Here is a 72,089-nt window from a genome sequence, read left to right as displayed (position 1 = left end):
TGGTTTATAAATTATTTTATTAGGGCTTATAAAACGACCTTGGACTTATAAAATGTCCGAAAGAAATAAAATAACAATAAAAAGAAACAAATAAAATGATTAATTCACAAATAGTCTTTTAATAATTTTATTGACAATAATAATATAGCAAATATAATTCATAAAAATCACATTTAAAATAAAAACATAAAATCAATAAAGATAAAATAAAATAGGAAACAGGAATCAAAATAATATTTAAACCTTTTATAAGAGCTTTCTAAGATTGATCATTTCTCAAGAGAACTCAAAACCCGATTCAAAATAAGGCGTCTTTGGTCAAAAATAATTTAAAGATATGGGAGTGGTTAAATGGCTCTCACCCTACACGCGATTAATCTTTCATATCTTCATCTTAAACACCTTATTAATAAAAATTTTGTACTTTACCCAATCTTTGAAGAATGATTCACTCACGGCAAAGAGTCAAAGTCCTTTCATGAAGAAACCTAAGTCCCACGAAGCCGAGAATCAACCTTCAGCAACACACTCCATACAGATCACATCGCAGGGTGACGAAGAAGAGCCTCGATCATCGCAAGGGACGATCTTTTATAAACTTGGGTGCGTGTCACTGGTTTCACCATGGTGAGTGTGTCCTTCCGCGCCTACGTGGGGATTTCCAGTCTCTTCACATATCAATGCGCAAAACACGTTGGGACTTGTTCTCAGTAAGTCTCCACACAGTTGAGTTACAAGCGCGCAACGTTGGGGCTTAATCTTTGCATCAACACACACAGGAAACAGTTGAAACAGGTTGCGCTCTGTGGCTTGCGTAGCTTAGCAACCAGTTCCAGTTTTTTTCAAACAGGAAATTCAATGTGGGGCTAAAAGCTTCTGTTCTACTTGTAATACATATGTCAATAGTCTTAGCTCTTATTCAACAATCATAATATTAAAATCAACACATCATATATGTATTAATGTTTTAAACATAACTAAGCAAGCATGAATAACATTTATATACATGACATGTTAATCCCAAATCCTCTCAGGGAACTTAACAGGTTATTTCTAGCTCTGGTTACACATCGTGCATGTCATTGTTGAGAGTTGGACAATACATACAGGTAGTCTTTTTACTCAATGCAGTTACAGCAATGTCATCAGCGATTAAGACAGTATCGCTCGTAGAATAAATGAAAGAAAAGACAGCGAACTTCATAGTTGGCATCAATGTGCTGTAGTCATTGATCCATAACTCAGGTTAACAATTATCGAATATAGATTGTGTGTGTATATTATTACTTAATTCAGGATACCCTTTATTTACACTTAATTTGTATTTAGCCACTTCCGTTACCTTATATGACATGTCCGGGCTGTGCTGAGTGCAGCTTGGTTGTACAGGTTTGGCGGCATCTGGTGGTTGCTTTAGGGAGCTACACACAGAGGCCATTTGGTTTGGTTTTCACTCATGTAGACACCAATTGGTCTCGAACTAAGAATTGAGTCTAGTCCATTAATTTGTTATCTCATTTTACATGATATGGCGTTTTATCTGACCCACTCAATCCACTCAATTCAACAAAGTCCACCCCAGGCGTGTCTTCACGGCTACTGGCCCATCAGGTGGTCCCACTCTGACCGGCTCTATAGGTGTAATGAGGTGCGTGTAGTCGGAGCCAATAAGCAGCATGGGACAGACTCTATTCAGCGCCAGGAGCGTCAAACCTGACAGATGTTTATACTTTTGCTGAAGTGAGGCAACTGGTTGGGAATGCTCTGCTAAACTCAATTGCTCGGCTGTGAATGCATTCTGGATACTGTACATCTTGTCAGGACTGTCGGCTGGAGAAATTGTGAAAGACACAGCCGCCCCATGGAGCTTGTCCATTCCTTGTCGGACTGTACTGAGAGTCAACTCCTCTTTAGTTCCTTTGAGACACAACTGTTTGGCAGCAGAATGGAGCAGTATTGTACACTGAGAGCCGTCATCTAAAACTGCATATGTCTCCAAGGACTTGTCTCCGTTCCTCAGGAAGACTTTACTGATCTTCAGCAGCACCTTGCGGTTGTAGACTGGGCGGTCCACATACAGGACTTTGTTAGTGGTGCTTACGAGGCAGCTTTCTGTTGGTGGTGGAGTGGGTGCTCGTTCCTCCTCCTTCTCTCTCTCATTTACCTCATGCAGCACCAGCAGATACTTCCTGCCACAGTCCTTACAGGGCTACTTTTAGCGTGCACTTTGCAGCTTGGTGATTGCGTCCACAACGCCAGCACTTATTATTAACTTTAATCCACGTCACCTTTTGTTCCCTACTCAAGTCTTTAAAGTTAGAACAACTGTTCAGGAAGTGCTTGTCATTATCGCAGTAGGGGCAGTAGGCTTTTCCGTTGGCAAACGTTTTCGTCTTGTCAGCTGAGTGTTCAGTGTTGGGTGATGCGGCAGCACTGCTGGATCCTGAGGCTTTCTCAGTACTCAGGAGAATGGTGGCGGACTTACTTGAAGACTTAGTGGTGCGCTTGTTGTCATACTTCTTGTTGTACGACTCTTCTCTCCTAGGGGGCGCCATGCTGTCTTCTTGAACTTCAAGCTCATATTCTAGCCAATCAGCAAAGTCCACAAGGGTTGGAATGGCTACTCTGAGTGGATGGATAAATCTCTTGAAGCTGGCATTGAGGTTGTGGGGGAGTTTGCTTAACAACCTCGATACATGAGAGCCACAGGTCAACTCTACCTGGCCTTGTTGCCCCAGCTGTTCTAACATGCCCACGCATGACCGCACGTTGAGAGCGAATAAACGAAAGCTCTTAACATCACCGCTACGCATGTTTGGACCATCCATCAACTCTGCGATTCGTCGCACAGCAAGCTTGTGGGGCTGTCCGTACATCTTGGTGAGAGCCAGCATCGTATCTGTGTAAGGTTGCCTGGAATTACAATAGGAGTCAGCCACAAGTGAGGCTTCTTCGCATTTGAGGTGATGGGTGAGGATCTGGTACTTGTATCGCTCGGTGGCCTCATCCGGCAACAAATTCTCTAAGGCAATCTTCATACGGGTGAACTCTCTGGGGTCTGGTGATGTAAAGCTGGGAATGGTGGGCTTCGGTCCTCGGTATGTGGTCTCTCTCTGTGGAATGTTGGCGGAAGGCGCTTGGGAGGGCACGTGGGAGAATGATGAATTTCTGCCAGCATATGTATCTTCATACTGTATATTACTAGCTTGGAATGGTGAAGCTGGATACCTTTGGCCGTACAAGTCTGCACGAGGTACACCCTGTTGGGGTGTAGCTGCATAAGAGAGACTATAGCCTTGTGTGGTGGTTGTGAAACGATGCTGTGAAGAATCTTATGGTAAGTTTCGGCGTAGGCTGCGCTTCTGATATTGTAACTGTGGAGGGGCTGAAGTGTTAGGCTGACTTCTGCTTGGGTGTTGGTAGCTTCCATCATAATCACCACTGCATGTGCCTGGAGGTGGAGGATGAGTGGTCTGTAAAGCAGTCATCAGGCTCTGAAACTGTTTGCGGAGTTCAGCATTCTCTTGGCGCATCTCTTTGAGAGCAGCGTTAAATTCCAGGAGCGGGTTGATCTCGTGCCCCCTGGTGGCTTGCATCGTAAATTGCCTGGACTCTTGTTCTTGCTCAACATCCCTCAAATTCACCATATCAAGGCCTTGACTAATTGGTGGTGATGGAGATCTACTAGGTGAACGCTCAATGGCTGCATGCTCCTCTTGTAAAGCAGGGACAACTGATTTTCTGAATTTACTGAGAGCCCCAGGTCCACTCATATCAAAATCAGACATATGGGAAGGCACAGATAACATTCGCTTGGGTTTGGTGCCACCTACTGTCAACTCTGAGTCCTGCATCTTCAAACAGCAACGTGCTTATCCGGCTCAAAGGACCATTAAAAGATAGTGCTTAGTTGTGGGCTGGTAGGATACTCAAATCGCTGTTGTGAGTCCGGTTAGAACTCCAATAAAGAGTCTTGGGTTTGTTTTGCTGATATTTAATCAGGTTAACTCCACAGTACAGTACTTGATGCTTCACGTGTGTGGTTCTACAAACAGATAATAATAGATCAATATCTAAGTATCACAACACAACATAGGGAGATGAGCACTATCTAACTAAATACAAAATAAATCCACAATGTTAACTCTCCATTAAATATGCTCATAAGGCATGCTAATGATTAGCAGAAAACGAATACTCATACAACAAATAAAAAGCGTTCTTTGGTGTTATGAACTTACTTGTCTCACGCACAACGTAGAAGCAGGATAAACTGTCAACTGAGGCTGACCTTAACTTAAACTTAACGGTAATAATTTGCCCAAGTCTTCGCTTGTTACTGTGTCTCGTATCTCCGTCTCACTACTGTGTCCCCTCTTACTTCCTATGATGCCAACCGGAGCTCTAAGCCCCGCCCCCTTAAAGGAGCCAGCATCAGGCTTTTAACAACCTTTTCTACATATCTATTTTATACTTTTGAGGCTATACACTTCACAAATCTCACTTTAAAATCATCCACTAATTCATCTTCTCTTTGTCCAGTTATTCTAATTCTACCATAATCAATTCTACTTTCATGTTTCTCTCTTACTTTTATCATTTCCCATGCTCAAAACAATCCAACAAAAAGGATTTTTTTTTCTTTTTTCTTTTCCTGTCACAAGCTCAACAACTTGTCATCAGTCACCTACTTCACTCACTCTCAAACAATTAGCTTTACCATCCAAAAACAAAAATACACAATTTTCACCTGAGGACCGGGTGATGACCCCTTCTGGGACCACTTTTTGGTCCACGCACCTCATATTTGATACAGACGAAAATTTCTCAATTTCACCGTTTTAACATAGTTATGTTAGACCCGATCTAACAACCCCTTATACACAATTTAAACCCTTTTAGCCGGCATCTTTAGACAATATGACACACAGACACATACACAAGAGCTCACAGAGACAAACACAGTGAGAAGCCACACACATACACTTTTACAGACAATACACTTATGCCTCGATATCATTAGGCTGTTAAAGCTCCAACTTTCCTTTTCATTTCATTCCTTATTTCATATAGTAAGTGGATTACCATTATTATTGTTATTATTTTTACTATTGTAAATTAAGCTGGCCAGAAAAAGTATAGATTGTAATCTACATATTTAAATGCTATATTTTAGATGGATCAAATTTTTCTATGAACATCCAATCCTTACTGGATAGTTCATCTTATAGCTCACCTTTACTATTTATTTTCCCCCATTTTATATGAATTTGGTGCAGTCCGCGAACCTAGAGTTTCCTAAGGACTGATATGTTTGAATAACAGGGTGACAAGAAATGTCTCACTGTGGTAATTCTCAAGCTTCTACCCAACAGGGCGGAGAATTCTTGCCTTTGCTTCCACAATGAGTTGTCACTTACAATCCTGTTTGTTTAAAATGAAGTAAGTATCAAGTGACACTACACTTCCATTCACTTCACACACTCACACAAGGCCTTTTCAGAATTTTTTTTCCAGCATTTCACGGAATTTAAGTACGTACACGACTCCGGTATCGTCTCTTTACACGGACGTTACTGGGCTCCGTTCCCTTTACTTGCCATTGACTAGTATTCACAAGGTTTTTCCTCCCACACAGTACCTTCGTGCAGGCTGCGACAGTACCTTCGCACAGATTTTACGTCGACATTCATTCACACTTTCCCCCGGAAAGTAAACTTTTTTCTCACCCAGATGTCTTCTCTCCATCGGAAAGCCGTCAGCCTGTAGATCCCAGCTAGCGGGCAGAATTTCCAGTCCTCAAAAAAGGATCTTAGGCTCACTCTAGGGAGCCTGTGCCATGGCCATGGTCTTTCTGAAGTCCACCACACCCGCTGGAATCCTTAGGCATCTTGGCATCCGGCTTTTCGAAGGACCAAATAAATGTCAGGTTTAAACACCATCTATGACATTTTTAAACTGCACAAATGAGGAGACAGACATTAAAATGAGAAAACAAGGCCTTTACTTGTACAAGGAGAGATGAGCGAGAGATGTGTGCTGGTCACCATCCTCTGGCCCACTCTGGCACACATTCACATTTCTTGTCTTTTCATAGAGTTCGCTAACAAATGGTCACAAAAGGAGGTGGAGACATAGCAGCGGTGTGGCATCACAAAATAAACACAGGAGACATCCTCGAACCATAAAACTTTTTTACGACCACTAAACAGTCCAAACAGATAGCAGAACACTGAGTAAAATGCTTTTACAATTAAATCTATGTAATAGAGAAAATATGGAATAATATATATAATAATCCTAACATATGTGTAAAACATCAACAGCGGTAGTGTAATCAGGAAGTGGGTGCAAGCAGCCTTGGCAGACAATTCTGTGGGGACCATCGGGACGGCCTTGAGCATGTGGACAGCTGACTAGAAGAGCCAAGGAAAAATATAAAGCAATGAAAACAGAGGAGGCCCAATTTCTGGCTAACCGCTTCTGTTAGCCCTTGTGAGTCTGGACCTCAGGCATCGTATGGAATTAAATGGATGCAATGTAAATGAGTCAAATGAATAACTAGCGAAAAGAAAAAAACAAAATAATAATAATAATAATAAAAATAAAAATGTACAGGGGCGGCACGGTGGATGACTGGTTAGAACGTCCGCCTCCCAGTTCTGAGGACTTGGGTTCAAGTCCAGGCTCCGGCCTTCCTGGGTGGAGTTTGCACGTTCTCCCTGTGCCCGCGTGGGTCTTCTCCGGGTACTCCGGTCTCCTCCCACATTCCAAAGACATGCATGGCAGGTTAATTGGGTGCTCCGAATTGTCCCTAGGTGTGCTTGTGAGTGTGGATGGTTGTTCGTCTCTGTGTGCCCTGCGATTGGCTGGCACCAGTTAAGGGTGTACCCCACCTACTGCCCAAAGCCAGCTGAGATGGGCTCCAGCACCCCCCGCGACCCTTGTGAGGAGGAAGCGGTCAAGAAAATGGATGGATGGATGTAAAATATACAGGTGGTGTAGATGTAATGCACGCCGAGGTGTCTGTTGCTGTCAGGTGGTGAATCCCTGAAAGGAGCTGAAACGTGATTCACGACATGATGTAGCCTCGGGCCCGTTAAGAACTCCTTGTCTACAACATAGGGTGGTGGTTTGGCACGCCACGCCTTCTTTGAGAGCGCTGGACATTCAAGAAATCGTTGTGTGGACCCAGGTGGCCCTCTCAGCAACCTTGACCGCTGTCTGTGTCATGAGGAGGACCTGGTAGGGACCTTGCTACCCGTCTAGACTGCCAATTCATTCTAAGGAAGTCCTTCACCAACACGTAGTCACCGGGTTGCCGCAGGTTGAGAGTGCATCTGCCACTTGGCATCTGACATTAGAAAAAGCAGAGGACAGATTAGTACAATATAACAGCGTAGCATCTTCACAAAATGTAGACGGTGGAGGTTTGTTCGGTGGTTCCAGACCAACATGAGGCGGGGTGGCGAATGTGGGATCTGACTTTTGGTGCTGTCTCTTGAACTATTTACCTATTCTAGGCCAAATGTTCAAGTGAAACCCTTTTTATGCTAAACAACTTTATGATTGCTACTTGTGTTTAAATAGCTTAAGGAAATTAAATGCCAGTGTGTATCCTGTCTTATCACAAAGGGAATCATGTATTTGTTATCCTATAATCATTTATTTTACTTAATTTTGTAACTCTAAGGCGCCAGCTGAAAACACAAGAAATCACATATGCTCAATCATTTACAACCAGTGTGAGGCGAGCCACAGCTGCCAGGCGTCGCTATGTCTGTAAAAAAACGTTAAAGGTGTCAAAAACCTGCAAGTTTACTGCTGTCAACTGTTGGGAAACTGCTCCTTCACGCTTAGGGCTATTTAACCTGTTGGGAAACTGCTCCTTCACACTTAGGGCTAATTAACGAAATGACATACTGAAGGTTTACAACTGCCAGCGGTTGGGAAGATGCTCAGAGCAAGGATCTCATTACTTTGATGTCTGCAAAAGGTTAGTTTTAGTTAATTCATTAGATCATACAATGTAAATGGTAGGTCACCTTATTTTTTTTTATGTATGAATAAGTCCTTTTGATACCAGTAAAAACCTATTAATAGTTCTGGTCTCAAGAATGGGGGGGAGACGCATAATCTGCTGACCACTTTATAACAATTGGATACCAGTAGAAGTCACAAAACTGAGCTCGCACTACCCCCTAGTGGTCGAAAGCAGATACTATTAGCATTCAGTAAACTGCATCTCATAATAAGTGGGTTTGGCCGAGACTTTACTTTACCAATGAGATCTAAGCGTGAAGTGGGCAGGCAAGTTTGATAGCCAATCAGGAAAAGAGGTTGTATCATAGATGATGCTTTATAAACTGTTGCATTTCCTGAGATTGTCAGATTTTTTTCCATTTGCGCAAATTGAATGGTCTCAGTGTGCTTTTGCCAATAAAGCCGCTTTTTTGTTCAGCTTGACTTTGGACTCCTGCCTATTTTTTTTGTTCTGGTCTGCTCTTTCCTCCAACTCTCAATGCCAAAGGTGGACCTGGTGCATCAGCCTGCCAACAGGTGTTGAACAGGTGACGCTGCGGCCAGCCTTCCGGCCTGGCCCGAGAGCCGACACGAAGAGCACTTCAAATGGACTGAGCTTGGAGTGGGTCCACTTCCTCATTCGAATGCACATCAACACAATAGGCAGAGCCTTTGTCCATGGAAGGCCTGTTTCCTCACAGCACTTTGCTAGTTTGTTTTTAAGTGTGCCATTTTCTCTCTCAACAGCGCCTCCGCTGGCTGGGTGATATGAACAGCGTTTTGTAACAATGCCAAGATAATCTACCACCTGCTTAATGGCCTCCTTTGAAAAATGAGTGCCACCATCACTAGAATTTTTTGTGGGAATTTTTCTCAACAAGGCTTTTGCCACTGCGTTAATAGTTTGTGCTGATGTAGGAAAGGCCTCAACACATTTGGACCACGTCAACCATCACCAAACAATGTTTTTCTTTTCCCCCGCGATGGTGTGAGCTCAATAAAGTCCATCATAAGATGTTCAAATGGCCGTGTAGGTGGTGGACTTGCAGCTAACTGTAGAAGTTTAACCCCTCGACCTACATTTTGTGTAGCACAAATCAGACAGGCGTCACAGTATTTTTATGCAACAGTTGTAAAACCCTTTGTAAACCAATATATATCAACAGCAGATAAAATCCCCCCTTTTGACACATGGTCCAAACTGTGGTGTGATCTCTAGATACACTTTGTAGTAGTTTAGTCCACACCCCCCTGTAATTTGGTATGTTCCATCTACCTGCGACATGTAGGGGGCGGGCGCGGGCCGAAGGAGAGCAGCGTGTTGTGAGTTACAATAAAGCCTACAGTGTTGGACCTTGACGTACCATTACCCTCTTTCTTTTAAATAGAATTACACAACTTGGTGTCAGAAGTGGCTACGGGCGAGTGTCTTGAGTGAGTTTGAAAAGTGTAGAGTTGGACAGAAACGTGTGGAGGAGATGGACGGAGAGCAGGACGAGCCATGCAGCGGCCACGTTGCTTCCGCGTCGGCGACACAAGCTTCAGCGGTGCCGAGTGCGACATTTAGCATTCAACCACCGAGCAGTTCGACTTCAGCAAACCCCAGGAATGGGATAGATGGATCAGGAGGTTTGAAAGGTTTTGCCAAGCCAGCAATCTACATTCATCTTCCCAGGGCAACCAAGTGAACACTCTTATATACTGTATGGGCAATGAGGCGGACGACATTTTGAAAGGACTCAACCTGTCTTATGCGCGTCAGAGGCAGTACGACGCGGTAAGAGATACGTTCCATTCGTTCTTCATTGTTTCGAAGATTGTGATTTACGAGAGAGCACGCTTTAATATGAGGAAACAAGGTGGAAATGAAAGTGTGGATTCCTTCCTGACTGCTTTGTACACATTGTCAGAACACTGTGAGTATGGAGCTCTGCATAATGAACTGATTAGAGACAGACTAGTGGTAGGACTAGTTGACACAAAATTTTCTGAACGTATGCAGATGGACAAAGACCTCACGTTAGACAAAGCAACCAGCATGGCAAGGCAGAGTGAAGAAATAAAGCGCCAGCAAACAAGTCTGCGTGGTGACACGTGCGCTAAAGTTGACAGAGTTGCAGTCAGAGGCAAGCAGCAACATCAGAAAAAGCCAAATGCTCAGAAAGAAAGGAGCAGTCATGAGAAGAACAAGCAGTGCCGTAAATGTGGAAAAGGTCCATCACACCATCCTAGCCAATGCCCTGCAAATGATGTCACATGTCGCAGCTGTGGAAAAAAAGGACACTACCAACGAGTCCGTCAACCTGTCAGCCAAATCCATCAATGAGGTTCAGGAAAACTCAGAGAATGACAGACTATTTTTAGGTGTAGTGACAGCAGGAGAAGACCCATGGACTGTTAAGCTTAAACTGAAAAACCAAAAAGTTCTGTTCAAAATACACACTGGCGCAGATGTAACTGTAATACCGGACTATGTGTTCAATGCAGTGTACGCCAGGAACAAACCCTCCCTACGTGAACCACCCAAACCCCAGCTGGGTTCAGGTGACGTCCCGCTGGGTGTGCTGGGGGCCACGGACGTTCTGCTGCAGAGAGGGAAAGGGAGACGGTAGAAGAAGTGCGTGTGATCAGAAACCTGCACACATCTCTGCTCGGTAGGTCAGCCAGTGTGAAGTTGGGCCTAGTAGCTCGCCTGGACAGCATCAGCTTGCAAACTCTGAAGGACAGCTACCCACCGCACACAGGAGGAGCACGATTCTCGTCTTCATGCAGTTTTGCAAAAGATGATGGATGCTCAATTAACACTCAATGTCCAGAAGTGTGAAATCTCAGTGCAGGAAGTGAAATTCCTGGGCCACATCATCTCGGGCAAGGGAGTGAAATCCGATCCGGCTAAAACTTCAGCTGTCAGAGAGATGGCTGAGCCGACAAACGTCAGCAAGTTGCGCAGTTTTTTAGGCATGGTGAATCAGATGGGAAAGTTTGTGCCGCAGCTAGCGGAGAAGGACAAAGCCCTCAGGGACCTGCTTTCGAAGAAGAACTGCTGGGTCTGGGGAACTGACCAAGCCCAAGCTTTCAAGAGACTTAAGGAGGAGCTCTCCTCCACACCTGTACTGGCGCTATATGACCCGAACAAGGAGACTAAGGTGTCGGCGGACGCATCTTCTTTTGGGTTGGGGGCGGTGCTTCTGCAAAAGTGGAGTGATGAATGGAGGCCTGTAGCCTATGCATCGCGTTCTCTGACAGCTGTGGAACAGAGGTACGCACAGGTCGAAAAGGAGGCCCTTGCACTCACTTGGGCATGTGAACGCTTTAGAGACTTCCTACTAGGACAGCACTTTGTATTGGAGATTGATCACAAGCCTCTGCTGAGTCTCCTAGGTGCTCAGGCTTTGGATGCTCTGCCCCCACGCATACAGCGCTTCAGGATGAGGCTCATGGGATACTCAAACACAATGTCTTATGTTGCTGGGAAGAACCTGTGAACAGCTGCCACTCTGTCGTGTGCGCCGGTGCGGGCAGAAACAACGCGCGCAGACAACGAGGTCATGGAGAGCACACATATCTATGTCGACAGCATTATGGACAATCTGCCAGTGAGTACCACATACATGGACACGCTGAGGGAGAACCTTAAGGCCGACAGTGTGTGTTCTGCTGTCATGAAAGTGTGCCAAGATGTTGGACTGAGAACAGCTCCTGTAGCGGTGTCCTGAAGTCGTACTGGGCAGAATGTGCCTTTCTCACTGTCCATGATGGTCTTCTATTAAAGGGGACAAGACTAGTTATTCCGTCAGCTCCAAACATTGGAGATTAGGGCAAACTTGTCAGTCCCGGTTCGGGGGAGGTGAAGGGAGGTGTTGCACTGTTGTTTTCAATGTACCACAAGAACAATCTGGGACATCTGGATCCATTTGGCCTGCCTAATTTGCACCTTTATTCAGGGGATGATCCTGAGGATCTGATAAGGGTGTGATTGGACAAGTTGCAAATGCTTTTTTTTGGGGGGGGATACAGATTCAGTCCTACATTTTCTACAAGCCACACATACATACATTTTATGCTATAGCAAATGTTTGCATACAAAGGACACACAAACAGTAAGGAGAATGTCTTATTTTCAACAAACAAGTTAGCAGGAATTAATGACAAGCATCAAATTTTCCAGACAATAAAATTGTATATTTCTTGCAGTTTGACTGTGAGAATACAACTGGTTCATTCTAGTCACTCAGCCAAATTCTCAACTTTGCCTGTTCTCAACAAGAAAGAAAGGGACATCTGGGTCCATTTGGCCTCAGATTCAGTTGGATATTGTTGGTCCCTTTGGCCTCAGATTCAGTAGAATATTGGTGGGCCATTTGGCCTCAGATTCAGTTGAATAGATTCAGTTGAATGTTGGTGGTCCATTTGGCCTCAGATTCAGTTGAATAGATTCAGTTGAATATTGGTGGTCCATTTGGCCTCAGATTCAGTTGAATATTGGTGTGTGGGACAAATGGGGCACATTCCAGCATAATGGCTGTGTAGTGGCTGCATTTACATATGATAGGTGGCTAAGTGATCGGACAACAACTCGTTCAAAAGTGCAGGGACAAATGGCCTCATCTGGTATTCAAAGAGGGAAGGGTCAACCACACCCTCCTTGGTATGCATTCGCAAATGATAGGTGGATGCTAATACGTGAACGATTAAATTAATACAAATGTGCAGGGCCAAAAGGCCCCTCTCTGGGTTTGTTAGGTAATGAGATCATTTGGCCCCTGCTTGGGGGGAAAGGCGTTAAAATAGTACAGTGGAACCTCTACTTACAAACGTCTCTTCATACGAAATTTTCAAGGTACGAAACGCCTCAACGGGAAAATATTGCCTCTTGTTATGAAAGAAATTTCTAGATATGAAAGGTAAAAATACATTACCAAACGCAACATACTTTCGGCTATGGCTATTTCCTACCATAGGTATCTATGAGCGTAAATACTAGATCGGTGTTTGTGCATGTTTCTGGCATCCCATTGGCTAAGAGGAACCTTTACCATAGGTATGAGCGTATACTAGATCGGTGTCTATACAGCGTCCGCATCATTCATCCCGCGGCCCATGAGGTGTTCCGATAGTTTTTCGTAAATGTATGAACTAACGGCCAACGAATTTGTGCAAAAATTCAAACAATTGGTGATTGATGAAGGCACAGTAAGTTTTTAATTGCAACGAAACGGGCCTATGGAGTTAAATTAGGGCCAAAAGTTTTGTACTTGAAAAAATAAAACTCAAAACTGAAAATTGTTGTGTTGATCTTGAATTTCACAAAATATAAAAAGGTATTCAAAATAAAAATAAGCATGTGAAAAGTTTTTTCGGGTCAAAATTAATTTTGATTCACTTCGGTCCTGCCTTTGAATAAATTATTTATTTTCATTTTTTGCTTTCATATATATTTTGACATTTGAGGTCTTATTTTTTTCAGTTGCATGTTTTTTTCTTTTCAGATTCAGATCTTATTTTTTTGGGTTTCAACACATTTTTTCAGTTTCAAAACTTTTTTTTTCACTTTCAGATTTTTTTTTCAGTTTCAAGTCTCTTTTTTTCACTTTCAGACTTTTGACCCGAATGTTACGTGGGGGCGTGGTGTCAACTGAGCGGGGCGTGGAATCATGAGTGACAGCTGCACAAAAGCGCTTTGGAAACACCCCCCAGTGACAGTGCCTTCAGGGAACGTAGGAATTAAGAGAACTCTTAACTCAACATATATACCCAATATTTGTGTGATTGGCAGCATATGAATTAATGCCAGTGACAAAATTCCACTTCAAAGTCTGTTTTAGACAGTACTGAGCACCAATTACGGTCTAGCAGCAATAGGTTGTGCCAGGTTTGCCATACAACAGCGACGTTTAAGCGTCTAATATGTCCGATGTCGATGTCGGCATTGTGAACGCGTCAGGACAACCTAATGCACGGGTGAGACGTGCTAAATAAGTGTTGCAAAATCACAACAAACAGTAAGGGGCTGTTTTTGTGACAACATATTTTTTGGCGTGACGCATTATAAATGGGGGACTTTGTCAAAGCTGAGCTAACGTTAGCATGAAGTATCGGCCCCAAGCAAGCACTGCGTTTGTAAACAACTGAGGTAAAGCTAGCCACCTTTTTATATTACGCGGTCAACTCCGCCGCACTTCATTTTTTTCTGTTCGCCCTTTTGTAGGATTTACGTTAGTGTGCTCGAAGAGACGCTTTCACGGAGAACGACGTCCGCTTTTCAAAATAAAGGATCGGTTTTCAAAACTAAAATTCAATTCAAACGCAATTTAAAAGATGTTTGTTTTTATTATTATTATTATTATCAGTTTAAAATATGTTTCACTATAACAGTACCAATTCACATTTCACTGGGAATGCACTTCTGGGTGATATTGAGCAATAACATTGATATGTACAATATTAAGTTATTGGTGCTCAGTACTGTCTAAAACAGACTTTGAAGTGGAATTTTGTCACTGATATCAATTAACATGCTGCCAAACACACGAATATGGTGTATATATGTTAAGAGTTCTTTTAATTCCTACGTTCCCTGAAGGCACTGTCACTGGGGGGTGTTCCCAAAGCGCTTTTGTGCAGCTGTCACTCATGATTCCACGCCCCGCTCAGTTGACACCACGCCCCCACGTAACATTCGGGTCAAAAGTCTGAAACTGAAAAAAAGAGACTTGAAACTGAAAAAAAAAAGATCTGAAAGTGAAAAACGATTTGAAAGTAAAAAAAAAAGTTTTGAAACTGAAAAAATGCGTTGAAACCCAAAAAATAAGATCTGAATCTGAAAAGAAAAAAACATGCAACTGAAAAAAATAAGACCTCAAATGTCCAAATATATATGGAAGCAAAAATTGAAAATAAATTATTTATTCAAAGTCTGGACCGAAGTGAATCAAAATTAATTTTGACCCGAAAAAACTTTTCACATGCTTATTTTTATTTAGAATACCTTTTTATATTTTGTGAAATTCAAGATCAACACAACAATTTTCAGTTTCAAGTTTAATTTTTTCAAGTACAAAACTTTTGGCCCTAATTTAACTCCATACGGGCCTTTTTTGGAAAAAGATGCCTCGCCATACCGGAAGTTTCCATGAAGTTTCAGAATTTGTTTAAAAGAATCGCCCAGAAAAAGTGTTCACCCATCGGGCGTTTGCTCACTAAGATGATGTTTGCCTTGGACATTTCCGAATGATTGTTTAAAAAAAAAAAAAAAACCATCCATGGATCAGTTCTTTACAAAACACCAGGCAAAAAAAAAAAAAAAAAAACACTTCTGAGAGAGGAGAACATGAACCAAAGAGGCAAAAAACGATGAGGACAGCAGTTAAAAAGGTAAATGAGCATCATTTTTATTCTTTACTCTATTCTTCGTTTTTCACATTACGCACAACTCTCATTTATTGTGCAATAATCTAATTGTAACATTATTTGTTACATGTTTTGATGCATTTTTATGCTTTATAAAACATTTATGTCTGAATTTTGGGAGGCTTGGAACGGATTAGGGCATTTACATGGAAAATTAGTCTCTACTTACACAATTTTCTACTTAAGAACTTTCTTCCAGAATCAATTCATTTCGTAAGTAGAGGTACCACTGTATTGTAATTACGTAACATCTAGTCACGTGGTACAGTTACGGCAATGCGTCACCAGCAGGAAGCTCGCAGTAAGAACAACATCCGGGTATTCCGTCCAGTCAATGCTATTGCTTTTTGCCGCGACTGATGACATATCAAGACATCACAAGGACGTAAGTACGGACAAGAATGCGTATTGAGAAACGGGCCAAAGAAGACTGTTAAGCATCAACAGGTGTCATCATTGTCTCACCTACCGATATAAGTTAACATAACAGTGCTGGAGGCTAACACACCTAGCTTCAGGCAGTAGGTGGGGTACACCCTGAACTGATTGCCAGCCAATCGCAATACAATACATAATTTACATGAAAAGATACAATATAATTTTTATAAACAAAATACCTTTACTACTAGCTCCTCAAACTGTATTTTTTTTATTTGCTACTCAGAGTAATTATTTTTGGTGATTACATTATTAATTACATCTTTGGGATATTTAGTTAGTCGGTTTAAAATTCTGGTAGTTGTAACGAAAGGAGCGGCTCCTGTTCTTTTTGAGCGTGTTCAGGATTTAGGCATTGAGTTTTACATCACATCAACTGAAGCCTCCGTGCGCCGGAAGTTTCGGTGCATTGTGAGATCGAATGCGGAAGTGCTGCGTGCACGCAGTCCATTTGTTGTTATTGTGAAGGATCTATACCGGTAATTAGGGGTGTGAATTGCCTAGTGCCTGACGATTCGATTCGTATCACGATTCATAGGTCGCGATTCGATACCGATTAATCCCGATACGAATTTATAAGTCGCTTGTTACGATTTTTTACTCAAATTTAGAAAATATGATTAAGTAAACTTGTACATGTAGACTGTAAGATTTGTATGAAAAGGTATTATTTATTTATCTGAAACTTCAGTCTTATAACTGTGAGCCACTGTATTTAACAGACAGGTTGTAATTAGTGTTGTTCCAAGAGGCGCCGATACTGCATTAAAACAGTGGTATCGGTGAGTACTCACAAGTAACATGCCGATACCATTAATTCCAACGCTAATATAGGATTTTGGATGCAGCATCTTGTGTCTTGCTGGTGCATGACATTCACTGGTATGTGACTTGTTCACTGTATGCCGATTTAAGATATCCTATTAGTCATTTAATGCTCTGAACCAATGGCAGGACCGCTTTTTCATGTTGAGGAAAAAAAAACCTTATGTATCGGTATGGTATCGGTATCGGCCGATACTGCAAAGCTGGGTATCGGAACAACACTAGTCGTAATCTGTTTCATGTTTGAACAGCATTGAAATAAAATATTAAAGCTTAATGTTCCATTAATATAACATTTTTCCATGCTAAAGCTCTGAATTTTAACCCTAAGTAAGACGTTTTGTTGAATATTTTTTTCATCAAAAATTGATGTTTAAAAATCGATTTGGCTGCCTATTGAATCGATTCGAGAAATGTGTGCTGTAATATCACGATATATTGCCGAATCGATTTTTTTTTTTAACACCCCTACCGGTAATTGTTTTTCGTTGATTTTGGAATTGCACGTTCTCAAATAAATAACGTTAAGGTGTTGTAACAACTATTGCCTAAGTTCCACTCTACCCTCTAATTTTTTTTTTTAAGTTTGCTTCTCCTAAAGCAAATTCTCTGCAGTGCATGAATATTCCACTGCCCAGACAGGATCCAAGCCTGGTCAGCTCCACAGGTAGTCACCCAGCCACCAACAAAACTCTTTTGAAGCCGCTGACCAGGTGACAAAGGAATTTATGCGTCTGCCGAAGGAGTGTATTCAAGCAGTCTTCTCGGAGCCCGAACAAATGGCTCCAATGGTTTGGAATACACAAATGACCGATCAAAGGAATGCTCATGACTTCTTATCAATCACAAAAGGGTATTCTGGCGCCTCGCCCTTCCTGGAACGTCTAGGTGGAGCAACAACACCTCCAAGTGGTGAAACTTGGAACTATCCTTAGTGACAATTCACATAAGTAACCGCATTTTACACATTTATACCATGATAATTCTTGACAGACAACTGAACTACGAATGATTCATGTTATATCTTTGTGTGTATGAACATCCTATTTCATTTGTACTCCATAAAGAATGAAAGGTAATCAATATCTCTCAGTTCAGTCAGATTAGACAAGTAGAAGTTACCTCACAAGTTAGTTTATGATGCATTAATTACGATGTGTGTTAAACGGGTTGTGTGGGAAAACTGATTTGCCAGACTGACCAAATTTAATGCCAAATTATTAATCTCTTTAATAATTTTCCTCTTAAAGTCTGCCCGAGCGAACAGAAGGGTGTGCCATCACCTGCTGAAGCCCCACCCAGAGACTTTAAAAAGGACGAGCAGACCCTCCTCGCTCACTCTCTTGCCCTCTTCCTGCTCTCTGCTGCCTCCTCCAAAAAAACTCTCTGGCACGACCTGCAAGTGGCCCAGCCTGCTCGAACTCTTTGTTCCAAGAAACTTGCCAACCACGTGGCCTTTTTCTTTTCTGGCAGGATCCGTTAACGAGAGCGGATCCTCGCTCCACGCCACGCCAAAGCAGGTGCAAACTGCAACGCTGACTAAAGACTCTTTTGCTTTTTTTTTGTTTAGTTTTTTTGTTCCACTATCGGTGCTTGCCCGCCCGACCTTCGCGGTCCCGGGTACACTTGCAACGCACCGCCGGACTCAAGGTTGTGCACCTAAGCCGCGCACCTCACCTGCTACTCGGTGGCGCCCCGCCGCGGTGCCAGCTCACCTCCAACGGCTGGCCTTCCGGACCGAGTTGCAACACCTGGAATCGGGCAGCTGTCCGGCAGAACCAATCTCGCCGAGTACCAACCTCGCCGAATCGCCGACCAATCAAGGGACGAGCCAGCGCAACTACGTCAGGCCCCTGAGTGGCTCCCTTGCTCACCTGTGGAATAACCCCCTTTTTTTTTTTTTTATTGCCTTTTTCAACGAACATTGACTATTTTCCCCCCCCCTTTTTTTTTTTTAAGACCTTTCTGTTCGTTCGACGCAACTCCCATTCTCGTAAGTGCGCTTGATTCCTAGCTCGGCGTATCCACTGCGTGCAACTTACGTTTGAAACATATCACAGATCTGGCAGGTCAAATTTCTCTTTTCCCTTGTTTCCTCATTCATTTGCATTCCTTCCTTATTTTCATTCGCTTTATTTTGTTTCTTTTCTTCTGACGGTAGAATAGTTAGATAGGCAGTGTTTTGATTCTGTAGTGTAGCAATCGTGAATAAATGCATGTTTATAAACTTTATTTCGCCTAAGTCATCTGTGTTTCCGAGTGGATTATTATTCTTTTGTTAGTACAACGAACCACTGAATATCGAGTGTGGCGACTTTAGATTATCAATGACTGATGAAAGAAGGATTTTGGTCGTTGTTTGCTCCTGTTAACCCAAAGCAAAAACAACGTGGTGCCCCAGAGGTTATCGAGGTAAATACAATTTACCTCTGTAACGTCCAGATTATTAATTCGTCCAAAAGACGACCCAATTATCGCTACATAATGGTGGCCGTGTGAGGCTACAAAACATAAGAAGATCCACTCGAAAATACAAGACTTTGGACGTGAAAAGTAAAACACATTTCACATAGTGTACCTAATCATTTGTCTCTGTGTAAGAAAGTAAACATTTCTTCTTACATAGAACTGCACTGACTTTCCCCTTCAGCTTTGAATCGAGCGTCTGTTAAGCCGCCATATTGCGTGTGTCACCACCGCAGTGGCTTGCGATAAGTAAACGAGAGTAACAGGATTGATTGTTGGAAGATAAGTAAGAGCCGGTCACCGTTTGAGGAAATAGTGGCTTGTATTTGAAAACGTACGTGATAGAGCTCGAGTTGTGCAACTTTTAGATTTCAGCTGGCTGAATTTGAAGTTGTTTGTCTTTGTGTTGTTGTGTTTCCGGAAATTGTGGGAAGTCAGGTGACAGCCTACGTGCGTCGCTTTGACCCGACCTTGAGTTACGTGCTTCGGAGTAGCTAACCGCGAGCAACGTAAACGACGTCCGAGTCACTTTCCCCGTGTTCCTCCTACACCTAGCTTGTGGGAGAAGTTTGAGTCGTGACTGAGCTTTTGTAGCCGCCGACTCAAAGTTTCAGCTCGTGGCGAGCGGATTAACAGAGCGCTAAGACGTTAGCTGCTTACCTGTACCGTGTACGCATTTCCACAAGGTGGCGCCATAGTCCTTGTGAAGAGCTGTGTGGCTCGTGGAGGCGTGGTTGAGTACCTCCCCCTCCCTTCTCGTTGGCGAGTTTGAGCCACGCCTGCAGACGCCCCGAAAGGGAGTGAATCCTGCAAGCTGTCAGCTGTCAGTCAGTGTTTGGAGTGACACAGAGCACTCGAGCTTGCTCCACTGTCAATAGACAACTGACGCCCCCCCACTGCTGCTTTAACGCCGGTGTTCCTTGCTCCGCGATAATTCTGATTCAATGTCACTTCACATTGCTTTTTGAATTGTTTTCCGTGTCGAGCGTTGTACTTAGTGATTGTCGTCACTGTTAGTACGCAGGGATAATAAAAAAATTATCCACGTCCGATTAAACGCAGTTGTAGGCTTAATTGACTGCTTGCGTTTAACGATTATAGTAATAGCCACCGCATTCTAGTCTTTTACGCTGCCTAGCGTGAGAGCAATTACGGTTGCATCAACAAAACATACTGCTGGGTCAAATTAATATAAAGGAACTATTTACACTGTTGTGTTTTTCTCTTTTTTCTCTTTTTTTTCATATTCCCTCTTATCCAGTTTCATACTAGGCTAACTAGCTGTATTCTCGACTTAACATTCTACTTAATTTAGGGTTTTGTGTTTGTTTAGTTGATTTGGTAGACCTAGTATTATTATTATTATTTCCTTCCCTTTTATTTGTTTTTCTTCTCATTTTTATCCATTATTTTTAATTTTGTTGTTTTCGTTTGTTCTTTTGTTTTTGTTTTTCGGTTGGGTCTAGTTAATAAGAAGGTGTGAGTTCGAATGAGCTATTATTAGAGAGGCAGCTCTAATATTTCTGTATAGTTTTGCAATTTTTGGTGTCCCAAACCAAAAGACATTTGCATAAACTGTACTGACACTGTAATCAGTCATTTGACTAAGACTATTAACCCCTTTTAAGCTTATTTTCCCCTTTTCTGCTTTGTTGTTATTTAATTTAATTTTAATTTCAACTTTAAACTCGACTTCCAAAAAAAAAAAAAAAAAATGTTTTTGAATTTTTTTTTGGATTTAGCTTTTGGGATTGACCGCTGTAACATTTTAGAGTTACTCTGTCCCTCATTTAAGCTATTCTTTGCTGAGTGAATTAAGTTGAAGTTAGTATTATTATTATTTTTTTTATTTTTCTTTATTTATTATTTTATTTTTGTTGCCGTTTGTTTTTGTTTGTTTTGATAACTGGAATTGATTTTTCACAACTATAGTGTAAACTGTGGGCTGCATAGCCCACAACAAATCTTTTGCTTTTGTGGCAATTTCCCTTTTGATAATTTGAACCCAGTGTGTATTGTTGACGATAATACTTGATAGCGGTAGTTAGCTAACTGCGTACGCTAATTAACTAACTATTAAACGCTAGTATAAGTTGATCGTCTAAAAGCTATTGACAATATGGCAGCACCCCGAGAGACTCCCAGCCCCTGTGAGAGCTTAGAGACCTTAGCTCAACTGGTGCAGAAGCTGACCAAGGACTTCTTACCTGGATACGCTGAGTCTATTAGGGATGCGGATGTTAATACGCTAAATGATAACCTCGCACAGCTCATGAGTGACGCTGAGACGAAAGCCCCAAAGGACAAGTCACTCATTCGAATGCTCGGATGTCTGACTTTGAACCTTGCCGCGCAGTTGAAGCTGAGCGATGCCGAGGACTGTCAAGTGAAACACCAACTTGACATGGCACGACAGCAGAGCCGTGACGCCACGGCACAGCTTGAAGCCGCCCACGACCGAGTGAAGGTCATGGAGACCCAGCTGGACGACGTTAAAGCACAGCTGGATGAGGCAGAAGCCCGCGCAGATGCGGCGCTAGCCGAAAATCTGGGCAGTGATGCAGATGAGTCTGCTTTCACTCCCGACTCCCATCAAAAGATTGGTGAGTTAACCCAAGCTCTCGCGTCCGCCGAAGATACAAATCGAGAGCAAGAAAAACTGCTGAGAACCGCGGCAAATGAAATTCACAAACTAAAAGTAGAGGTGACTGACTTGACTGAACGACGGTCAAAAGACCAACTTCGGCTAGCAGAAGCTAATTACTTTCGGGTTAGTTCGTCGCTAGCTCAGTCAACCGATGAAGTGAAGCGCCTCCAAGTTCAGGTACAGACCTTTAGGGAGGAACGTAATGCCGAAGTGGACCGCTCATATGACCTGCGAACCAAATTAGCATTGACTGAAGCCGAGGTTACCCGCCTCCGACAATGCCAGCAGGAATATGAGACAGAGTTAGCTCATATTAAACATGAGTTACAACGCGCGCAGCAGTTGCATGAGGTCTCCCGAGGAGCCTCCCGGCCGGGAGCTCCACCCCCACACAGACCTCCTGATCCCAGAGCCACAGCACCACAGCTCAAACTGCCACCTGAGTCCGGAACCGCCTGGAGGACGCCGCCAGTGACCACCGCCGCTTTAGGCCTGGCACCTCCAATGGCCGCCTCCCCACACGCTTTCGGGCCATCAGGTGATGACAGTTTCCAACGTGGACCCATGTCGACTCCCCCGTTGGAGGGACAAATGGGCGTGGCCTGGAAAGATTTGGACAAGCTGGCTCGAAATATAACCAAATTCGAACCGAAACCAGGGGGGTCCCACAACACAACAGAGTACTTGAAAGACATCAACTATCATCTCCAGCGGTTCCCAATGGCAACCGTGGAAGATAAGTTGTACTTGATCAAAATGACGTCCAGCCGAGCAGTCAACAGACTGCTGGAACGGCAGCCCGCTGATGTGTTGTCTGACCCCTTGGCACTGCACCAAGCCATCTCACGCGAGTTTGACGGTTCTCCTGGGTTGTCGGGCATGGAAGTCGCCATGTTCGTCAAACAGGGAAAGCAGGAGGCTCCTCAGGCTTTCTATAGTCGTCTTCGCGATGCCAATTTGGGACTCGTAACGAGCCCAACATGGAGGAAGATCCTGGTTTTAAAACGTTGTTTGTCCGAAACCTCCAACAAAACCTTAACCACTACTTGGGACTGGCTTTGTGTCCTGAGACACTGAATAGCTCGCAGCTACGTGACTTAGCAGCTAGGGGCTATGCAAAGCTAAAATTATCCGCCCCCAAGGCAGGCGACGCAGGAATTTATAAAGTGGACGTGGGTCCTTCGTAGAGCTGGAGGGAGCTTGCTCCTTTGCTCCGAGGGAAGACCAGACTAAATCCAAAAAGTCAAAACAGTCCCGCGCCCCGCGAAACCGGAAACCGCACTCCAAAACCGACTACTCGCGTGACGAGAAAGCGGACGGAGAAAAGCAAGCTGACGACCGCCGGCGCCCCAAATTTGCGAAAGGTAAGCCCGATTCGCGCTATCATCCAAAACGTGATAAAGTCGAACGCGCGCCAGCAACCGATTCCTGCCGCGAGTCCCGGAACCGCCAAGCCGACTCCGAGACTGACCACCACGCAGATGCCAACGGCATATTGAAGTCACTCCTGAAATTGTCAAAAGACTCGTCAAAAGACCCGCCTTTATGACTAACCGACGGCCGGATGCCCACTGAAGTGACCCACCAGCAGAGGTCACCAGAGGGGCCTCCAGTAGCCGACACTCAGACACCTACTAAACTGCCTTCTGACTCAACAATATTGGTACTGCAGGCTGATCCAAATACAGCAGACCCGCATGTATCGCGATCAACCGATGACATGAGACCGTTCCAACAGCTTTTAGGTGATCTCACCACCAGGGGGATAGCTCGTAAATTCTATCTGAGCGTCACCCTGGAGCGAGCTCTAACCTACGAAGCCCTTGTAGATCCCGCCGCAGACATCACGGTGATGTCCAACACGGTGTTCGAACGACTCCGCGCCGCGTCACAAGCTAACAGTCGACCGCTCCGCCTACGGCGGTGCCCACTCACCGTTAGCGCCTTCTCTCCTACTAACACAAAGCTGGAATCTGTCGCGATGGTACACTGGTCTATTGGCCCCATGGAATTCATCCATCCAGTCTATGTGGGACCCATTGAGTCAGTCCCCCTTCTTATTGGTCAAGACCTGTTGGTCCGCTTCCAACCCATCATAGGCTACCAGAGACTCCAGATTTGGGCCCAGGTGCGGCAGGCCCTGCCGACATTTCCTTCGGGCCCTGACCAGGCTCAGCTCTACACTGTGACTCGGGCGCAGCCACCCCACGGGGAAGCAGACGCCCCCACAGGGAGCTGGGACACGACACAGTCCAAGGCAGGACCCCTCGCGTCCCCGACAAAGGACCGGCTGAGAAGCCATGACACCTTCCTTTGTGACCTTGACCCACCACCACCTGATGCAGGGTACGCCCCGCGCATCATCGGAGGTGTCAACGTGCAAGGTGCACCTGTTCTTGACGCTGTCCTCGCCTTGTGTGCTGACAAATCAGCCATTTCTGCAGCATTCGCTGACAACTTGCGAGATCTCGACCCGAACATGCTTTTCGTCTCCAAGTCTTGCCGGTTTCCATTGAACACGGAACCTCCTCTTACAATAACTGCAGTGGGCGTGTGCGCCTTAAACCTTCAGTGGAAGCAGCACTCACTGACCCACTACTTCTTGGTTGTCCCGGACGCGCCTCACACACTCTTCGTGGGTGCAGATTTGCTTGTTCGTCTTGCCGTCCAGGTGGACACCATCAACAACGTGCTGTGGTCCCTCACCAACTCGGAACCTCTAGCTTGTGTTCCCAGTCTTCCAAACATGAAGTCGGGGCAGACCATCCCAGATGCGTGCGAAGTCTTGAACGAGGATGAAGTAATCGCTCCGGCGACCACGATCAACATCCCGGTTCGCTTGGTGGCACGAGCTAACCAGGTCTTGAATGCTCGCTCCGCTTTCTTTCAACCTTCATCGGAATTCATGAACCTGTCGTTACTCTTGGAGGCCACGCCCATCGTGGACGCCTCTCTCACCACTCTGATCTTGGTTCACAACCCCCTTGCGTACGACGTTCGCATACCAAAAGCGACCCGTCTGGGCCTGCTCATCCGTTCCGACTTCCACGACTTCACTCTAACGGTGCCTGTGGTTGGACACATCCCATCTGACTTGTTCTTGACTGAAGACACCGGTGGCCGAAGACTCACCAGGCCATCTCAGCTTGTTACGGTCAACCCTGCCGGTCCCACCAACGATGAAGACATCGTCCGGGTGGACCTGGGGACAGACCAACAACTGGTGATTTATGCCTTGAGCGCGTTGCCTCCAACGCCCTCTAGCATTCCCTCTGGAAACCCAGAGACACCTCAACCAACCACGACTCCGAATGGGGACCTTCAACCGTACCCAGAGTTCGAGGCGCACCTCCAAGAAGTTCTGCACCGCGCCGACGCGCTCCGGTCCGAACAGGACCGCGAACGGTTGCGCACCGTGTTAATGAAATACACACCGTCTTTTGCCAAGGACTCCTTGGATTGCGGGTTGACGGCACTACATGTAGACCGCATCCCGACTCAGCCCGGCGCTCCTCCAACTTTCGTGCGCCAATACAAGATCCCGATAGCTTCTTACGAACCAGTACAGAAGACTGTCGACGCCATGCTGGAAAAGGGCATCATTCGCCCCTGTAACAGCACCTATTCGGCTCCATTGTGGCCAGTCTTGAAGCCAAACGGCACATGGAGACCAACCATTGACTATCGCAAACTGAACCAACAGGTTCCTCTTTCGCGATGGCCCATGACACAACTTGAACAGGAACTTCCCAAGGTTCGAGATGCCAAATTCTTCACCACCATCGATGTGGCTTCGGGGTTCTGGACGATCCCAGTAGATCCCAGGGATCAATACAAGTTGGCATTCACCTTTGGCAACAAACAGTACACTTTCAACCGGTGTCCATTCGGCTACGCCAACTCGCCAGCCGAATTTAACATCTTCCTCAACAAGGCGTGCCCTGACGCCGCCGCCAGGGGCAACCTCATTTATGTCGATGACATTATGATGAGGAGCTCCTCTTTGGATGACCATTTGATGGAAATCGACCACGTTCTTGGACAGCTGTCTTCTGCAGGTGCCAAACTGTCCCTCCTGAAAGGTCAGTGGTGTCGCACGAAGGTCAACTACGTGGGGATCTTGGTTGGGCCGAACGGGATTGAACCACAATCCAGCCGTATTCAAGGCCTTCTTGACATCAAAACCCCCACCGATGTGTTAAAATTGCGCAGCTTCCTTGGCGTGTGCAACTATTCGCGCCAGTTCATTGAACACTTTGCTGACATAGCACGCCCTCTTACTAACCTGCTGAAGAAAGACACGCCCTTCGATTGGGGTGACGAACAAAACAACGCGATGAATATGCTAAAACAAAAGCTGGGCTCCGCTCCCTGTCTCGCGTACCCCGATAGCAACAAGGAATTTTTCTTGGAAGCAGGATTCTCCGACCATTGTTTGAGTGCGGGTCTATACCAAATGTACGACCAGGATAAACGCGTCGTGGCGTACGCCAGTAAAACGTTGAACGGCCCCGAGTTGAAATACTCCGACTGCGAAAAAGCCCTGCTTTCTACAGTATGGGCAATCAAACATTTCTCAAACTACATTGGATGCCAAAAAGTAACGATTGATACTAACCATCATCCGATGAGTATAGCCCCGGGTTTTTGAGTTTTAGAAGGCGACAGCCTCTTTTTCGTTCTCTCTCTCTTTTCTTTAATTTGCTGTTCGTTTTCCCCTAGTTACTCATTATATGATACTAGCCTGATAGCCTTAGGAAAAGTTTTCTTCCTTTTCTTTTGTTTGGAATTTCGCGTCTTGCGTCTTTCCCAGGCCCGCGCCTGTTTTGGGACCCGAGTCCCTCAGTCAGCTGACACAGCACCAAGTTAGACACACACTGTTAACTGAATACACATAGAGACACCTTGAAAACACACAGACATACCCTGCATACACATAACCAGGCAGAGGTTAGAGAAAAGTTGCACCAGTGGTATGTCTTGAGTGTTGCAGCAGAGCGTGAGTGGGACTCCGGCCGTCTGACCGTGGCCTGGACCCTGGCCACGCATCATCTGGACCCGTCAACCTGGACATCCTGAAGATTCATCCCGCTTGACGAAGGGGGGTCTGTAACAACTATTGCCTAAGTTCCACTCTACCCTCTAATTTTTTTTTTTAAGTTTGCCCAGCCACCAACAAAACTCTTTTGAAGCCGTCAACGAACATTGACTATTTTTCCCCCTTTTTTTTTTAAGACCTTTCTGTTCGTTCGACGCAACTCCCATTCTCGTAAGTGCGCTTGATTCCTAGCTCGGCGTATCCACTGCGTGCAACTTACGTTTGAAACATATCACAGATCTGGCAGGTCAAATTTCTCTTTTCCCTTGTTTCCTCATTCATTTGCACTCCTTCCTTATTTTCATTTGCTTTATTTTGTTTCTTTTCTTCTGACGGTAGAATAGTTAGATAGGCAGTGTTTTGATTCTGTAGTGTAGCAATCGTGAATAAATGCATGTTTATAAACTTTATTTCGCCTAAATCATCTGTGTTTCCGAGTGGATTATTATTCTTTTGTTAGTACAACGAACCACTGAATATCGAGTGTGGCGACTTTAGATTATCAATGACTGATGAAAGAAGGATTTTGGTCGTTGTTTGCTCCTGTTAACCCAAAGCAAAAACAACGTGGTGCCCCAGAGGTTATCGAGGTAAATACAATTTACCTCTGTAACGTCCAGATTATTAATTCGTCCAAAAGACGACCCAATTATCGCTACAGTGTTTATAATTTTGTGTGAAAATACTTTTCCTTTGAACATATATTTCTTGGCTTCTTTGACATCTGCCTGTGACAAAAGGAAAAAAAAAAAAAGAAAAAAAAAGAAAAAGGCTTTATTACTATAACATAATTGACAGTTAGCTTTTGCAAACATTTTTAGTTGTAATTTTTTTTAAAGATATGTCTAAAACTGTAATGTCTTAAGTATAATCAATTTAGTCAACCGATTTAAACCAGTTTATCCAGCTATTTGAATCTTTTCTATTTTCATTTGCTTAAATGCATCCTTTTATGTGCCTGAAACCAAGAATGTTCATTACATCAGAATACATGTTAATATAGTCAATACTCTCTGTATGCTATACATTTGGTCTAAGACATAAAATAGATGTTCAAATAATACCAAATATGCACAGTTTAAAATAGGGATTATGATTAAACAATACGCAGCAATAATGTATGTCAAACATTTTTATTTCCAACCTTTACAGATGTATCTCTAGAGATTACCCAAAAACTAAAAAAGTGGGACACTGTACGTATCTGTAACAAGTATATTTTGTAGTTACATAATGCAAAAAAAGGTGTACAGGTGTAAAGGCAAAATACAAAACAAGTTAATGAAGTTTAACTGACAAAATACCTGAATTATGACAAATACAGCGGGCCGTAGGGGAGAACAATTTTGACAGATTTACTTGTGTTATGTGGGAAAAAACAAGTGCAACAAGGAGGTGGTGAGGTTACACTGCCAAGGAATAAAGCAATAGCTTTACATAATATGTACATAGCCGATGTAGTATTTCACATCGATGAGCTAGATGGTCAATGTTTGAAGAATCTTTAGATAAGCAGACAATTTAACTTAAAAAGGAAATTTGGTGATGAAACATTTCTTTATAAATATAACTGTTAACATTCTTATATTCAAAGTCAATACTGCATGATTCCACCTAAAATACAGTAAAATCATTTTCAAACATTGAAAAACCTTCCCCACTAGTCCCACCCTTCCTGTCTGACAAAACCAAATGACTCAAAAAAAAAAAAGAAGAAAAAAAAAGGGGGGTGCCAGTGGCAAGCAGTGTTTGTTTTATCCTCTTCCAATGTCTAAATAAGGTGGAATCGTGGTCCAGCAGTGGCAATGATGTCGCTGTAAGGCTCTGACTGGGTGACTTCGATAGCTTGCTGCTTCTTGAGTACCAGGAAACTGTAGAACTTAGCAGCCGCCTGCTTCTTGTTGTTGTTCCGGCACAAGTCAAGCAGGCTGACAGAGTCTGCTCCAGTCTTGGCCATGACGCGCTGCAGGAACAACCCGAAGTTAGCCAAGTCCCCAACACATTCTCCTTGCAGGGAGCGGATACACCATCATGTCCATCATGAAAACCAGCATGTGAGCAATGAACATCAATTTGACTTGTTAAAAAATTATGAAATTATTATTTTATTTTTTGTACCTGAAGCCCATGTAGCATCTGTTGGGTTCTCTTGTTCCATCGCTTCTCCTCTTGGTCCTGGTCTCCAGCCTGACCTTCTTCATCCTAATTAAGACAACACAAAACGCTCTGGTTGTTTTTTTTTTTCCCCTCCTACTTTTGCATTACATTTAGATTTAAAATCAATCTGTGTGTATAGCATCTGAGGCTCTCCATGGAGAGAATACATTCTGTTGGAAGTTTGCATCAATATAATTTGTTAAACATCTCATTTGAATGTTTCTGAAGCTGTTTGGTAGAGAATTATGTAACATCACGGTAGGCTTTACACCATCAGGATTTTTGGTGCTGCTTGCTGAGTTTAAATAACATCTCATCACAAGATGGACAAATATATAAATTTAAATAATTTGTCTTTTTACTGCATAAAAAAAAAAATGCTTTTTAAGTCAAGCCATCTGGGGTTGATTTTGTGGGGGGGGGGGGGGGGGGGGGTATGTCATGACAGGATTTTACTTAAAAATTAAAATAAAAAAAAATCTATTCCAATTGTAATTTGACAGTGACTTATCACACTGGAAGGACAACTAAGCCAAAAGCCCCTCCAAAAGGGTCTGCTTCTCTCTACCGTACTCTTAATTGTTCTCCATTTCAGTTATCTGATGAATAGTGAGATTAACAGTGCCCGTTTCTAGCCTGTTCCGGCAATTAACATCACATGATGGAAACCCAAAACAACTAACCTCTTCTTCGTCGCTCTCATCCTTCTTGTCTTTGCTCTTCTCTCCGATGAGGTCCAGTTCAGGAACGAGCTGAGTGAGGTTGACAGTGGTCTCCTCTGGTGGGAGTTCGACCTGAGACATGTCGAGCCTCTGAGACAAGGCCGAGCGGTCGGCCAGCTGTTGTGGCGGCTGCTGCTGCTGTTGTTGTTGTTGTTCTAAGGCTGCCATCTGAAAGACAGCAGAGGCAATTCATGCCAACCAATAGGCAGGTCGAATATTGCTGCCTTACACCTTCAGCTCACTCAGGTTTGGTATTGCACAATGAAGAAAGAGAGAGAGGGGAAAAAACAAACATGTCGAGACATTTTTGTATAACTCACAGGCACGGCACTCTCCTTTTCGAGGGTCTTGCGTTTGACACCGCGAGGTGTGGAGGGAGGTGGCATGACAGTTTCATCCAATGTTGTCCTGCTGCCTTCCATTGCAGACGCAGCCAACATACTGGGCTCTTCCATGATAGTCTGATCTGGATGGTGAATGAAGGAAATTGTTACCAACAGCTATACAAAAAAAATTAAAATAAATAAAACTGCTCTTACCAATGACATCTCTGTGCTGACCCATAACATCCTCTCTGGGCACCTCCGGGTTCTCCAGCTCCTTGAGGAATTCATCCAAACTGTCTGCTTCGCCGCCCTTTCTCCTTTTCCGCAGCTCGTCTGGCACCAGAGGTGTCAGGCAGCGTGTGAACATCTAACATTTAAATGCAGGGGGCTGATTAGGTGCTAATAAAATACTCGCCTGATCCTATTTCACAATCATGTCAGCAAAACGTCATAATGCTTAATGGGGTACAGTTGTCACAAGTTCCGACTTCCGGTTTTCCACACATCAGCGCCGTTTCCAGTCACTGCTGGCCGCATTCCAACACTTGCCCCCCACCCCTGCGCCAAATACATTTTTAAACATCCATTTTTGATGGAAAAATATTCAACAAAACATCTTACTTGGGGTTAGGATTCAGACCTGAAGCAAGGAAAAATGATACATTAGTGGAACATTAAGCCTTAATCATTTATTTCATTGCTGTTCAAACATGAAACAGATTACAACCCGTTTTTTTAAAACAGCGGCTCAGTTATAAGACTGAAGTTTCAGATAAATAAATACCTTTTCATGGAAATCTTACAGTGTACATGTACAAGTTTACTTAATAGTATTTTCTAAATTTGGTAAATGTTAGAATTATATAAACAAGCAGGTTTATTATTTATTTTTGATTCATTGACAGACATACCAACAACTAGAATAGAGGATGGAAGCCTAGTAGATGATTTCGGTATTGTAAACAGAAATGACTAGTTGGACCACTGATTGCAATTAAAGTTAACAAAAAACAAAACCAAAACAGTGATATCACACCCATCACTCTTCTTAATGTATGCCAGCTTTTATAGCTTAATAGAAAGCTTACATTGTTTAGATATTTGCAACTATTAACAGTTAATGTATTGGACTTTTTGTCCACATTTGAAATGTCCGACTGTATTTGAATGCAACTGCAGTTTGGCTCGCCGAACGCTTTCATTTGTTTACGATCACGTTAGTGGCTAGTTGCTAACACCAAAGACTTGTGTTGTTAGCGTCTTTAATTCGCAATTAAATATAATTTCGAGGTGGCGTTGTGTTGATGTAGGAAGTCAACAAAATTTATACCTAATATTGAATATACTGTTTATATCGCCCAGCCCTATACTTTCTAATTCTCTTCCTTAAATCTCACTACCCGGGCAGCATACCAATGAAAGATGGTATTTTAAGAATTCATGTTAAAATGGCCAGCTTGCTTTTGGCAAATGACAGTTGGCTTGCTCTCAAACACTTTGGGTGTGAATGCTCACCCAAGACAATTTTTATAAATCTGGAAACTGCAAAACTTAGGCAAAAAGAGCTTGCCACTCAAATGCAGTGGCTAATTATAATAGCCAATATTCATTACCTTGAGCAGCCTTGCATTCCAGAGAGGTTGAGCTGGAAGAGAGAAGAGCTTCTCCACTCCCCCGGTCTCCTTCCACATCATCAACTTTTTAGTGGGTGGGGCAAGATCCAGGGTGGTCACAATATCCGAGTAGTCAGAGAGTTGGGCTCTGATGGTTTTGCTGTCCAACTCCTTCACACTGTCCACAATCAGCTTCCTCTTACGCTTGGCCTTAGTCTCTTTAACTGAAGAGGAGTTCAAATAATGTACATTCATATAGTCAGTGTTATATGAAATGATTGTTAAAGAAAACTATCCAAACATTTTTAATTAAACTTCACACAAAAAAACAATTTAAAAAATAACTAAATAAATAAATAAAAAATACAAAATGAAAAAAATAATAAAAAACGGCATACAATATGAAGACTCGGTTGCCAAGTCTCATTTGTCGGAAGTGACAAGAAGTCTACATCGATATGTGACCGGCTCTGGCAAAAGGGTCCACATGTGCCCCCCCCCCCAAAAAAAATAAAAAATAAAAATTGAGATATTGATATTTGACTTCTGCACTTAATTCCCTTTAAAATGATATATAATACATGGATGTAGCTGAAAATTTGGCAAAGTTACAGCAGTTTTAATTGATGGAAGGTAGAAATTCCTAGTTTTGAGAAAAAGGGCTTTAAAGTTTTGGTATTTGCATCTTTCAAATGTCCATAGCAACCAGTGCCTTAGGAAAAAACGATATGAACCTGAAATTTTCAGGATTTGTTAAAATATCAATGGAAAGTCAATTCCAATAGCAGGCAAGGCCATCGTCCAAGATTTGAACCCTTTAAACGTTTTGGAAGTTTGACCTCTCAAGAGATGAAATCAGCCTCAACTTTGAAGATCACATTCAGCTGACAATTTATCTTCTGAGGCATCAGCCAAAGTTTGCTTATTTTATTGTTGCTCCTTGTGCTATTTTCTTGCGTAAATTAGGTCATATACCACAGTGGGAAATTTGATTTCATAATTTTGTGCCAATTAAAAGATTATTTGCCATTTGATGTGACCTGTGAAAAGTGCTCTATTGATAACTTATCATGGATGTGATATCTCAAATGCTTTTGAAAATGAATAAAATGAAAATGTTTGTTTTGTTTTGTCCCACCACCCCACCGCAAGTAATAGAGTGACACTAAACTATTGTATTTACAAGTCTATATAGCCGTGTGAATTTTGGGGCAGGCTGTCATACTGTGACTCTTTTGAGAGGACCATTTTTCATCTTCAAGTGAAATATTTCATAGTTCATTTTTATGTTCATGTCATCTCATTTAAAAGAGCATAAAGTGAAAATGTGTGGCGATATTTGCAATGTATGCAGGCAGACTTTTTTTTTTTTTGATGCATCGAAGAAGCAGCATCTCCGGCGTTGTATGAAATACACAACATCGACAAGCGATCAAACCATTACATTAGTATTTACGAAACATTATTACATGAGTCTACATTGCATACAAGGCACTGATGCATGTCACAACTTTTAACCGACGTGGTCTGAGTAAAGGAGGAGATTGCTCCGCGGGGGTATCGCGGCTGCATCCCTCACTCGAGTTCGAAGAAAAAGATCCCGGAGAATATCACTGTCTGTTTGGATGACAATTCGCTGATAACCGGACCGATGACAACATAGCTTCTGCTCAATTAGGTAGGATGACTTCTGTTCACATTCGTGCTGAATTGTGTTTTGACTTTTTTTTGGTTGCTATGTCCATCTATCCATCCATCCACCCATTAGCAGAATCACTTATCCTCACAATATTGTTATAAATCAGTGAATTACGTCTGAGGCTAGTTAAGTCAGGTTGTTTTTAAAAAGTTGCGCAAGACGCAATGCTAGCTAGCAGACTAAAAACACGCCCCCTAGTTACGAGGCATACTGTCTAATAATTGCTTATTTTCATACACTTGTATAACAATTTTGACTTTTGTGCTGCTTGGAAATGAAACGAGAGACTTCAAGGAAGCTATTTGTGGAGAAATCTCAAAATGAACAAAAAATGTCCAACTGTCTAATATAGCCCATATCTCTAGATTGAGCCTCCCGACATGCGGGCCCTTTTGATGGAGCGGGTCACATATTAACAGTCCTGCCAGTACAGCACAATGTTATCGGCAAGAGAAAACACTTAGCAACTACATACATGCAGTAGGTCTACCTCTTCATCAGCCGTATTAATGGTGAGTAATCTATTCTAATTGTACAATATGGCAAAACATCAACGTATGACCATAAAAACTGTTGAAAAGGATAATGCTATTAATGTAAAATGTTGCTTAAAACAGTCTGCACATTTACAAAGGGCTTTATGAGCCAGACAGCTTTTTAGAACTGATTATTTCTATTATCTATGGGAAAATTCCAAGCAAATATTGGGGCACAAAAACATATTACATTAAATATTTTGCTAACCAGTGATGTCAATGGGCTCCAGTGCAAACGCTTCCTCCTCATTATGAACAAGAGTGGTCTGTTCAGTCTGATCAGCCATGGCTGGCAGTGGCTCTGTCGGCCCGGAGTCTGGGCTGTCTGGACCCGCTGGACACACAAGACAGAAAAACGGGAAATGTCATTAGGCACTCTTGGTGCGATTTAACACAGCTACTCAAGTTTCCAAACTCATTTTTGGACAACCAACACAATATCTATCTCTTGTAGTAAGGACTCACGTGATTGGAGGTTGTCAAAATCATCCTCATCATCTCCATGATCCGGAGGCATCATGACGCTCGCAGTGATGGCTGGTGGGTCGTCAAAAATGCCACCACCATCTTCAGAGCTAAGCAGCTTATCCACTGAGAAATTGCAAATCATATAAAATCATCACTTCAACAGAAAGACTAACAGGGGAGCTGTCAGGAAGTACTTTGAACTGCTCACCTAACATCCCTCCGTCACTGTTTCCCATGGAGGAATCACCAAAGTCATCATACTCCATGTGGTTGGATTTATCGGGGAGATTAGCCGGTCCAGGCTCAGGCTCAAGCAAAAGGTTAGAGGCCGTGGCACCGTGCATGATATCCTCCTCAAACGTGCTGGCATCACGCATCATCTCACGGTCGTCCATGCCAAAGTCAGCTGAGGGGAACAGTAGCTTATTCTAAATATGACTAGGGTGTAAAGAAGGTTCTTCTGTTCTCGGAGAAACTACATTATACTCAAAACGTATGATACATGTTTCTGTATAATGATTTTTAAGATTGGTGCATCACTGTTATGACCTACCAAAGTCATTGTCTTGCAAAAGGCTGAGATTGCCGACGTCCTCCCTCATGGTAATCTCCTCAACTCTACTCTGGTTCAGGGTGAACTGCTGGGCCACATCAATGTCACTGTGTGAAGGACACAAGAGAGCAAAACTGAGAACAGCAGATGGTGCATAATGAATGGAGGAGAGAGATACATTTACAGAATATCAACATTCATATCTGGACTTGCATCATATTTGTTTCCGAGTGGTGACGAGATTGATTCTGAACAGTAGACATGGACTTACTCCAGATCAGGAAGTGGCTGGTCAAAGTCATGAAACTCCTCGGGTAAGGTGATGGCATTGTACGCTGCTTCTCTGTTTTCTTCAGGTAAATCTACCACACCTGGACACAAATACAAGCGACAACACTGAAACTCAGAACACGGTAAAAGAGCAGATTATTCGAGCAAGTAGATGTCACCATACCTGGCCTGAAAGCCATTTTGATTTTGATGAAGGCTTCATTACAATCAGCCAGCAGGTACTTGGCCTTCCTGTGGTAGATCCTCACCACCCCGAGAAGCAGGTGACCTGATGTACGCAACGCCATCTTCACCTATGGGCACAATACAAAATACATGCAATATCCCACAGACATTAAAAAAAAAAAAGAACAGACTGAATAATCCAAAGTGTACTTTCGTTGTTGTTGTTGTTTCTACCTTGGGCGAGATGATGCTCTCCACACTGCTCTCCAAGTTGCATTCGAAGACATGAGCCTTGGTCAGCTTCTTGTCCCAGTGGGCCGCCAGCCAAATCTTGGCCAGCGGCCCACGTTTGCTGAGGACAAAGTGGGCGTAGAACATCGCCCTGGTTCCACTGCCTCACACGCTCACAATGGTGTAGGTTCACCTGGAGAGTAAAATGTGGTGGTATTTGGTGAAAAGGTCAATATATGTGGCATCATGTGATTACGAACTGGTCTGATGCAAATTCCATGACTCAACTCAACTCAAGTTTTTTTTTATATAGCGCTTTCAAACAGCCTGACAATAACAAATACAATACAATAACTATGACAAATAAGCCTAGCATAGATTTCATTTATGTCAGACTAGTCCTGGACTTAAATGAATGAAACTGTTCTTTTACACAGTGGATATTTTGCCGCAACCGGCAAACTCATTACCAAGCACTTTAAAAAAAAAAAAAAAAAAAAAGATTCGGCAACATATAGAGATACTACAGCACGCAATTCTCAAATCGATTCAATAGGCAGCCGAATCAATTTTTTAACATCCATTTTTGATGGAAAAATATTCAACAAAACGTCTAACTTTCACACCTTAAGCATGGAAGAATGTTATATTAATGGAACATGAAGCATTAATATTTTATTTCAATGCTATTCTAACATGAAAAAGGTTACAACCCGTTTGTTAAATACAGTGGCTCACAGTTATAAAACTGAAGTTTCAGATCAATAAATAATACAATTTCACACAAATTTTACAGTGTACATGTACAAGTTTACTGAATGGTATTTTCTAAATTTGAGTTAAAAAAAAAAATGTAAAAAAAAAAAAAAAATCGCAACAATCGACTTGTAAATTCATATCGGGATTAATCGGTATCGAATCGAATCGCGACCTATGAATCGTGATACAGATCGAATCGTCAGGTACGAGGCAATTCACACCCCTACCAAGCACTATTTTGCCATGAATGGCGCGAGAACTACAAGTACAAATTCTCGATTGGTGATATGGTCATTTTTGGATGATACAGCAACAACGGAGTGACAACTTAATTAAAAGCTGGCACTGCAAGGCATTTTTTTTTATGCCCAGCAAGGAAATAAACATTAACCAAGCTTCTCCTCTTAATGTATGTTGACTGGAACTTGTCGCTTGTTTAAATTTAAGGCGCCGGTAGACGACGCGAGTAGCAATGCAATGTTAAGCTAACCACCAACCTGCACTCGTCATTCTCAACGAGAAGGTAGCTGCCACACAATATCCTTCCTTTAAGTTTTCACACACATGCACATTGCTATGTAACAAAAGTACACATTAAAGAGAAGGGGATGATTCACTTCACAGATCACCATGTGTGCGAGCCACAGTGAGACTGTAAATGGAAGACTATTATTGTACAGGAAATATAAGGAACAATAGGTATTTATATCCAGATTATCCACTCAATTCAACACACGAACATTTGCAGCCTCAAAACTCTATTTAAAAAACAAAAAACAACACAATAATAAAAATAACAATAATAATAATAATAATAATTTTAAAAAAAAGTCGATTAGTCTTGGGGTTGAGGAGTTGGGCACAACTTGAGCCACAAACACAACAGATGGACCAATGTGGCAAGTTTTTATTAATCGGTGGAATTCTTTATTATCTAGTTTCTCTCTACATCTTTTTCTGCAACACCAAAAGCGGAGGAAGGCGTTTCGGCAGCGCGTTTGTATTGTAGTCAACGGACTTTGTGGGCACCGGAACGAAAGTATGTGGGGCGGAGCGGAGGACGCATTTGTAGCGCTGAGAATCTGGGATGCGGTGCGCATCAGCGAAATCCGCACCCTCACATATTCGCCAAAGTAGAAAAATGTGAACTTTTTTTTCCCGCATGTTGTCTCATGGTAGCCAATCGACTTCGAATCACACACAGTCCTCTCTGTTGTCACCCGGAGCGCAACAACACGGCCAGCTGGGACAAAAAAATCGATACGGCAATATATCCTTGCGGGCGTCATTACAATACACGTATCGATACTAGTGTTGTTCCGATAACGTTTTTTGGATCCCGATACCCACTTTTGCAGTATCGGCTGATACCGATACCATACCGATACCACAAGGATTTTTTATTTTATTTTTTTATTCTAAAATACATACTCCCTTGGATGTAAAACCATCATGGTTTAGGCACTGCTAAAAACAAAAAAACAAAAAAACTATACAATAATACAGAATGAATCCAGTCGAACTTTTTTATTGACTACCTGAATAAGTAATCAAACCTGAGAGTTTTGGCTCTCAAAGGCCAAAATAGTGCATTGTGCATGTAATTCCAACATGCATAACAATACTGCAACAAGAAGTAAAATTAAATTAAAATAAGAAATAATATACAAATTATCTTTGAGAGCATGGCATTAGGGCCTGTTTGAAGTAAGAACATATCGTATTGAAAACAATTGCCATAAAACAAAATGTGCTCATGTAAACTTAGGTCTAGGCTGATGTGCGCTCCTCTAAAGTGCAGCCAGAATTGAAAATAAATAAAACGTCATTTTAAATGTTAGTGTCTACTCTTTTCACAAGTTCAACTCCAAAATCCACTTTCATAGAACAAAAACGAGCAGTGGCAAAATAGTAGCAGGAACCCCTAGTATAATGTTGACTCAGTCCTCCTGAGGATTAGAGTCCTTGAGTTTCAAGTTCAAATACATTGGCAGGTTTTTCTTTAAAAAGATGAGTGTTTCTACTTTCTCCCCTAAAAGCCTATTCTTTTTGACATCAAGTATGTTGGAAGCTGCGCTGAACAGTCTCTCACTATCTACACTCGTAGAGGGAGCACAGAGAAATTTTGCAGCAGTCATGGCCAGGGAGAGTAACCGTTCTTTATTTTTTCCCCAGTACTCAAATGGGCTCTCCATTCTGTGGATGGTTTTCTCAGCCAAATACGTCTCGATCTGTACCTGTGTGATTGTGCTGCTAGCCCCACCTTGTTCCACATCGTATTCTTGTAGGACTTCCTCATACAGCTCTGCAAAGCAGCTCTTGCTGCTACCTGTGTTGGGCTCTTCCATCCGTGGGGTCTTACTGGCTGGGCCTGCCACCTCAGTGGTGGTTGAGGTTGTCTGCGTTGGTCTTCTGGACTCCTCATTCTTCTCCACCTCTTGAGCAAGTGCACTCTTTGAAAATTTGTTGTTTTCCGCACTTGTTAAGTATCTGCAGTAACAGTAAACAGAATACATGTGTTGAATAAACAACCTCTTTACATTGTTCTACATGCTGGTGAGAGAGTGAGGCATGGACTAGATATTCACATGACTGTGCATTAATTTTGTAACCATGGAGCAACATTTGGACACCTGAAATTTTATATTTTAATATTTATATTTTTTATCTTCTGTGATTGTAATTCATATGACTCGAGTACTTGGAGAGGAGAACATTCAATTATGAAAAAATAATTTTCTTGCACAAAATGTTTAACTTTACACTAACAGCACAGAATTAGACATACCTGTCTTTGTAACGCGGGTCTAAGAGAGTGGCAACTGCATACAGGGGCTCCGCCTCAATCTGGAATCTTGTGTCCACAGCTGCTAGAAGTGTCGCGCTCATTGTTTTTATCCCACTGTCCTCTGGAGGCTCTTTAGCCAGTAGGCGCTTCAATACTGTGACAGAGGGGATAACCTCTGAGATGGTGGAAGTGGTGAAGGTGGTCTGCTTTGTGATCTCCTCGAATGGAGCCAGGAGTGTGTTGACTTTCTCTAGCAGTGTCCAGTTGTTTGCAGTCAGGGTCGCTGGCAGCTGGTGGTCAGCTGCATACACTGAGATGGCAGTCTTTTGCTCTAGTAGGCTTGCTGTCATATAGAATGTGCTGTTCCAGCGGGTGGGCACATCTTGTATCAGTCATTTGACTGGCATTCCAGGCCAGGTTCATCTAAATGGTTTCTAGTCGCGATGTAGCCAACGGAGAATGCTTAAAGTGTCCGATGATCTTTCTCCCATTCGCCAGCGCGTCACCTACACTCCGCTGTGACAGCAATCCTTCATGCACCACTAGCTGGATTAAGTGGGAAAAACTAGAGATAGACCGATATGCTTTTTTCAGGGCCGATACCGATTCCGATTATCGGTAGTCAAGGAGGCAGATAACCGATATTTGAAGCCGATATTCATTTGCAGTAAAAGTTAAAATGTTGGCACCAAATTTTTGAATAATGCAAACCCTAACAGTTCTTTACAATGGATTCTCACACTGCACTTTTCATTTTACATCCTTCTATCTGCAATAAGACGTTGGTGGCGGGGGCGTTAAATGTGGGGCCAATGTGACATTACCTTTTATAGCATTTGGGATACTTGTAGTTTTATTCTATAAATGTTATATTTTTATATTTTGAAGTAATAGGAGGAACCCTGTCATTCAAAATGTGCATCAGCTGTGGCATTACTTATTACTACAGCAAAAAAAATAAAAAAATTCCATGAGAAAAACTATTCATCCCTGAACACCATACAGTTCTTGTAGACCTTATTATGATTATTGTTATTGTTACCATATAGACAGTTTTGATAAGCTGAGGATCTTAAATCGAGAACAGCAATATCATGCTACTCCTCTCTACAAGAGAACTGTCAAAAGACATTTCATCATGTAGTTTACTGCCACTTAGGATGCCCCAATCAACGCAGAAAAAGGTAGAGTAAAATAACTTGGTTATAATAATAGTAAGAATAACTTGGTTAAACAGACATTGTTGCGGTGGACCGCTGCCAGTTTCTGCTGTTTAATGTGTTTTACACTTATAGACACGTGTGTGTATATGGGCACACTATTCTCTCACTACTGTACTGTACTGTATCACTTAATGGCACAGATGTACTTGTCTAAATAATAACTGGGCTGCAACATTGCTAATTCACATTAACAAGCACTATCTTAGCTGTACACATGAATAGTTACTAACACACGAGAAAGTTATACAACACACCAAACATGAGCTCATTATTCAAAGTATGATGCACGTAACGAAATTACATCACTGAACATTAATTGCAGCCGTGTACGGCCGTAGATGGTACATATTAGTGGCATCCATTGAGAGGATAATGTCTCAACTGACGGCAGACATGACGTGAAAAGAGAGACAAAACGAGCAAATAAGCACACTATACTTTAGTGCACTTCTCTACTAATGCCAAACATATGGAAGAGAACACGTTCATGTAGTTAAACGGTGTTTGAGACACTTAATTTGTTACGGAGCGGACTTTAACGAGGTGCACAACGAGCTGTCAATCAAATCGACGTCGAAGCTTAAGGCACACAATGGCAAACCAGTGCGACAAATAAACACAATATAAAGTAACTAAACGCTATTTAGTGTCACTGTGGCATCTAACTGCATAATAACCGCTATGCAACAAGTAGTGGACGTGACCCAGAATGCAATGTGTGCGTCACGAGAGGTAAATATAATGACATTACTCTACTCTTAACATGGAACTAGACAATATAATAATGACAACTGTTAATATTTGGAACCTTTCTAACAAACATTATTTACTTAATTAAGTGAAAATGTGTGTGATTCCCTCCCCGAGTAGTTCAAGTAGCGAATTAGCTACTGGGTGTTAGCCTCCATGCTAAGCTGAACACACCACTGTTAGCTAGCGGGGATTCAATGCAAGGCAATGCAGCTCCATTCATATAGTGCATTTAATACACAACATAATTCAATGTGTTTAGCTTATCATGGTGAAAAGTTCAGCGGAGTCTCTTCTCTTTTAACTTACCTTCGAAGCATGTGTCTCGCGTTGTGGGTGCGTGTGTGACCGGCTACTGTGATACACGGCATACACTACTGATTGGTTCTGGCTCTTGCACGGCTAACCAATCAAATGCTGCTATGGGCGTTACGTTGCTGGAGTTGGACTCCATACCAGACAGAGACGCTCTGGGCTGCATTCGAAGCGAAAAGACGGAGTTTTAAATGGATCGCTCATATCGGCCGTCAGATTAATAAAACAGACCGGTACCGATATGTACCAATATGTCAAATATCGGCCCATCTCTAGGAAAAACATCCCAAGCTCGACATCCCCAGCTCCCTCATCGCCTTCTTCATGTTACTGGCGTTGTCACGAATGATGGTATGGACCTTTAACAATAATTAATTAATTAATTAATAATAATACATGATAAAATCAGCATTTTGTACAGTGCTTTTGAGACAGGTCTCAAATTAATGCTGTATTTTTCTAGTTTAAAAAAAAAAAAAAAAAAAAAAAAAGGAAGTAAAAATAGCAAATTCTAGTCATATTAGTGAAATTACCTTTGCCTTTGGGATGTTCCAATTAAAGCAGCATATTTTCTATTGCTCCTGCAATGGCTTCACCAGTGTGGGATCCTTTGAATTCACTTGCGTGCAGCACCACACTTTCTAGATTGAACGATTTAGTGTCCACCCAGTGCGCAGTTAAACTAAGTAGGGAAAGTGGGGAGACATCGCTGCTCCAAATATCTGTAGTAAAGCTTATGGCCTGCACTTTTTCAAGTTTCCTTGATACATGCTCCGTCACTTTCATTTTGAGTGCGGGTATAGTCGTCTCTGCGATGTATTTGCGGCCAGGGAGCTTGTATTTTGGTACCGCACGAGCCATAAAAAGCTTGTATCCCACATTGTCAACAAACGAGATGGGCAGGTTACAGAGCACAATCATTTCCGTAATTTTCTCGGACATCTTCGTTGCCGCGTCACTCTTCTCGTCCCACTGTTCCCTCTTCTTAAGTGAACTAACCACTGTTTGCTGCTGCAGTCCATCCAGCTTCCTCTTTGTAGCTTTCGCTGTCAACGCCGCTGCCGCCGCAGCCACAAACTCTTGGTGTTCGTTAATATGTTTTGTTTTCAAATGCTTTATAAGGTTTGAGGTGGTGAACTTGGCCGATTTAGTTCCACCTCTTGCAACTTTCACACCGCAAATTATGCATGTGGCTGTTGTAGTCGCTGGAGTTTCGATGCTGAAATATTTCCAAATCGCCGACATTTTCTCTCCTGAGGCACCCTCTGGTCTCCCCACCCCCTCGACACGAAAAAGCTGCCCTGTCATTGGTTCTGAGAATTCAAGGGCCAATAGGATACCTTGGCTCTGCATACAGTAACACGTCACACATCAGCGATCGTCGTGGACGAGCGAGACAGAAAATGCTGCGTTCAAAGTCCTACATAAGCGTCGGAAATAATAGTATCGGCATGTTACTTGTAAGTACTCGTCGATGCCGATACCACTGTTTTAATGCAGTATCGGACCTTCTCTCGATACCGGTATCGGAACAACACTAATCGATACACAGGCATCAGAATCGATATTGCTCATTAACTTTAAATAGGCAATTAACGTTTGCCTTTGCAGCTTGCATTGTACCTAAGAAAAAAAAAACAGCAGCGTCTTTGAAGTTAATTGCCTTCAATTAATGCAAAAATAGCTCACCAGTCATTGGACACTGTGTCTTGCTAAGAAAAATGAAAGGAAGGAAGAATATCAACATTTATTTACTTATAAACTTAACATGGCACGTCTTAATGTACCAATTTTCGTATATTTTGTTTAAAAACGAAATTAGAATGTGTTACATGAAAAAAATGCAGTTTTTATTTTCCCTATTTTTCAAATAAGCTAATTTAGAGCTTTAATTTTAATACTTCGATATTTTTGCTTATATTGGCGGCTCATGCCTATTAAAAAATGTTCCTGGTGTGTCTGTGAAAGCTGCTCCTTGCTCTGCAGTGCGTGCACATTTAGACCAGGCATGCCACTAGGTGGTAAACCAGAAGAGCTGCTAAAAATATTTTTGCCAGTCAGCATAACAAACATATCGTTTAGGTATAGATAGGGCTGTTATAAAATGCAAGAAAATTGTAATATATCGGGATACGTATTAGGGATAGACCGATTATCGGTGCAGACATTTGGCATGTTGACAAATATCGGCATCGGCCTTTTTTTACGAATCTGAAGGCTGATAAAGCTGGAATCTCACCGAGCAGCGAATGCTTGCGAACGTAGCAAATTTTGTGTTTTCATCAGGATTTGTAAGATGTTCACAGACACTTTTTAATTGTTGCAAAGACATTTCAAACATATTCAGACAATTTTTCACTGTCTGCGAAGATCTTTTGAACCATGACGAAAATCCCAAATTAGATTCGTTTAATTTTGCATACATTTTAGGGATAGGCCGATTATCGGCGCCGATATTTGGCATTTTGACAAATATCGGCATCGGCCATGTTTTGAATCTGAAGGCCGATAAAGCTCACTGAGCAGGGGATACTTGCGAACGTAGCGAATTTGGGGTTTTCATCAGGATTTGTAAGATGTTCGCAGTCAGTTTTTATTTGTCGTAAACACATTTGGAACATATTCACACAATTTTTCACCGCAAAAATCTTTTTGAAACGTTTTTACAAACCCTAACAAAAACCCCAAATGAGCTACATTCACATGAATTTGTTACTCAGTGAGAAATTATATATAGTTTGAAAGAATTCCCCCCCCTCCCCATTTTACTGCAAATGAATATCGGCTTGAAATATCGGTTATCGGCCGACTTGACTACAAATAATCTGTATCGGTATCGGCCTTGAAAAAACCATATCGGTCTATCACTAATACATTTGTCACTGCTGCCACTGGGAAGTCTCAACACTTTTTAATTTATTTAAAAAAAATAAAAAATAAATTATGTTGAAATTTTCAAAAACTTTATTTACAGTAGAAAACTATTTATTTATTCACTGCAAACACTGGGAAGTCCAAACACTTTAATTTATACAAAAATAATAATTGCAAAAATGTTTAGAAATTATGTTGAAATTTTCAAAAAATTTTATTTACAGGAGAAAACTATTTTATTTTATTTATTTATTTACTTGCTTAGTTTTGAATTTAGCTTAACACATGCTGATGACCCTGGAAGTTCCCTACGATTTCTAGAATTTCTGTTAAAACTTTTAATTGAGCAAAACAGTCTATTCTTTGTTTAAAATTAAAAGAAAAGCTAATTTAAATTATTATTTTTTTTTAATTATTTTCTCTTTCACTGCAAATTAATATCGGTTATCGGCCTCCTTGCACATATATAATAATCGGTATCGGCATGGGCCCTGAAAAAAACATCGGTCTATCACTAATACATATCGCCTTGAAGATCAAGTATTGGGATACATATGTATCGTGATACGCATCGTATCGTGACCCCTGTATCATGATACGTATCGTATCGTGAGGTTGGCGGCAACACCCAGCTCTAATTTACTTGCTGTTGAACTGTACCGACTAGCAGCAGTGTTTTTCATCCATGCCAAAGCTATTTTTAGCGCAACTGCCGGTTGCCAGATTGCCACTAAAAAAGCGAAAGTGTTATCGCGTACCTCAAAAAAGGAGAAAATAGTGCCACGGCTGTATAGTCCCAGTAAAGAAGTGGAAGTAGTTGGTGGTGCTCACTTTGTGTTGACTCGCTAAAGTGCAGGTTCACCAAGGGACACGCCTCTTTCGCACCAGTATGCACGAAAGCATGAATGAGCGGCAATTGTTTAAAAAAAAAATAATAATAATTAAAATTAAATACAATTTAAAAAAAATAAAAAACAAACAGAGTTCCAGATCGCCTTTTCGATTTTGGTGTGAATGCACCATTAAATAACTGCGGATAATCATCAGTGGATTTCTTTATTATCTGTTTTATGTGTTTGACATCAAATTGGTCGATAATTATCGACCACCGATATCGTGCATCCCTAATTTCAAGGATTCAAAGACTTTCTTTACTCAAAAGTCAAGGATGCAAATATTCAAGGATTTATTTATTTTTCAAGTTGTTTGGTTGGTTCTTTTGGGGTTAGTATTTGTCTAAGTTGTGCTGAAATATTACAATCTATCTTTGTGCCATTAGTGATAACTTGTATACTTTTGATACTTGCCAACTCAAGGCCAATTTGCGGTTTGTAATAAAAATGGAAAATGTAAATAAAATTTTCAAAACGCACAGGAACAGTCTATTTCTTCTTAGCGTTTTTTTCAGTTGCTATTATTTTATTTAGTTTATTCTACTCTTATTTAACATTCTTACAGATTATATTTTGTCATTGTCCTTTCAAAGTATGTTATATTATAAAGTTGATAGTTCAAAGGAGTCCTAGACTTTATTTTCTCAAAATTCAAGTAGGCAAACATCCAAGGATTTTTTTTTTGTCTTAAAGCTACTTTATGGAGGATTTCCACAAAAAATATCTTAACAATAGCCTTTTTATTTGACCATTTACGACTACAACATATTCTAATTAGTAGATCAACATCTTAGCTGTTCACAATGGGTACTCCTAAAAGCCTCTGGCCAATATTATTTAGGATGCGTCCGGTCCGAATCCTTCGAATTTCCCGCCCTCTGTCTGCAGGATGTGACGTCATGCGCAGTCTCGTCAGTTGTTTCCTGTAGTCACGAAGACGGAACTAGTACAGATTTTCGCTGCCCCAGACACCCGCTGTTACTCCGCGGAAGGCTGCTTAAAAAAAGTGAAAACAATGTCAAGTGCCACGGAAAAAAAAATCTAAACTTGATAGTGACCGATGCCGGGCAAGAACGTGAGTGAACATCAGTTTTGACTTTTCAGTGGTGGACAGAGTTGAGCTCGGACTTGGATTAGAAAAGTGATTCACAGCTGGCTTTCTTTCTACTCCAAAAGGTAAGAAGCGAGTATCTTGACATTTAGAAAAAAAAAAAAAAAAAAAAAAAGTGTTGTTCTCAAATAGCAGTAACCTCGATCACTTCTCGGTCGTAACTAGGGGTGAAAGTAAGTAGACGGCAACATTTAGCGTGAAAGGGGCGGCAAGATTGAACGAAGTAGAAAAGAACGCCTTTATGAAGAACAGACGTTCCATTCCGCAGCGTTTCAATCAGGCTAAATGTTGCCTTATTTTCCTCCGTGAAAACAGCCTATTGTACCTCCATTATGCTAGCGGAGTGTGAACGCTACTACTGTATGGCAATAACATTCCGGCCGTATCATACCAAGCAGCGAATGGGTCTATATTGTGTTTTTCTCAATCGTCAATTTCCATAAATGACGGACCACCTTTCGACTCATGCACAATGACACTAGCCTTGGGGCGACAAACTAATAATGACTAGAATCAGGTTGACATCCGTCGAGCGGGGTGACTACAATATGGAACTGCATATTGACGTCGGAATGAGGTCCAATTCATTAACGTAATTTGCACATCGTTTTGGAGTACAGTACAAAACTGGTCTTCGACCGACTAATGCAGTATGATCTGCACGTCCCGTGGACATAAATTTTTTTGTGGGGATCGAGAGTCTAATTCCGTGAAATGGCCAGTTTTGTAAAACATAGTTTCATTGGATATGAAGAGCCCAGTCTTCAGTAATGAGGTCGTGCACGTACGAGTGCGCGCAGCGCGTACGAGCGTGCAGTTTGTTTTCAGCCACAGGTGGCAGTTGCGATTTGAAATTTTAAATCTTCCATATAGCTGCTTTAACACACATTTCCACATGACATGGCACGAAACACAATCCCCAAGGTTCAACTAGGTTAGCCCAGTAAGTCCCAAGACTTGTGAAAATTTAAGATAATATTATATATGTGTGTGTGTGTGCATAAGAAAAGCTTATTGCTTTACAGCAATTGTGAACAAGTAAGAGGTTTTATTATTGACAAATAGATCTATACAATAACCTTGTACACTTCATGATTCTTTTTAATTTTTTTATATGGACTTGTCATTCAAAAACAGAGAATCTTAATAGCGAAGGTTTGTGCATAAATGGCACCTATTGAAAAGGAATTGGGGAATGGGTTAATTTTATGCATTATATATATTATTAAATAATTGGCAGATTAATCTGTAATCTGTATGTTTTTTTCTGCCAATAATCGGTATCAGCATTGGCCTAAAAAACAACAACAACAAAAACGCATATCAGTCAGGCCCTTTTTATGTGTAATAAACTGCTATTTTGTTATCAATAGCACTTTTTGCTATTGTTTATTGCACGAAAACATTACTTATAGAGGTTTGAACTGTCACAAAAAAAATGTGTTAACATCCAAGCTGTGCTTGAATTGTTTGTTTTACAAAAAGCTCTTTTTTTCCTACTTTCTCAGGAATTTCGACAAAACTTGGCTATATTCTAACGCTGATAACTAAAGAATGGAAAAAAGACAGAAAATACACCTCTTTTTGTGATGAAAGAAGAGAGCATACTTTCGTTTGGTATGTTTATATAGCAATAGAACACAATATTTTGTGTGCCTTGCAAAATAAGTCAAAATCCAGTAAAACGGCTGGTATTGAAGGGGGTTGCTGCAGTGAAAATGGCTGGTATTCAAAGAGTTAATTACCTTTTTTTTTTTTTTTTTTTACCTATGCCCTGACAGTTATTGTTTGACTGGTAATGCTGATTGCAGTCTCTCGAGTGGCTAAACAAAATTAAAACTTCGTTAATAGACAGAAGGGGGTGGAGCGAAGAAGGAACCACGGCCAGTTAATAACCCGGCGATAAACCAATCACAGCCGTTCACGGCAAAATAGCGCTAGCAGGAGAGTTGCCGGTCACGGCAAATATCCACTAATAAACGTTAAATATACCCAAAAAACAAACTCGAAATCAACAAAATCGAGGCACTTCAATTCGCATGATATTTTAAAATGTGTTCAACACGTGCCATTGTAGTAAAAATATAGACGAAGTAGTAGAATTACTTCGTAAATATCCAGTAGACTGTTCCAAGTGCCGACACAAACGGTAGAATATCCAGATGAGTTAATCATTCAAATTGCAGACAAGTTACGTAAACGGTGCATCGATTCAAAAAGTAAGCGTAACGTTTAAGACAAAAGTGGAAAGAATCACGCCAGTAAATACGCTTAGTCCATGCCATAGACTGGCATGATCTAAATTGGTCGCCAGATATCATAGCATTCGCATTCATTATAATACATATCGACGTGTGCTATAAATTTTCAGCAGGGCTGTTCCGACGCCATCTTCCGAGTGATCAAAAGTGCATGTCGTTGGAAAACCAACGATTGTGGAAAGAAAAAACAAAACAAAACACCGGTTTACGTTTGCTATCCGTGTAGCACAACTGTAGCGTTAGCTGGCGGCTAATGACTCAAGAGTACTGCAAGGCCTGACCGAATTAGCGTGACCGTGTTTGTTACTTCACTGCAAAAGAAATAAACATAAAAAACAATACGCAACCCACTGCAAGTGCAAACGTACTTACCGACGGTCCACTGCTTGTGAGTGTGATTTCACAGATTATGTTACTTCTGCCACCGAATCCCCCCCTGTTGTATTCATTAAAACAGTAAAGATGGCGCCACTCGCCTTCCTCCCGCTCACCGCTGCCCTTTTAAAATCCACAGGATGTTTACACTCAAAAATGGCGGAGGCGTTTCCTGAGCGGGGGTTACGAGCAGTGAGCACGGCCGATAGGGGCCTCTGTAGCCAAATTTCCTCTTCAGACGTGAAGAAGCCTGAAAAAATATATAAACAAAACCAGAGGCGCGAAAGTTCTTCACTGATCTATATATTTGACTGGCGTATAGACCAAGCCTGTGTCCAAATTCACAAGGCTGGGTTCTCCGAAGGCCGAATTTGTCGGCTGCATGACGTCACTGCCGGCGCGACTCGACAAACAGGCACAGACTTTTTTTTTTTTTTCAGGATAATGATTTTAACAAAATGGAACATATATCAACATACTTAAGTACAACACAAAACAAATACAACACTACTAAACAAAAAACAAAACAAAATAATAATGCCAGGGGTTTCATGTGCATTCAAACAACCTAAATTTTTTTACAAATATTGATAGTTTTCATAGCCTTCTTGTTATGAGAGTCATTTATAAGTCTAATATAGGTGAGCATGTCAATGTGAAAGTGTGTGAAGTTGGGTTTTTGATTTCCATACTTACATTTATGAATAAAGAATTTTGCCATAAGTATTAACAGATTAATAATAAAAAATATATCTTCATTAACATACTTCCTAAAAAAACAAAACACTATATTTTCCCATTTCAACAAAAAGTCTCTATATAAATGCCTAATAACAAAATTACTAAACTCTCTCCAAAAAAATCCGAGTGTGTCCACAGATCCAGAAGAGGTGTTGAACTGTCTCTGGGTGGGTTCCACACAATGAGCAGTTTGTGTCGATGTCCCTTTTGAACTTGGTCATATAGTGGTTGGCCGGATAATATTTATGCAAAATCTTAAAGGACACTTCCTTCACCTTATTTGTCAGCAAATACTTATTTGGAATAGACCAGACCTTTTTCCAATTATTGTCTGTAACAAAGCAATTCCAATAGGACACAACATATGAGATAGTGACAATATTCTTCTGAAACAGAGTACGAATTTTCTTATTGCCATTATTACTTGATGTCAGACAGAAATGACCAATCTCTGTCTCTAAAATACTGGGGAGAGAAAGTGGACAGGGCAATACAGAATTATTTTTAAAAAGCATTTTAACTCCAGTCGGTATTGCATTAAATACAATAGCATATTGTTTTGGTGAAACTTGAAATTTGTAGGTATTCACAAACTCTAAATAAGACATGAGTTGCCCATTGCTGTCAAATAACTGCCGGACGAAAAGCACCTTTTTCTCTACCCAGTCAGAAAAATAAAGAGATTTATTCTTGTATAAAATGTCTTTGTTGTTCCATATTGTATATTTATGTGGCGAAAAATTATGCTTGTAAATCATTGACCATGCCAAAAAAACTTGTTTGTGGAAAACAGATAGTTTAACAGGAATTTTGTCCACATTATAATTACAACTTAAACTAAAATTTAAACCACCAAATTTAGCAAAAACATAATGAGGAATAAAGTTCCAAACTGAAACAGGATTTTTAATAAAATGTTTAGCCCAATTAACTTTAAATGTATTGTGTAATGTAGTAAAGTCCAGTACATTGAGACCTCCAGACTCATAGCTGTTCATTATAACACTCTTTCTGATATAATGTGTACGGTTCTTCCATAGGAAGTTAAAGAGCATACGATCGACATCCCTAGAAATTTTGTTATCCACATGAAGAGATAGAGCAGCGTAAGTCAAATGAGATAAGCCCTCCGCCTTAGAAAGTAAAACTCTCCCTTTCAAAGTTAAATTTCTTTGCAGCCATCGATTTAACTTAGTTTGTGTTTTCTTAATCAGTGGAATGAAATTATCGAGCATTCTTGTTGTTTCATCTTTACAAATAACAAGGCCTAAATAAGTTGCTTTCATTTGGATCTTAATATTACAAATACTGGTTTCCATACAGTCCCTAACAGGTAAGAGTTGGCATTTATTCACATTTAGTGTTAAGCCAGAAGCCTTTGAGTATTCATTTATAATGTTAAGAGCAATAGCTACTTGACTGGCATTCTTAAGAAAAAGTGTTGTATCATCAGCCACTTGGCTGATGATAACCTCTCTCTCAGCAATATGTATGCCTTGAAGAGCACTATTTGAAATATGAGAAGCCAGAATTTGTGTACAAAGTAAAAACAAGTATGGCGAAATTGGGCAGCCTTGACGAATACCGCGCTTAACACTGAATCTCTGTGTAGTGCCATTTTTAATTTTAATAGAACTATTTGCCTTATTATATAATGTTTTAATACTGTTACAGAATAAATCCCCAAAGCCAATTTTTTTAGACATAAAAATATAAAGTCATGTTCAATTGTGTCAAAGGCTTTGTAAAAGTCCAAAAAGAGGATGAAAGAGTCGTCAAATACGAGGTCAGAGTAGTCAAGAATATCTAGAACAAGCCTGACATTATTAGAGATGTGTCTACCCATCATAAAGCCAGACTGTGTCTCATCTATAATCATGTCTAGAACATGTTTTATTCGTCTTGCTAGTATCAAAGCTAAAACTTTATAATCATTATTCAATAAACAAATAGGTCTCCAGTTGTCAATATAAAGGGTGTCCTTGTTAGGTTTAGGCAGTAATGTAATGAGGCCTTGAGTGAGACTTGGGGGGAGAGCGCTTCCAAATAAACTTGTAATAAAAATGGAGCCAACTGATTTGAAAACACTTTATAGAACTCGGTGACCAAACCATCAGTTCCTGGAGATTTATTAGTTTTGAGAGACGCAATAGATTTCACTACTTCCTCGACATCAAACGGAGTGTCACAAAAATGTCTGTCTGACGAGTCTATGATTTTTGTGTTATTCACCGAGTCTATAAAGAGTGCAGCAGCCTCCGCATTATAATTTGAATCATACAACTTTGCATAAAAGTCACCACAAAACATAGAAAGAACTTTCGCATCATCTATTATTGTACCATTAATGTTTAATCGATGGATTGTGTTGGATGTTGAGAGGTGTTTTTCCAAACGAAAAAAATAGGCAGAATTCTGCTCTCCCTCCTCAAGCCATTTTTTCCTCGACCTAACAAACGCACCCTCGGCTTTGTGCTGATAAATTTCATCAAGGTTATGTTGGAGTTGTCTTAGCATTATCTTATCTTCTTCAGTAATCTGTTCTGGGGGTTGTTGGTAGATTGAGGTAATTTGTACAATTATTTTTTCTTATGCTACTACCCTGGCTTTCGTCAATTGGGCTCCATACCTCCTTAAAAATTTACCTGCTTCAAACTTAAAAAGTTCCCAATTTAAACCATATGAACCCTCACTTACTGCCTTGCTAAAAAAAAGTACCAATCATTTTTGTAATTTCAGATTTTACAACAGAATGCCCTAAAAGTGAACCATTTAATTTCCAATATGATGACCTATGAAAATTGCTTTCAGATGTGCAGAGCTGCAGTTTAATGTATATCGCTCTATGGTCTGTAAGAAGTGTTGTAAGGATGTCGACCTCAACTCTATCTTCAGGCCAGTTGTTGGATATCAGCCAGAAATCAATGCGAGACTGTCTCGAGCCTGAACGGTTACTCCAAGTAAATAATTTATCATCAGGAAACTTCCTTCTCCATATATCTATAAGACTAAATTTTTCCATGAGATTTTCCAATCTTACATTACGAGTTACATTTTGTTTAGTAGGCCACCTATCCAGTGTATTGTCTAAAGTAACATTAAAGTCTCCTCCTATAATCAAAGTTGCATTTGGATATTTAGAAAGCTATACCATCAGTTTGGTTTCTAAAGAATCAATTAAACTGTCATTTTCGTGTCTAGTATTATATCCGTATAAATTTATAGTAATAAAGATTGCATTACCACAGTCAATTATAAGACAAACATAATGACCGAGGGAATCACACTCTGAAAATAAAACATTTCCACAAAAATTACCTTTAAGTGTTGCAACACCTGCTGATCTTGCAGAACCATGTGAAAACCACACATCATTTCCCCACTGGGACCTCCAGAAACTTACATCTGGACCTAAAGAGTGACTCTCTTGAAAAAAAACAAAAGTGAGTTTTAAATTTCTTGGCAAATAAAAACAAGGCTTTACGCTTACAAAGATGTCTTAACCCCCTGGCATTAAGGGATATCAATGACAATGACATTCAAAATAAAAAAATATCAAACATACAAGAACAAACAGTCAGAACAAGTATTAAAGTTTAGAAAGTAGTATTTGTATACAACTAAAAGGGACCGAGCACTGCTACCTTAAATAAAATCTCGGTAAGAAAAACAAATGCAAAAGACCATTCACGTCCAACTTTCATACAAGTATGATGAACTCAACCAACATAACCTACTAGCGGTATAGAATATAACTATTCAACAAAGAAAAATCAGTCAAATGCAAGTTCAAAGCGGCAACTTTATCCTAGAGTTGGGTTAACTTCTGAGCCTTCAATGAACCCACGACAGCCCACAAAGTAGGCTCTTTTACCATCCTTGCGAGCCTTTTCAATGAAAGGCCACAGCTTGCTCCGACGTTCCCGGTCTTCTTTAGATAAATCTTCAGGTGCTTCTCCTTCAAGAACGAGGAAGTTTTTGCAGCCTTCCAAATGGCATTTCGACAAAGCCGTGAGATGAATTGGATAATGATTGCCCTCGGTTTGTTGTTGTTTTGGTGCTTGGGACCAAGACGATGTACAATATCCACCGCACCAGGCAGACGGGTCTTGTATTCTGGCAACACTGCTTGACAGACCTCAATGACGACCATCCTCACATCTTCTTTCTCTGTTTCTTCCACTCCAAAGAGCTTGAAGTTCCATCTACGTGAATACCTCTCCAATTCGATGATTCTTTGTTGACACGTGGCACCTTGAACTTCTTGTTCCGAGACTCTTGCTTCCAGCTTGACCACTTTTCCTTTCACATCTTTTATTTCCTCACATACGAAGTCCAAAGTCTTCTTAAGACCTCCATCTTCATAGCTAGGGAATCCGACCTAGCATTGATTAGCTCCGACAAGCTAGCAATAATGTCCACATTTTCCGTATCCCGCCGTTCATGCATAGCTTTCTTTGACACTGGAGACTTACTAGGTGTGAGAGGAAGAACCTGGAATTCATCACGCACATCCTCTGTCAACGGGAAGGTCAGTGCAGCAGTGTAATCATGGCAATTGTCGATAAGAGGGTTACCCTCCACCCTGTCGCTGCTGCTAGCCTTGCTTTCGGTTAGCATTAGGTTCCTTTTATCGCTTCCCAACGGCCTTTTATTCTTACGAGCAGGTTTCATGTTGTCCTTCTTTTTGATGCAAAGCTTTATGTTGTCCTAAACAAGGTTGTGAATGTCTCAGACAGTATACAAATTCAGTTCCTACCGCTTTAAAACATTTGTCTTTGCAGAGCTCGATAGTAAACGTCTGTTCACTCGGCCATCTTGGAACGCCCTCCATCAGGCACAGACTTACACATGATTCTGTAAGCCTGTAAGCTTCATTTGTTGATAAATAAATGTTTAAAAAAGAAAAAAGAAAAAAAAGAATGGAGTGTCAGTCAATGCACTGCCGACAAGGAACATTGACAATCCATTCATATGTAAGTCTTTTATTATTTATTATTATTATATTATTATTATTATTATTATTATTATTATTGTTATTATTCGACAGAATCAACATCAAATACAATACAAGCAAATTAAGCACCACAAAAAGTTACACACAAGTCGATTACAGCACACTTCAAGAAATATACACTAAAAAAAAAACAAAAAAAAAACACATAAATCGAACAAATAAAGAACAAGGGGCATTGTTACAAATTGTCAAAAGAAACGGATCCCATAAATCTTTTTAAATTAAATCAAAGTCATTCAAAAAAAAACTTCAAAAGCATGGGCATATTTCTGATCTATAAACCTTAACGATTTTTCAAAGAGACAGATCTCACTCTTCAGGTGAGCCAAACTAGGATTTGTTTAAAAAAAACAAAAAAACGACATTTGTGAATAAACTGCTAACTCATTACAAGCAAGACATTGACACCAAAGTAAATTTTTCTATCGTGAATATTCATTCCAAATTGGATCTCTTTCATCGACAACACAGCAAATTGAATACCCTTGTGTTCCAGCCAATCTTGAAAATCCTTCCAAAACCTCTGAATTACATTACAAGAAAAAAAAGAGATGATCCAAGTCTTCATTTTCCACTCCACAGAAAACACACATCCCAGTTTCCATTTTGAATTTATTTTAGATATTCCTTAGTTGGGTAAATGTTATTCAAAATTTAAAACTGAATTTCCTTCATCTTGAATGGGATTGGAAAAGATAAATAATTACATCTGATCTTCTTAATTTCTTCTTTAAAAAAAAAAAAAAAAAAAAAAAAAAAAACTTTTAGAATATAGTTCCTTTTTACAGGGACCGGGCAACTACATGTTATTGCATTTAGGATTACAAAAATCAATACCTTCTATCCAAAGATTTTTCAAATTAGGGGTAATGTGTGAGTAATACATATCTTGTTGAGTCATAGCTAGTAAAGATGAAGGTATAGCTTTCACAATTTGCTTGTATTTTTTCTTAGTACATTGAATCTGAAATTTCTCACAAAAAACATCATATTGTAAAATACTTTCTTCAATCATTTAAAAGATGGGCAGTCGCCCATAAACCTCTGGAAAACCAGTCTTTGCAAAAAATGATCTTATGTTTATGGTTATATAACGATTGTTCCATATTGGACTGTTGTGTGGTGTAAAATTATGTTTAAAGACTAGTTCCCAGTATAATAGTACTTGTTGGTTGAAGTTAGAAAGCTTCACTGGTAATTTACCCAACTCAAAATCATACTTTAAGAGAAAGTGAATTCCTCCCAATTTTTCAAAAATCAAGTTAGGTATGTAATGCCAAATAGAGCAAGTATTGTTGAGCAACAACTTCAGCAATTTAAGTTTTAATACACCATTCATAGTATCAAAATCTATGTATTCATATGCAAGTTTGTGCGTGTTGTCGAGTCGCGCTGGGAGTGACGTCATGCAGCCGACAAATTCGGCCTTCCAAGGACCCAGCCTTGTGAATGAAAGATAACAAATGCAATTCCAATCTCTTTAAAGAATGATGGTGAAAGAAGATGTTCGAAATTTGGGAGTTTCCCAAAGTTTAAGACAACTGTGCATTGGGGGAGTGGAGTTTTGTGGTCATAAATGTAATAACAAGGTTATCAGGAAAAAACTGTTAGATGAATATTATCCTAATCCAATTAAGAGGTCATATATTTTTAAATCATTTGAGATTGACAAGGCTAAAAACATAAGAAAAAATTATACATCATTTCCGGTACCTCCCAAAGCAAAAGAGGTCCAATTCAAAATTTTGAACTAAATTTATAAGACAAGGGAGTTTCTAAGACTGAGGTTTGATTTTGATGTTAATAATTGTGTGTTCTGTGATGTGGATGTAGAAAATTTGAACCATGTTTTCTTTCATTGCAATGTTGTTCATTCCTTCTGGACTCATTTAAGGAGTTGGGTACAATAAAAAAATATTGATTTCCCACTGACAGAAGAGTCTATTTTGTTTGGTGTATTTCAGGAAGACAAAAATCTGCAATTTGTTTTAAATGTTTTGTTGCATTTAGGGAAATTCTTTATTCACAAATGCAGACATTTTAAAACAAAACCGTGTCTACTCCACTGGAAAAATGACTATACTGTTTGGTAAATCTTTGAAATTGGTTATGGACAGTAAAGCCCCTCATTTAGTTTCTTTATTGGAAAGATTTGATTTATTATAGTCCTCTTGCAATTACAATTTCTGTTAAATTTTCTTTTCTTTTTCTTCTATTTTCAATGTTCAGTAATGCTTATGCTCAGTCTGTGTCAAGTTATTTGTCATTTGATGATACAAATGTGCCTTGTTTGTTTGTGTATAAAATCTAATATTGGGGTCTCAGGAATTGAGTGATAAAAAAAAAAAGTGGTCTTCAAAACAGCATATACTGTCCGCTTTTCTTTTTTTTTTTTTTTTTATTAACTTGTTAAAAAATACTGAACACCCACCAGACACAAACCCCCAACCCCACCTCCAGCCTTATACGTATGCTGTATTCGAGGATGGTCGGAAGTCGGACTTTTCCCAATTCGAACCAGGATGTGTGTACGGGAACGCCCCCTTGAACTCGGAAATTCCACTTGCGAAGTCGGAAGAAAAAAAGGACCCCGACTTCAAAGGCGGACTACAATGTGACGTCACTCTGAATGGCAAAACACAATTTACTCGAGTATAAAAGTAGATTTCTTCATTCATAAATATTCGACATAACTTCACGTAACGCAACCTATGTGACAGTATTGCCGCTATATCCCTGCATGAAATTATAGGGCAAACTACTTAACTGTATGGAATGCTTATGATATAAGATTAAAACAATAAATGAAGCAAAATTGCAAAAAGATAAGTTTTCTGGAGGTCAAATTGAGTTTGAGGACCAAAATAAAAAACTATTTATCACTATCCGCCATTTTGGTTGTTTACTTTCACCTCGAACGCTTGAGGTCGGAACTGGGAAGTTTCAACTCGGATATTTCCGACTTCCGACCATCCTCGAATGCAGCATAACTACGAGCTGTATATGTCAAATCTGTGCGTATACCGTATGGTTTTAAACAGTAGTCTACTCGCGAGGTGGTAGGAGCAAGATGGCTGCCCTGTGACTTCAACGGCTTGCACTGGCGTGTATGGGCGATCGGCTTCAGTCATGTATTCAGGTCAGTGGGCTGGCATGACTCTAGAAGAGGCGGCTAGCTTCACTGCAGTCAAGCAATGAGGTGGAACCCAAATCCTCCGTCTTGCTGTTCACACCTCTGGACACGTCCAGGGATGCTATTCCTGCGGCTTCTGTTATACTGTGGAGAGGTGTTTCTATCCGAGGAGTCTGTGTTACAAATCCTTTGAACACCTTATGTGGGAAAATCTGTTTCTCGTCCCGTCGCAAGAAGAACAACCGAGCCATCCGTTCTTTGTTTCAGAGCAAGCTTTCTACTAAACCATACATTATTACATCTTATTGGAACTCTCTACACAGGAATATACCGTGGACTAAAGTCTGGTTGTTGCCTCATATATTTTTTATTACTAACAAAATTAGAGAGGTTTCCTTTAAAATTTTACATAAAATTTACCCTGTAAAGCATTTCATGAAAAAATTTTAAACTGATATTGACACTAGGTGTTCCTTTTGTTTAGCTTTTCCCGAAACTGTGTCACATCTTTTCTGACATTGTGAGCGCAATAAAAAACTATGGAAGGAACTAGTAAGTTTTATTTGTAGTAATGTTATGAAAATTTTGTTTTGTTTTATGAGCTTGTTGTTTTTGGTTATTTTGTAAAGAGTGGTAAATATGATAAAGAAATGGTCTTTGTGGTAAATTTGCTAATTATATTAGCAAAGTTCTACTTACACAAATGTAAATTAGGGACTCACAAACCACTATTTTCTTTATTTTATAAAGACTTTCAGTTATATATGCAATCAATCAGTGGCTGCCAGAATAAAAAGGACTTTGAATGTATGTGCGAAATTTGAGTTATATTGTTAAAAAGTGACATTTTATTTTCATTAATGTATTTTATTTCGAGTATTGTATTCCCCTGGCATTTTAATTTTATATATATATTATATATATATATATATTTTTTTTTTTTGATTGTTGCATTGGTTTGATCGTCTTGTTGATATTTAACTGTAAGTTTGCAACAGTTGGTTCAATAAAGCATATATAAAATAATAAAAATAAAAATAAAACTCTGGACACGCCCGCAGCTTCCATGTTGGAGGTTGACATATTGGCCAGTTCTCGCTGACTGTCTTTCAGTATGAAGAACACAGAGTACGGTCTTCTGCTGCATACGAGGAAAGTGGGAAGCCGGACTTTTCCAACTTCATACCAGGAAGTGAGCACGAAAACACCCCTTTGAACTCGTACATCCAGTTGCAAAGTAGAGGAAAAAAGGACCCCCGACTTAACTTGACTTCCATCGTTTGGTTCATGTTCCTTCATGTTGATGCCATTCCCTGTTTTTCCCCAAACTTTCAGACACTCCAAGATCTCAATTCAATATTTAATCCAGTAAACTCTCACTATAGTTTATATATATATATATATATATATATATATATAAATACATCATGTCATCATCTGCATCACAGCTCACTAGTTTTCTGAAGCTGAATCACGAGTAGCAAAATGACCGCCCCTGAGATGGAGAAAAGCGAGTGGATTTTGCTGCTTAACTCATATTCCACAAACGCAACATTAATTTAAAAAAAGAAGAAGCTGTTTTTAGACTAGTGGGGGCAGTGGCGCAAAAAGGGGGTACTCAGGACATGCACCGCATAGGGGCGCTGCGCCAGAGGGGGGCGCCAAAGCGATGGGAGGAAAATTATTTGGAGCACTTTTTTTTTTTTTACATTTATTGATCAACAAATGAAGCTTAGAGGCTACAGAAACATTGAAACATACAGCTGAGCGATACCAAAAACAGAAAAGTGAAAACCGACAACATAAACACATCATAGAACAATGGGGTCAAACTTTCTAAGTAAATGATCAAATAACAAAGGCACGTGACTTATAGGCGCTCCTCTGCTCCGTGACTGTCACTTCCTCTACTGTCGTTTTTTTTTTTTTTTTTTTTTTTTTTTTTTTATATTGAATTAGTTCAATTGGTTTTCAGGGCAGCTCTGTTAGTTTTTCTGAGTTTTTGTTATTTCAAAAATGCTTAGTTTGAGTAGTTTTTGAGGATTGTGATTTATTTAATTAATTTAATTTTTTAGAAATAAAATAGACTTTAAAATTAAATAATTTAACTAATTGATTTATTTAAATAATGTAATAACCATGGTTATTAAATTAACTTGGTAAAATGAAAAAAAAAAAAAAAGTACTGCATTTCTTACTTAATTGCTGTGTTTCAACTGAGTTAAATGAAAAAGCAGGCGAGGCGAGGCGAGCAATTGGAGCCAAAAGTCAAGCACGCAAAATTGTCGCCCAAGGAGCGACGTCATCTGAAGGTGCGTTTCTATTGGCTGCTGATACAAGACATCACTTATATGCGACACTTTCAAATGTTCTTATTGTTCTGCTTAATATAGAAATAAATATACTTAAAATCACAATTAAAGTAATCCCAAAGGCTCATGTATTAAATTAATTATTAAAGATGAAAACTAAGGACATTTTCGCTATACAGTAATTAGATTCGTAAACATAAAATATAGTTTGTTATATATTTTTTTATTTTGTTAATGAAAATGTTTTTTGAATCTTTGTTTTAGTTATTTTGTTAGTTTTTGTTAACTAAAATAACCTTGGTGCAAAGACACAACAGAGTACAAACTGTTCTTCAAATCTCGTAATTTCATATTTCCCCAACAGAGAATGCGTTGAGCACTTGGGTGCTGCTGCTATTTGTTACTGTATACAGGACTGTCTCAGAAAATTAGAATATTGTGATAAAGTCCTTTATTTTCTGTAATGCAATTAAATAAGCAAAATTGCCATACATTCTGGATTCATTACAAATCAACTGAAATATTGCAAGCCTTTTATTATCTTAATAGCTTAAGAAAACTCAAATATCCTATCTCAAGATATTAGAATATTTCCTCAGACCAAGTAAAAAAAAAAAAGAAGCCATAATCAGCAATAGTAAAACAGTAAAAGGCTTGCAATATTTCAGTTGATTTGTAATTCATCCAGAATGTATGGCAGTTTTGCTTATTTAAATTGCATTACAGAAAATAAAGGACTTTATCACAATATTCTATTTTTCTGAGACAGTCCTGTGTATCTTTTTTTTGTTTTTGATTAAAGAGACTACGTGTAGAATTTAGTGCGATTTAGTGGTGAACTATTAGAATGCAACAACCTAAAGATTGCGACGACCTATGTAATATAACTAGCTATTATGTGATAAAAAAAAAATATGCTTGTTGATGCAATAGAACAATGAATGAAAAATCAAAAAGTACTACTCCATTTCGCTTTATGCTGATCACCTGCTGTAATATTACTGGCATCATGTCAAAACCTCATAAAGTAAATGGTTAGCAAAATGGTATTGATGGGAGGGGGGGCACCTTTCATGTGTCTGCATACCCCTCAGAAAGTAGGTAGTTGCGCCCCTGAGTGGGGGCACATACTACAACACATTATTGTCAAGAAAATTTGCGGGTCGACATTCCCATGACCAATTTAAATCATGTAATGAGTAAGAAAGAAAGACTGCAGACAGTTTACCAGGATAAAGTCAATTTTGCCAAAATGGAATGCATTCTTGCTCGGTGCCATGAAACCATGTCAAAATTGACATTCTAACCGTGGAACAAAGTAAATTATAAAATATACAAACAAAACATTGCAACAAACCCAATTTCCTTGTGTGCAGTAGCTCACACTATAGCAGATGTTAAACTGTGTCAAAACAGGCAAACTCCACTAAGTACACAGTTAATAGCAATATCACTCTTGGAAGTATTTCAACCATCTGATATAATATTGGAACTAGACGTCCATTGCACACAGCAAAATCGACTTCCAAGCAGTACATCTGATGTTGCCTAACTGAGAGGCTCTGAAATTGCAAAATGGGAAGACGGGAAAGAGGATTTGTCTCATAGGCTTCAGCATCTGGCGCAGTTAGGAGGCTGCCAGCTGAGCATGTTTATGATTTATCAGTGGCAGGAGGCTGTGTCACAGCGCAGGGATTTATGCAACATTACTGTGGCACTGCTCAGGCATCAAAATAATCCGATACAGTCTTTATATCCGTATGCTTTTGGAACTGATTTGTTGCACGGTTGCACCAGCTCACTGCATAGTTGAATGTGGAGCAAGGTCATGCCATATAAATGTAATACAGTAAAGTTTTTTTTTTTTTTTTTTTTTTTTGCATTTTTAAAACATGACTTTTGGCAAACTCAAAATGAGTTACCAGTTGTCTTTGAAGCAGGGCTATCACTAAATTAAGCTTCATGGTGCTTCACACAATGTTTCAATGTACTCGAAATTATATTTGTATTCAAGTTACCCGGTAATTTTGCAAACAATTATAGGCATACTTATCGGTTTTAACGACATGGGCACTTTCTAAATTATTTGTTTATCGGTGTCTGTCGAAAATAGCCTTATCATGCATCCCTAAAATTTACCGTACAGTATATCGATGTAATGCAGCATTCATCGAGGGACGGATATCCAATTTTCATATACAATGCTGCACGTCAAGGTGATGACACAGTTTTCGCATCTGCCATGTCAAAACAAGATCATTTCATCCCAAGAAGCCATTTCTGTGTGCTGATATGAAATATGAAGCTTCACCACGGATGTATAAATCAAACTGTTATCACTTCATTTTGTGATTTCAATAGACTCCATTGTTGTGTACCTCCCAGGATTTAATGGTGGCAGGAGATCTTCAACCAATGTAGATTGATGAATTTAATTGAATTTAGTCTCATGGACTGAATTGTTTCAAGTGACATAATGCGCCAAATATGAATGCATTCAATCATATTTCCGCAGGGAGTCTGCAAAAGCAAAAACAATCAAGAGTTGCTGCATGACAAAGAGTGCAGGTATCAGGAAACAGTCTTCATTTTTTATTTTATTTTAAATAATTTTAAAATGCCGTTCATTATACTGTATTATTATAATCACTTATGAGGAAATTAAATTTGTACCTGCTGTAGTACATATTTGTTGCAGGAAGTATGCAAATGAGACTACTTCCCGCAAACACGAAGGATAAAAGAAGGAACAATGATCTTTGGATTGTGATTTTGGAACTTGATATTGTGGCACAGTAGAAGTGAGCATAAAGGCCAAAAATACATAAAAAAAATAAAATAAAAATAAATAAATAAATAAATAAAATCAAGCGTGCGGCACGGTGAAAGAGTGGTTAGCACGTCCGCCTCCCAGTTCTGAGGGCTCCGGTTCGAGTCCAGGCTCCGGCCTTCCTGGGTGGAGTTTGCATGTTCTCCCCGTGCCCGCGTGGTCTTCTCCGGGCACTCCGGTCTCCTCCCACATTCCAAAGAAACCCATGGCAGGTTAATTGGGTGCTCTGAATTGTCCCTCGGTGTGCTTGCGAGTGTGGATGGTTGTTCGTCTCTGTGTGCCCTGCGACTGGCTGGCAACCAGTCCAGGGTGTACCCCGCCTACTCCCGAGAGCCAGCTGAGATAGGCGCCAGCACCCCCCGCGACCCTTGTGAGGAATAAGCGGTCAAGAATGGATGGATGGAAAATCAAGCGTTGTGGCAGCCATGGTTCAGGAGATAGAGCCGGTTGTCCAGTAACCAGAAGGTCCTCTATTTGAATCCCGCTCTAAATCATGTCGTACAATTGGGCAAGACACAAATTGTCTTCAGTGACACTCCCACTGGTGTATGGGCGGTGCGAATGTTTGGTGGCCGCTACTGTCAGTTAACCCTGTTCTGCAAGTCAAGTCGAGTTATCTTTATTTGTATAACAGATGAATTCTCGCGGTATTTGTGAGTCCACAAACTCTGGAGAATATATCTTGTACCAAACCCGTTTATTTCAACTGATTCGAACCACCAATCACAGAGCGACATTGTGTTTGGGGCGTGTTATGTGTAATGTGTGTTATGCAGTGTTGTCCGCCTCCTCCCCCTTCCCCCCCACACCACCAGGCAGTTCCTTCATGGTCCTATGAGCGTCGCTATTGTGTAATTGAATGGGACTTTGAATTGCAGTTTCAAAATAAGATTGGAAAACATTTTCAGGCTTTCAACCTTAAAGTTACACGTTTTAAAAATGATCACCATTTACAGGTTTCAAAAATGGGAAACAAATCAATGCCCATAGAGAACAATACAAAAATGCCATTTTTGAAACTTGGCTTATGACTGTTTTGAACCTCTGAAAATTTGTGGGTGAAACACTGTACAATTAAATTTGAAAAAAATTGTAGGCTTTTTGAATGATTTAATATGCTTTTTGGAGATTCGAACCCAGTTTTCAGGTTTGTAAATATTTGTTCAATGTTTTGAGAACGTTCAGAGTTTACAGGTTTCAAAAATGGGAAACAAATCAATGCCCAGGGAGAACAATGCCAAAATGCCATTTTTGAAACCTGGCTTATTACCGTTTTTTTACTTCAAGTTCCTGGGAGTCCACATCTCTGAGGATCTCACATGGACAACTGGCTGCTCCAAGCTGGTTAAGAAGGCTCACCAGTGGCTCTTCTTCCTCAGGGCTCTGAGAAAGAACCATCTGTCCTCACATATTCTGGTGAACTTCTACCGCTGCACTATTGAGAGTATTTTGACCAATTGCATCACAGTTTGGTCTGGAAACTGCTCAGCTATGGACCGGAAGGCTTTGCAGAGGGTGGTGAAAGCCGCCCAGCGCATCGCCGGTGCACCACTCACCTCTGTTGAGGACATCTATATGAGGCGGTGCCTGAAGAGGGCGAAGAAAATCACTAAAGACTCCAGTCATCCAGCACATGGACACTTTACCCTCATGCCCTCTGGAAGGCGTTACGGCAGCCTCCGGACTAAGACCACTAGATATCAGAATAGCTACTTCCCCACTGCTGTTAGACTCTTGTCTCCTGATCAGAATTGCACTACTATAAATAAATGTCTGTAAATACTGTAGAGATAGTCATATACTGTATAATTATAATTATTTAGCTGTTTATCAATACTGCATACATATTTATAGCCTGCAATAATGTGTATATACTAGGGGTGTTAAAAAAAATCGATTCGGCGATATATCGCGATACTACATCGCGCGATTCTCGAATCGATTCAATAATCGGCAGAATCGATTTTTTTTTTTTTTTTTTTTTTTTTTTTTTTTAGGATTAACACCTTGAGCATGGAAGAATGTTATATGAACGGCACATTAAGCCTTAATATTTTTTATTTTAATGCTGTTCAAATGTGAAACAGATTGCAAACTGTTTGTGTACAGTGGCTCACGGTTATAAGCCTCAAGTTTTAGATAAATATATTCATACAAATCTTACAGTGTACATGTACAAATTTACTGATAGTATTTTCTAAATTTGAATGGAAAAAAATCGCAACAATCGACTTATAAATTCGTATCGGGATTAATCGGTATCGAATCGTGACCATTCGTATCGGGATTAATCGGTATCGAATCGAATCGTGACCTGTGAATCGTGATACGAATCGAATCGTCAGGTACTAGGCAATTCACACCCCTAGTATATACTGTTTCGATCTTATTTTAAAAATATGTAATTTATTTTTGCTAAAGCACTTCTGGATGGATGCAAACTGCATTTCGTTGTTCTGAACTTGTGACAGTGCAATGACAATAAAGTTGAATTCTATTCTATTCTATTCTATTCTATTCTATTTTGAACCTCTGAAAATCTGTGGGTGAAACACTGTAAAGTCATACTTTTGTAAATGTGTGTCTTTTCTTATCAGTTATTTTTATTTTAAAGCTTTTTCAGAGATTTTTCAGTCATTCAAAAAATATTCTCCAAAACCATTTTTTGGAGATTCAAAACAAATGTTCAGTCATACAAAAATGTTTTCAGAAATTCAAACCCTTATTACGAGGTTTCGAGTATTGGCAGGATTCTGACTCAATACACCGTTGCCGGGGCAAACAAGAAAGTAAGCAAACAAACAAACAAACAAACCTAACCTGTTAAACCTATTAATTCTGTTCTTGCAGAATTACTCACCGCTTCCGTGTTGAATGTTGAACAGCCAGGGGCACAACTACCTACTTTCTGAGACACATGAAAGCTATTTATTTTAAACTAATCTAACAAAATAACTAAAACAAAAATTCAAAAAACATTTTCATTAACAAAATAAAAAAATATATAACAATCTATATTTTATGTTTACAAATCTAATTACTGTATAGCGAAAATTTCCTTCGTTTGCATCTTTAATAATTAATTTAATACATGAGCCTTTGGGATTACTTTAATTATGATCTCAAGTATATTTATTTCTATATTAAGCAGAACAATAAGAACGTTTGAAAGTGTCGCACACAAGTGATGTCTTGTATCAGCAATCAATAGAAACGCACCTTCAGATGACGTCGCTCCTTGGGCGACAATTTTGTGTGCTTGACTTTTGGCTCCAATGGCTCGCTTCGCATCGCCTGCTTTTTCATGTAACTCAGCTGAAACACAGCAATTAGGTAAGAAATGCAGTACTTTTTTTTTTTTTTCATTTTACCATAGTGTTTATTAAATCATTTAAATAAATCAATGAATTACATTATTTAATTTTAAAGTTTTTTTATTTTATTTTAAAAATTAAATTAATTAAATAAATCACAACCATAAAAATCTATTCAAACTAAGCATTTTTTAAATAACTAAAACTCATAAAAAATAACAGAGCTGCCTAACTAATTCATTTAAAAAAAAAAAAGAAGAAAAAAACGAGTAGAGGAAGTGACAGTGGGTGCGTTTCCATTACCCTCAGTTTTGCGCAAAAGGCATGTTTAACAAAAGTAAGCTGGTAATGGAAACACCGGATTTGCGAAAAAAAAACCTCTCAAATATCGCAAAAACGTTTTTGCGCTCTCATGAGGTGGTTATTGAGGTGTATCGAAAAAGAAGTATTTCGCAAAAGTGTAATGGAAACACTTTTTGCGCATTCGCGTAGTCATGTGACACCCGCCCGGTCACGGAGGAAAGGACTGTAACACGTTATTTATGTGTATTTTTATTAAACTTGCAATTACTATTTGTTTTAAGAATTATTAATTTCGGTTTTGTATTTTAGTTTTACATGTTGAAGTGATTCGTATCGGCTACTGCACGTCATAAGCGCAAAAGAGAGAGAGGTGTAATCGAGCGAGCCTCCTTCGAGAAGTTGAAGGAGAGGAGAGCTTGAAATCCTGTCCTGCCATATCTGGATAATTTAGCAGGGAAGACGCCAGAAAACATCAGAAACTTTTAACAATTTGTAACTCGCCTTTTACCCAGCCTCTGCGTGGGAACAACATTTTAGGATTACAGGAATTAGGAAGTACGGGGCCATTCGCTTTCGTGTCAGAACTGCTTGCCGACTGCCGAGGGACACACACAACAACACCAAACACTAAATGCCTGAAACCGCCCGATAAGGGGTGAGTGTTTTTTTTTAAAGTAATATAACTACACTGGGCGTCCGTCTACCGTAAACATCATGAGCACCTCCTACAGAACAGCGAGGTCGGGACATTCCGAGAATTGTGCCTCAGAAGCGAAACTCTCTTCAATGGAAACACCGACAATTCGAAATTGTACTTTATCGAAAATAGTGCAATATCGCTTTTATTTTTGCGAAAAGGGGTAATGGAAACGCACCTAGTCACGCAGCAGAGGAGCGCCTAATAAGTCACGTGCTTTTGTTATTTGATCATTACATGTGCTCCAAATAATTTTCCTCCCATCGCTTTTGCGCCCCCCCCTCTGGCGCAGCGCCCCTATGTGGTGCATATCCTGCGTACCCCCTTTTTGCTTCATGTAAGCCACATGGGTCTCCCAGGCGGAGGAGCGAACCCACGCCAACTGGCACCAAAGGCAAGTGACGGTTCCACTCCTCTACCTGGAGCCCAATGTTCGTGCTTTTTTCCCCGCTTCGACGAGAACAAAGACGACATTTCCATCCGTGGCCATGATTGGTCAAAACAAACGTGTACAATGCCGCATCATCCGATCAGCTCAAACAAAATGTCCCGCCTTTCCCGAGCAAATCACCGTGGAGCAGTCCCAGATTGATATTGTGGTGAAACTCTCTTAAGTGAAGCGCAATATCAATCTGGCTATTGCCAGGTTAACGTCAGCCTTCCCCAGGGCATGCTTACTGCCACCAGAGTGTGAATGTGTGAGTGCATGAATAATGTATCCATTGTGAAGTGTCTATGAGTGTCCTGACAAGCGCTATATGTAAATATGATGCATTATTATTATTAAAGATGTGTAGTAAAATTACAGGTATACAAAATAGTGCACTGTTAGATCTGCACAGCAGAAAGGTTGGAAGGACGGCCAACCCTCATGCACGTAGCACTCATGCTCTGAGTTTCAACTACATAGATATAAGCACTATCAATATCTCTCCGGCAGCATCAATGAAAATAGAGCTTTGAGTTTTTATGGATCATTTTAGTATAGATACGTCCTGAATATCATATTGCTTAGCTACTGCAAACCCAATGCTTGCCAGTGAGTGTATAACTGAGACTAAACTGTTTACTCTTGGGTATAGTACTGTGCTGCTTCACTGTTCCAGCTTTTACATATTTTAATTTTGTAGGCCAGAGCTTTGCATGCGCTTTCTGAGAGCAGAAAACTCTCCTGTGGCTGCTGTTCAAGCAGAGATGGGATCCTGCTGGATGGATGATGTTATTTTCTCAGCATGTCTAAACCAATCACGACGACATAGATTTATGTAAAACGCATCAGTTTCGAGACATGGGATGAGATCCACATGCACAAGGATGAATATTTAGCTCGTGTAGCTCCTTACAGTACCAGAAGGAACCAAACAAAGGTATGCAAATATGCTATTGCCAGGTAAGACAAATGAGTAATGAGTACATAATATATACTGTATATTATACAGTATGTATTAAATATAGATGCATGTCAAAAAATGTGAATATCCTCTAAAAGTTGAATAATTTCCATAATTCCATTCAAAAAGTCAAACTTTCATAGATTATGGATTTAGGGCCCACAATTTAAGTGAATTCAAGTATTTATTTGTTTATTGTTAGAGTTATTGTGTATATATTATTCTATATTTTCTCTTATTACAGAGTTAGTTGTAAACTATGGATTCAGTATTTCACTATGAATTCAGTATTTCACTATGGGTGTGGAGCTGCTGCATGTTTATTCAACCTGAGGACATCTGGAATGTGGGAATGAAGAACTACAGCCTTCAAGGATTAGTAGTCGTGACGATTTAAAGGATGTCCTCTGTATTTTACGACTGCTGGAGTTGCTTATCACATTGCTGCCAGCACTCCCATTTTCCTCAGAGGCAAGTGTGTAGCCTATTGTGTATGTTAGGGAATCCCAAATAAAAGAGGAGAAGTAGGGAGTTGTGTCAGAAGGGGCTGGGAGCTTGTGATCTGCGCACAACTCTCTGTCAGCTTCTCCTCGCGAGTAATCAAATCCTTGTGTCTTCTCATTCTTTCTTCTGTGTATTTTAAATGTTGCAGGTGTTGACTTGACATTAACTTGGTCCTTTCGAGCCGGATCCCAGGACGCCTAAAGGATTCCAGTTGCAGAGTCGACCTCCAGGAAGACCGTGGCCACGGCAAATACTACCCTTTTCTGGGACTGGATTTTCGTCTCTGTGACTGGGATCTGGAAGGCTGACGGGAATCCAAAGGACGAGAAGACATCTGGGTGAGAAAAAATTTACTTTCCGGGGGAAAGTGTGAAGGGAATGTCGACGTAAAATCTGCGCGAAGGTACTGTCGCAGCCTGCACGAAGGTACTGTGTGGGAGGAAAAACCTTGTGAATACTAGTCAATGGCAAGTAAAGGGAACGGAGCCCAGTAACGTCCGTGTAAAGAGACGATGCCGGAGTCGTGTACGTACTTAAATTCCGTGAAACGCAGAAAATAAAAGGGCCTTGTGTGAGTGTGTGAAGTGAATGGAAGTGTAGTGTCATTTGATACTTACTTCATTTTAAACAAACAGGATTGTAAGTGACAACTCATTGTGGAAGCAAAGGCAAGAATTCTCCGCCCTATTGGGTAGAAGCTTGAGAATTACCACAGTGAGAAATTTATTGTCACCCTGTTATTTGAACCTATCAGTCCCTAGGAAACTCTTGGTTCGTGGACTGTACCAAATTCATATAAAATGGGGAAAATAAACAGTAAAAGGTGAGCTATAAGATGAACTATCCAGTAAGGATTGGATGTTCATAGAAAAATTAGATCCATCTAAAATATAGCATTGAAATACGTGGATTACAAGATATACTTTTGCTGGCCAGCTTAATTTACAATAGTAAAAATAATAACAATAATAATGGTAATCCACTACAATATGAAATAAGGAATAAAATGAAAAGGAAAGTTGGAGCTTTAACAGCCTAATGATATCGAGGCATAAGTGTATTGTCTGTAAAAGTGTATGTGTGTGGCTTCTCACTGTGTTTGTCTCTGTGAGCTCTTGTATGTGTCTGTGTGTCATATTGTCTAAAGACGACGGCTTAAAAGGGTTTAAATTGTGTATAAGGGGTTGTTAGATCGTGTCTAACATAACTATGTTAAAAACGGTGAAATTGAGAAATTTTGGTCTGTATCAAATATGAGGTGCGTGGACCAAAAAGTGGTCCCAGAAAGGGTCATCACCCGGTCCTCAGGTGAAAATTGTGTATTTTGTTTTTGGATGGTAAAGCTAATTGTTTGAGAGTGAGTTAAGTAGGTGATTGATGACAAGTTGTTGGACTTCTGACAAAAAAATAAATAAAAAAAAATCCTTTTTGTTGGACTGTTTTGAGCATGGGAAATGATAAAAGTAAGAGAGAAACGTGAAAGTAGAATTGATTATGGTAGAATTAGAACAACTGGATAAAGAGAAGATGAATTAGTGGATGATTTTAAAGTGGGATTTGTGAAGTGTTTAGAACAAGTTGTGGTGGTGTAGATGATGATAAGACAGGAAGGTGTAACGTTAGAGGACACTGAGTTAAGAAATTACCCTCAAAAGTATAAAATAGATAGTTTAAAATGATATAGATTATTTGATAAATAATGCTAATCTAGTCTACTAAATACTAGTTTAAAGAAATTTGAAACTTTGAATTAAGTAAGTAATGATGGTTTTCAGCTATGACTATATTGTAAAGTGTGTAATGGCACCATTTGTCAAATTGCCAAATGGGGAAGGCCTTGATATCACACTGATAGTAGAAGCTTCTATATGGAAATGCAATGATTTCATGACTTTTTAACAGGTAGTAATTTAAACCTTATTGACTGACTTGAAAATACTTACTAGGAGTTAAATGTTCTAAAAATTCATTACTGTGGTGTTTCTATTTACTAATAGATTTGGTGTGACTCATGCAGATCCAGATTAGAGAACAACATAAAATTGTAAGAAAGAGCCTTTACAATGTCGTTTTGAATATAGTCCTGAAGTTTGTATAAAAGATTAGTTACACGGAGGAATGTTTTCCTAATTGAATTCTGATTTAGCTCCTGCTGTGATTGACTGTGGAATTTAACAAATTCTCCCTCACCAGAACCTGATAAGTAAAATAGGCATTGAAGGGAAAAGATTATTAAAATGGTTTAGAAGGCAAACCTTTTATTAGTGGTGAGTTATTTAAAATAAATAAATAGCTGAGATTTGAATTTGATGAAGAAGAAAAAAAATGGCATTTATAATTGAATTTGAATGTTCTTAAAGGAGCACAATTATTAATAGTTGCTTTTCCACCAACAAGCCCAGGATCTTTGAGTTCTGGGTAAAGTGAGTTTTTGGTTGCAAAAGTTCAGCAGGGAATTTAGAATTGTGTTTTTACAGTGTCTTAGAGTTCTCTGTAATTAATTTAAATGAGTTTGATTGAGACGAGCTGCTGTAAAAATACTGACCCCTCAAAGTAACCACCTTAGGTTCGTGAGACCCTGCTGCCGAGATAGTACTTGGATGCCCCATGAGGAATTTTTATTGCCCTGGTAATTGTTGTTGGTGGAAAAACGGCCATTTATTTGAACAAGGTGAACATAAAAAACAAAGATGAAACGAAACCAGTAAGCAGAATTATATTAAATTGGATTAGACCTAGTCTTGGTGTCTACATTAGATGGCAACATGGTAATAAAAAGATAAGCTGAGTAGAAAAAGGGATATCGCTATGTGAAAGGTGTAGGATCTTTG

General features: G+C 40.3%; 2 protein-coding genes across 2 annotated transcripts; both read right to left on the bottom strand.

Annotated features, from left to right (window-relative positions):
- Positions 1 to 28,020: 28,020 nt before the first annotated feature.
- On the bottom strand, positions 28,021 to 49,401 carry LOC144022226 (double-strand-break repair protein rad21 homolog A-like). Its single transcript, XM_077526861.1, has 14 exons — positions 49,014 to 49,401; positions 35,671 to 35,860; positions 35,435 to 35,564; positions 35,252 to 35,351; positions 34,981 to 35,087; positions 34,636 to 34,833; positions 34,425 to 34,550; positions 34,168 to 34,293; positions 31,725 to 31,948; positions 30,325 to 30,478; positions 30,106 to 30,251; positions 29,747 to 29,953; positions 29,025 to 29,108; positions 28,021 to 28,869 (listed from the first exon to the last, which is right to left on the bottom strand). Exons 2-14 carry the CDS (start codon positions 35,812 to 35,814, stop codon positions 28,678 to 28,680), a joined length of 1,938 nt encoding a protein of 645 aa, XP_077382987.1. The 5' UTR covers positions 35,815 to 35,860; positions 49,014 to 49,401; the 3' UTR covers positions 28,021 to 28,677.
- LOC144022228 (zinc finger BED domain-containing protein 4-like) lies at positions 35,867 to 43,124 on the bottom strand. The gene is made up of 2 exons (XM_077526862.1): positions 39,215 to 43,124; positions 35,867 to 38,916 (listed from the first exon to the last, which is right to left on the bottom strand). The coding sequence occupies exons 1-2, from the start codon at positions 39,562 to 39,564 to the stop codon at positions 38,367 to 38,369; spliced, it is 900 nt and encodes a 299-aa protein (XP_077382988.1). The 5' UTR covers positions 39,565 to 43,124; the 3' UTR covers positions 35,867 to 38,366.
- Positions 49,402 to 72,089: the final 22,688 nt, after the last annotated feature.

The sequence above is a fragment of the Festucalex cinctus genome, chromosome 7, assembly GCF_051991245.1.
Source record: "Festucalex cinctus isolate MCC-2025b chromosome 7, RoL_Fcin_1.0, whole genome shotgun sequence".
Taxonomy (NCBI): domain Eukaryota; kingdom Metazoa; phylum Chordata; class Actinopteri; order Syngnathiformes; family Syngnathidae; genus Festucalex; species Festucalex cinctus.
This window is presented reverse-complemented; position numbering and strand designations above follow the sequence as displayed.

What these genes read in the sequence shown, in the direction of transcription:
- LOC144022226 (XM_077526861.1), bottom strand. Translation starts at nt 35,814, where the DNA reads ATGTTCTACGCCCACTTTGTCCTCAGCAAACGTGGGCCGCTGGCCAAG. An exon ending in CAGCCACTTCCTGATCTGGA is followed by an intron (nt 35,088 to 35,251) that starts GTAAGTCCATGT and finishes TCCTTCACACAG; the next exon opens with TGACATTGATGTGGCCCAGC. An exon ending in TCAGCACAGAGATGTCATTG is followed by an intron (nt 30,252 to 30,324) that starts GTAAGAGCAGTT and finishes TTCACCATCCAG; the next exon opens with ATCAGACTATCATGGAAGAG.
- LOC144022228 (XM_077526862.1), bottom strand. Translation starts at nt 39,564, where the DNA reads ATGACAGCAAGCCTACTAGAGCAAAAGACTGCCATCTCAGTGTATGCA. An exon ending in GACCCGCGTTACAAAGACAG is followed by an intron (nt 38,917 to 39,214) that starts GTATGTCTAATT and finishes CTGTTACTGCAG; the next exon opens with ATACTTAACAAGTGCGGAAA.